Genomic DNA, 60,948 nt, shown 5'->3' on the forward strand with positions numbered 1-60,948 from the left:
GGGATGTGAAGCTAGGGAGCTTAGGTCCATGAGAGAAAGAGAGAGAAAAAGATGACTGGTTATTAGACAAAGGACGGCTTTGGAAGACAAAACAGTAAAAATGTTACAAACTGAAAATCTGTTGTTTTCTTTTAATTACAGACTTAAAAAACGTTGTATCCTCATTATATCAAGTACTTATGAATCCAATGAGTTTACAAGGAACATATTAAATTAAAAGCAGCAAGGCTCAAACACCCCCCAGTTTACCAAAGCCATCTTCACTAATCAACTTACTGTGCTCCTTCCTCTTAACCAACCTCCCTCACAACATGGAAAAGAACATAGCTCTGGTACTATGCATGCAATTTTAAACAAAAACAGGAAGCAGAACCTCTCATGTCACATTCTGTGTAATCTTGACACAGCGTGTGCTGTTTGTTCCATCCTTGAGGTTTGTGGTTGGTACATTTCCTGTATGTTCAGCTAACGGCAGTGCCTAGCAACATGCAGCTGAAATGCTTTCAGGGCAATGAGCACCTTGAATTGTTTTATTACTGTTTATTACATCTTTTTAAATTAATTTTTTACTGATTGCAACCCTTATGGTTCACAAGCTTGTCTTGGGTTAGCTGAGACAAAGTCATAAACAACAGAACTAATCAGTTTACATCTCAACTGTTCAAACCAAACATTTTACAATATAACAATACAGTACTGTATATGCTACTGTATCCCTTCATTTTATATATACTTCTTTAGTTTATTTGTTATCTTACTGACAGATACCGGTAGATTACATTAACTTACAGTTTGGATGTTATGGATATTAACCTAGGGTACTGTAGGCAAAGCCTGGGGTAGGGTGTGTGGCCCTGACAACAAGCAGGATTACAAATCATATCTAAGCAGCCTGTCAACACCCATCATATTCATATCAGTGGCAGTTTGCTTGTATTTGATTTGTATTCAAATCAGTTGTGCCTGGCACTATCTCTGCTTACTCTGAAAAGAACTGTAATAAGTAACATTTACAACAATGAAAACAATGCCTCATTTGTTACAACATTTCCAAGAGAATAAACTCTTTTTATGAATAAAGCTTTTTGTAAGGGAAATAACTACATTTGGGCCTATTAACCCCTTGCTTCAAAGTGTGTATTGATATATTATATATACAAACATTAACTCGAAATTGTTTAGCAACAATAAGCCTGCTGGATAATTAATGTAATCTTCTAATAGTACTGGAATACCTTTTGTTCAATATCCTGTAAGTTACAGTTAAGCAACTAAAGGCCAAATGGCACTATTGTCATCAACAAGAGCAACTAGTAAAGGCTGCTATTCCTTTATTAAAACCCAGCCTTCCTCAGCTCAGATTGCTGTCAATGGGAGGGTAAAATCTTGGGTTGCTCCTGTTGTCAAGGCAATGGTAGGATGTTCTAGGAGAGACAATAGCACCTCTTGTGATCTGAATAAACCCGAGGTTGGGAATTTTCTGAGATGTGGGGGGGGCCATTAAAACTGTATTCTATATAATATGTATACATGTGTGGACATACAAAATCAAACCATAAATAACACTTGATTTACTTCCTAGGTTCCATTTAAATCGACCTTTATTAAAAAATGCCCCATTTCTGTTAGCTTTAACCTTTCTACGTTCGTCAGTTTAAAGCTTTAAGCTTAAGCATACAAAAGGGACATATTTTCAAAATGATTACGCCAGCCTTTACTTCTTGAAACAAGGAAAATTCCAGATTAATGTTGAAAACCTCGAGAGAGGTTTCATGACAAAGACATGAAAAAAAATGTGTGTGTGTGTGTGTGTGTGTGTGTGTGTCAGTAATGGAAAGGTGGCCGTGTAAATTATGAATCCGATGTTACAGCTGGAATTAATTATCCCACTCTCTTTGACACTCACGTGGCTGGCGGAAGCACAGAGGCTCAGGGGATTTGGCATTTCTGTATTTAATCAAAAGACAAAGGAAAAACCTGAGTGGAGGGGGAAATTAGCCCCTGCCCATGTACTATGGCTACAACCCTGTCTAAATTGCATGTCTAAAGTCAGAATTTGTTATTTCAGACTGATGGCTTTCCAAAACCAACATGGACCAGATCAACCACAGCATGTCACACAGACCTCCACCTTTTCCTTAGAAAACTATGTGCAATTAACAATTAGGCTAAGACTAATAACAGTGCAGAAAGGGAACGGCTCATCTCTAATTTAGTTAACTAAACATTCGCTGGTTTAAACTTATTATCCTGTGAAAATGTACAGATTGATTTCATGAAGCTTTTTTGAAATCACTAATTAATCAGAATTATGTATCATTTAATCAATAAATGTTTACAGATTTCAATTATACCTTTAAGAAAATAAATTTAAAAAAAATCTTGTGACACCTTCTCCCAAAGTAGGTGAACAGCAAAATAATTTTTTTCATTCAAAGCATTTTCCTGCTCTGTGACTGTATACTGTATTAAATGTTGTTGCATTGCTATATGATTAATACAGTCTTCATTCAGTTTCTCTGCATTCTATCAAAAGAAATATAGTACAGCCTCATTTATCTGCACTCCATTCATCCGTGACTTCAATTATCAGCGGCTCCCTGGCGAGTTTTATCTCTGAAATACAATACATTATTGGTAATGTAGATGTAATGAGCAGTGCACAAACACACACATAAAGACGCATACATCAGTCTAACCTGTGGAGTCGACGCCAAAACAGCTGAGTAAAGGATTCTGTAAAATGTGTTCTCCTGAGGCAGTTATTTAGTGAAGCCCAGCAAACCAGCCTCACTGAAACAAAAGACTATGGTGGACTTTGTCGAGGTTCAAAAGAACGAACTGCAGCAGTGAATTGTTTAAAAAAGCTATTACGAAACAAAACAATAAAAAATTACTTCTGTTGGTATATATTTTGTTGAAATGTAAGACACGTAGAAATTACACAGCAGGCTTGTGTATTTAGTTTTACAGTAAAAAAAAAAAAAAATTGTATTTTTTTTTTTAAATCCTAGAAAACTAGCAACACTTAGCTACCATTATTTAATATTAATGCATGGAATAAATTAGTGATAATGCCATGTGATATTTCTAGCTGCTAGCCACATGACTTAGTTTGCAGGAAAATTGTGAGCTCTGGTTGGCTGAATAGCTTATTCCCGTCATAAAATGTCTTATGGTCTTGTAGATTTGTAGTATTTTTTTTTTTTTAGTATATTTTTATTATTATTATTATTATTATTATTATTATTATTATTATTATTATTATTATTATTATTTATTATTTTTTTTGGTAACAGAAAAAGCCAGGGAAACAGTTTTCAAAAGATTTTGCTAGAAGTATCACTGTTAAAGTAAACTTTTCAATTTTAAAACATTCTTCTGTCTTTGTAATATATTGTATTGCATACATCTCTGGTAAATGCTCATTTGGTTTACAGTACTAGTTTCTGTATTTTACTCATGCATTCTTGTCACCCGCAATGACACCTCATCTACCCGCGGATTTCCCACATCCGTTGACCTATGTCCGCCCAAGCGCGTGGATAAACAGAGTTCCACTGTACCACTGTTGCATTTCTTATAGATTTAAAATTCTTATTTACAGATGTTTGAATCCACATTTATCTGACAGTAGTTGTCAATTATGGTTTCAGGACTGTCCATTTCCTGTGACAGTGCTTGGTATAACCGGTTTTGTGGTTTACTGTGGTTCAGATACATTAGTTAATGCTACGTTGGTGTCCTATTCAAAGGAAATTGTAATTCCCATTTGAACAACTTCTGTTTATTCAACACCCTGCACAAAACATGTCTCAAGAACTAATTTTTCTCGCCTAGCTTTACACTTGGACATTCCAACCACTTCTACCTGACTCTCAAACACCATCATTACTGCCGTTACACCCTTGAATTTTTCAAGCTGAGATGTCAGAAAGTGTTAAATAATAATGCTGGCTTCTAAACAAAGAGATTATACTTTCAGCCTTCGCAAAGTGTCTGAGGAAGAATATTTCACAAGGCTCCTACATAAAAATAGCTTTGTACGCACGTGGATTATCGCTGCTGAAATATAATCATGATAAAACTCGCACCAACACATAAAAAAAAAAAACAGAAAAAGCACTGCAAAGAACGGAAGAAAGTGTAGGTAAAGACACGCAGGTTTAGCGGCATAACATGTATTAAGGTGACCTCTGCTGTCAGTGAAGCATCATTATGATTTTATTACAATGCTGCCTAATAAAAGCTACAGTAACACACTGTACTATATTGTCATCTGTATAACAGTTCAGGGGCAATGAATCTGTAAATTTGTGTACTGCATACACTGTTATAAATGAAGTTATTTCCAAATCTAATCCTCTATTTAAAAGGCTGGAGACTTTAGATTTAAAAAGAAAAATATAGAATTGCTATACCTTTGAAACCATCCCTTTATCTTTCAATTACCTGAATTTCTACAGCCATAACTGTTGCTTGTTTTTAGTAGAGATTTATAATTAGCCATTAATAAATGTTTTAATAACTCCTTACAATTGATTAGTTGGCACCATTTGTGGTTATATGGGCATCTGGAGGTACAGAACAGTAAGTCTGTGTAAAATCTGCCGTTCATTTTTCAAGGCCATGTGTATGCTGTGTTACTATGTGTTGGCTACATCCTAAACATTTCTTTCTAAAAACATCCACAATACATAACCCAGCTTTTTCTCAGTTCACTACCCCTGTTCACTATCACTGATAGAAAAGCATGTTCCAGTTACTGTAAATGGATGTTTTCTTACATTAATGACAACCCCTCCCAATGACGCTCAAGTCTTAAAACTGGGAGGCTGATGTGTGGTAAGATAGTCAGTTGACTGATTAAAAAGCCTTCCACCTGTTTGAACTACGGTTCTTAGTGTGTGAGGTCAGAACTTCACAACATGGGTGTAAATCTTGTGGAGTAGGAAGTGACCAGGCAAAAAGATGGCCACATTACCTACCTAGTCCATAGAAGAAGAAAAAAACACTTTATTCCAGACCAAGTCATATCCTGTCTGCGTTAATTAAACACATTTATAAGTCTGGCCCCAATCAATATGAGATTGAGATATATATATATATAATGGTCTCACTAATGGAACTTACTTTTTCCCCTGAAGATGCTCTGAAAGCCGACTCTCTCCACTTTCTGTGTCCTCTAACACGATAAGGTGTTGTGATAGACAATGTAAAGCCTGTGTTGACCTTGCCAGGGTAAAGAGCAGGGGAGCTAAAGCGCCCTTGCAGTATTTTTATCCACAAACCGAGAGGCCCCTAGAGGAACCATTGGCTTTCAAGAGCTTTCTTCAGTTGATTCACGGGGTTTGATTTCACATAATGCATGGAGTTTGATTTCACCACATAATACCAAGTCCCTCCCCTTTTAGGAGTAATCTCTACTTGTTTAGATACTCAGTTCACCCCTTTTGCTCTTACTAGGTGTACACAATTTTCTCCAAGACAACCTGCACAGATTGAGGACACTCAATCATATGTTAAGAAAGTCAAAACGTTTGTCTGACCGAGTTTCTTTTTAGTACTACTGCATACAGTAGTGTGCAAATGTATTAGAACACCTCAAGATTTGCAATTTGTTGAGCTGTGCATATACAAAAAAAAGTATTAATTTACTACAGAAATTATTCATTTTTGGAAACTCATCTTACAGGAAAGTAATTCAATGCTACAAACACAGCTATATCTGAAAGTGTCTTTAATGGTAATATAGAGTGTGGCCACCTTTGGCATCAATAACAGCTTGGCATCTTTTTGGCATTGTGTCTATGTGCTTTCTCCAAAAATGGATGTAATTTGATTCAATTTTTCTTGAAGTTGTATCCATGACATTCTTTTATACAGTTGGTACCTTTGTCAAGCATGGGGTTCAATAAATTATAGAAGCAATGGGTTTCTCTAATAAACGTGCACACTACTCTATCTTAGGAGTATTTAAAGTTACAGCACTAGTAATGGAACTTGGGTGAGTGAATCATAGAATGCAGCTGTGTATCAAATATAAATATTGAATCGTCATTAGGGCAAATTTTATCTGAAAAACATTATTTGCATTTGTTGCTACGTCTTATTCTACTTACTTACTCTACTCTATATGTTGCAGCACAGCAGGGAGGGGGTTAAAATCCTCCATGCCAAAAAAACATGTGTTAATTGTTTTTATTACTGTTTAATAATTTATTTAATGGTTAATTATCACATGCACGTGGCTATTATTGTAAATTAGAGCCAGGTGCAGGGTATTTAAAGAGAGCAGGTAGTCTCTTCAGGGCTGCTGTGTGAAGAGCCTGACTGTGTGTGATCAGTCATATCAACGAAAAAGATACTGTGTGTTCTTTTCCTGTGTGTTTTTCAGCTGGTAAACAGCTTATCTGTCTGGTTTATTGGAATAGGTTCCAGTCTTTGTTTTGTTTTCATTTTTGTTTATTTTGTATTATTAAAAGTGTGCGTCAGCGCTAAACTACAAGTTCATATGTGCTGGGTCTCATTTATAGGGGCCAAACGAACCACTGTGAGTGAGGCCGTGTTACAAAGTAGTGTGAGTTCTGTTGCCCTAGCGCTAAATTAGCACCGGCACAATCCCTTCTCAGCTCCGCACCTTATTAAGCAAGAAAGAGAAAAGCAGCACATTTTTTTGTGATTACTGAAAAGCTGGTGTGTTAACGCTTCAATGTGCTGCGAGGAATAATTAACGGCAAAGAAGATTTGCTTGACCACTGTGGGTGGTGGGCTAGACCAGCAAGGATTACTGAACTCTAAAACCAAGGATTTCAGATTGAAATCTGTGTTGGAATTCTGACTACTTTCACGTTCCCTTTACCCTTGTTTGCCTTTCCATATCACGGCCATTTCCAAATCACATTGCTTGAAAATCGATCTTCCTATGTACATTAGCTTTATCATTAGCAACCAGTTACCAGTTAAACAGACACAACAGTAGTTGTGTTAACAGTGTGAGTTCAAACATTATCCAACTCTTAAGCATTTTGAATTTTACTGTCTCTCACTTGTCAAACTTATGCATGTAGAAGGCTATGTCATGGGATCCACTTGTACTGTGTATACAATACAGATGCTAGTGTTTATAAAGTGGTTCAAATTCCATATTTGTACTACTCAAATTTAGCAAATGTTTGCATTCGCTGCTCAATGGACTTGCCCGGATAAACAGAGTTCCATTTACTCCAAGCAGTTTTAAAATATAGTGCTACAAAACAGGACGTTCGCAAATAAAGTACCAGACATTATCAAATACATAATTTATAAATACAGTCGAATCCCGTTAATCCATGTTTCAATAATTTGTGTTTTGATAATCCGTGTGGTTTAATACAGTACATTATCAAAATGTACAAGTGCAGAAATCATCGGATCTATGTGGAAGCAGGTATTCACGTGCTTTATTAGAGAGGAAATCAGCATTTCTGTGCGGAAGCAGACTGTCATCATTTTATTTAATGGAGTACAGTAAGTGCAAGCCTACTGTATTGTAGTTACTGAAATCAGTGACAATAACAAGCAAAAAGCAGACTTAAGACTCTCTTAGCCTGGCAGTCTGACTATGAAGAGCAGAGACTCAATGACTTTTTTAAACCAGCTCTCTCTGCCTCTGAACAACACTGAATATGTACAGCATATAATTTGACCATTATGGGGACATTATATTTTATTTGTATTATTGCATTTTCTGAGTTTTCAATTAATAGCGCAAGGATTTCCCAAACAGTAAACTAAATTTCTGCTAATCTGTGCTTTTCAGTAATTCAGGCTCAAATCGGTCCCAATCTGCACAGATTAACAGGGGTCTACTGCACAAAATTGTAGCTTTTAAGTGGCAACTAGCCAATCTATGGTACTATTTTAACCTATGGAATTATTTTAACCTTAGTAGTCGTTCTACCTCTTCTAATGTCATGTAACACAGGTTAAAATAATAAATTCCTACCCTAGTATAAAACAGAAGATGATCAAGTAAAATGATACCTGCAGGGGTACAGCCTCTGTGAAGCAAAACTCAGAGGTGTGGGTCCAGCCTGCCCCTGGTGCTTTTGTCAGTGAGGATTCCAGGATTCACAAACTGTTACCTGAAAAAAAGGGAGCAATCTGTTTAGCTGCTAGTTACACATGCAAATGAAGTCCCTAGAAAAACTGATTCAAAAGACTTTATTTTCAGTCTACCCGATTGGAATGGCATCGCCCTGGTTTGGGGCATGTTTTCCACCTGGCAATGCTGTACTGGGGATGGCAACATTCAAGACATTAATGTACTGTATCCTCAATCTCAATCCAACTGAGCATGCCTGGGATGAATTTGAATCACACATCCAATTCTCTGCCTACCGTCTTCCCCTATTGCGTGTGAATATATGCAATATGAATGTGAGCAAGAGAGAGAGAGATTGAGCTTGTGGCATCTCTGCCATATTGAATCAAGTCTGACATCAACGCAAACCAGATATTAGGTACAGGTCCTCATAAAGTGTCCAGGCAGTGTACACAACCCAAGATACTGTAGCTTTCTGCCTGCTGAGGACTGCCGTCTCACAGCCTTCAAGGTATTCTGCAGGACCAGGTGTGAATGCCAACTGAAGAACTTAAACAAATATATATTTCAAATTCTCAGGAGAAACCATTTTCACACCTCTGATGACATGAGCACCTACAACTGATGATTGTGCTTTACCTAAGAATTTGTGATTTACTGTTTGAAGTTAATTCTTCAAGCATTCTTTTAATGTATCCTTAAATGTGTAACCCACTCAGTATTTAAAGTACAGTGCAGTGCCTGCGAGTCCTGTGATTTCTTTCTGAATAGCTATGACAGTTCAAGTTTTCTTACACAGAGCAAAGCCTAACTTCACATTTACAGCACGTCCCTTTTTTGGTTTCCAGAGCAGACCTACACACACATAAAAAAAGGAATTTACTTTATTCTTAACCAGTCTGTGAAGGGAACAAGGGCCACTAAGACATCTTTCCCAGGCAGTGTGGAGAAACAAAGAACCCCCTTCATTAACAGAGGTAGGTCACAGCAAGGACAGCAAGCTCAGGAATACACAAAGCTCAGATTAAGAGTGTGACTTTTAATGTGCTCTGAAACTCAGAGATGGGAAAAACTGAAACACAAGAATCCAGCCAAACCAAACAGATCTTGAATTGTTGTGCTAGTGTTTGGAAATGTCAATGGGCCTGATTTTACAGTATGGGCAATTTGTTCATGTAATATTTATTATGTATTAGGTAGCCTCAAATTTGCCCTCATTGGACAATACAGGCCAATGTTTTCTAGTATGCTTGTATGGCATCTTTAATGTTATACAGTATAAATAATCTCTACAGTCAAATTAAGCTTTAAAACACCATGACAATGACAGCTGTATCAGTAAATACATCCCTGCATCATCATTTTCAAACGTGTTTAAAATGTTTAATTAAAAAGTTTATATTTTTTTTTTAAATCTAAAGCAAGTGCAATTAACCGTTTACCATTTGATCAATTTAAACCCCTTGTTTTAATCTTAAAAATAACTTCATGAAAACTGTTCTCATCTGCAACTAAACTGCTTGTGTAATTTTATATGCTATAAAATTCTGAGTCTCTGCAAGGGTAGACCCAACATAGCAGCAGGGTTATGCTTTGATAGATAATTATGTGTCACGTGATAGGATGGGGGCTGCAAAAATCAAGGGAATTGTCAGGTTCTGTTCTCTTTGACTGATCTCTCATATGCTGACATTTCGATCACCCCTATAGACAGATGCCTGACCCAGGCATTTATTAATTCAAGGCATCTTGCTTGATAAGCTATTCTCTTGCAGTTCTGGCTGCACAGCACAGAGCACCCTGTGAAGGTGAAGTGTACATCCCTGAGTTACATAAAAGACAGCACTCACACCACATGCAAATTACATGTAAAGACCTTGATAAATCCAGTCCTACATAACACAATTTGCAGCCCCCTTGCTTAACAGATACATATTGATCTGTTCATCCCTCATTCATCATGCCTGTCTGATAAAGGCCTATTGATATTTTTACTAGCCAGAAAGCATTAACCTCACCTGAACTGCTGCCAAGCGGTGCATGATGGGAAGCTTTAACATAACATTTACAGATTTGCAAATACAAAGTAACAGAAAAAAGAACGGTACTGTTCTGAATTGAACTGCTCATTTCAGAATATATATTATCTTACAGTGCAAGATACCATATTAATCTCTGTTCTTGATTCTGTTTAGATCTTTAAATGTTGATTGATAAATCCAAAACTAATAATGTCACCATTTTTTTACCTACCACCAACTCTTCAGTGTAAAGACATGTCTAATTCATAATCACTATAATTATGGAAGCAAGTCTACAGTGCTTACCAGGTAATGCTAGAGTATTACATACCAAATGATTAACGCATGATGACCATTTAAAGACAGCACACTTTTCCAACAATGAATCAGCATGTACTCTATACAGTAATATCTTCTCTGTAATTGAAGGTGTTGGCCATCTGGTTGTTTCAGAACAAGAGACTAACTAAGTGGTTAAATTCCCTCAATACTATTGTAGAGGTGTGTAATGCAGGCAAATGAACAGTGCTTTAAAATGATCTGATTCAAAGGGGGTAGAACACTCAGGGATCGTAATTGATGCCCAGAGGATTAAAATAGCCTACAATAATCAATATGCAGGTAGTTAAATTACTATCCCCTTGTGGATCACTTGGCAGATCCACAAGGTTTTTAACTCCCTGGTTTCCACAGCTAAAACTTGGCACTGGGTACAAGGGTTAACACATGCTGTATGAAAGTAGGAATTAAAAAAAAAAAAAAAGCTGAAACCTTAAATTGTGGGACACACAGGTTCCCATTACAATGGACAGATGTCCACCAGAATGCATAATTTGAGTATTTCTGGGGTTGCAGCTGAAGTATTTGTCACACCAATGGCATTACAATGCAAGAACATGCTGTATAAACTAGTCTCAGTACCAGTGGGCTACTTTATCAAGAGCGTTGCAATATTTTCCCCCACAGTCATTGCTCGTAAAATATTATGGTCAGGATTGTGGCTTACATTTTGCCATCCAACATACTGCATGGACATGTGCAGCAGGACGTTCACACTTCAGTGTTCTAGCATATCAAAGTCATCCTTTTAAATTAATTCTGTTTCCAATGTGAGAATTACATCCAGCATGCCTAATGTCTACATGATGGTCAACAACTGAACCTGTAGACCAAAACCCCTAATATCGATGCTCGCATGCATTTTTACTTTTACTTAGAACTTTAAAGTCTGTTTCAAAGCTTTTTTCTAAATGTCCGCTCTAGTGCACTGACTGCACTGTGTAACAACATTTTTTTATTTATTTTTTTGTTCCTGGGTAGTACGTGTGATTTCATAATTGCTTATGCCTCAAAAGTATAGAAAATGGCTATTATTCCCCACAAACTTTGCTTTTGTGACCAGGACAGTGATATTTCAAAATATCACTATTTCCAAGGGGAAAATGGGCAAATGTGTGTCTTTTCGTTCACATAAAGTCAGAAAAAAACAACATATGAATCCAAATTAACATGTATTTATACTAAAGTAATACAAAGATGACTACAAAAGATTTAGAAGCGAGTAGTTTTTCGAGATTAACAAATATACTGTAAATACAGTATAATTGTAAATCTCGAAAAACTACTCACTTCCAAATCTTTTGCATAAGCAATTACGAACAAAAATTGTGTTACATAGTGTTGTGTAAGGATTATTGCCCACATTGTCAAACAGGTAACACAGCAATAACGATCCATGATGTGGTACAGAACAGAAAAGCCAGAGGTTTTTTTTTTTTGCCCCTTTTTTGTAATATGCAGAAATACACTTCTGGAAGAGGCTCAAGGTTAGCACTGGTAACACAGGCTGCCGTGTACAATCTACATAATGTACATAGCATCTAAAATTAAAACACATTATCCAAGCATTAAATGTTTAGAATGTTGCCTTTCAACCATTTTCAAAAACATTCAAACCAAATACAGATATTACCCTTAGCGTCGCAAACACATTAAGTGTACAGTGTAAGCCAATTTATTTCAGATTCAATATTTCACTTACTTTTCCCAGATACAATTAAATGCTGTATACATTTAGTCTTACAGACAGGCACACTTCGAAGTAAGTGATGGAAGGCTTCTTATGATGGCTTTTCTAAAGTTGAAACATTTTAATCTGAAGTAGAGTTCAGGGACACAGCTGACGGTGTCAACCTTACAAACCGTTTACTGCAGTAGTTTGTTTCTAATTTATGTATTGAGAACTGTGCACTCTCTGTCCAAACAGGAATGTACAAAACAAACAGTGCAGTCTTTTACGAACTGTATTCTGTCTTGTTCTTTCCCTCTCAACCTGGCTATTATAAACCAATATAGTCTGATATTTAATGTACCTAAAGGACCCCTTTTGTCCACCATTTTAGATCTTGTTCTGGAACTCTTCATCTTGACTTTTTCTATGAATCGATAAATCAGTCTTATATCCTACATGAATAATTCAGTAAAATAATAACTTTGACACTAAAATGAAGCATTAAAATATCAAGGCAAAGACAGCTGTTTGGATAAAAAAAGTTTTCAGTGTTCACTTTAATATATTTCTGGTAGTTTCATGTGTATGCTGCCTGAGATCAGCTGGATCATAGTAGATTAGAAAACATCTAAATTATTTACCATACTGTAATGTCACATTCGGTTTGGAATGTTTCATCAACTCATAGCTATGCTTTAAGATGTGTTTTAATTGTAGATGATATATACATTAGATAGATTGTACATGGCAGTCTGTCATACCTGTCAGCTTTTGAAAATGGCGGCGGGGGTGGGGGGTGCAGGTGCATGGGTTACTATGGGAACTTGCCTCCTGCACTGAATGCATGTCTGTCATAGGGCTCCCCTGGGTCCTAAACCTGGCTAGGTACAGACTGGGATTGCAGTAACCACACATCGGCCTTGACTTTTGCAGACATTAAAGAATTGCTGACATAAGGGGGTTTAACAGTGGAGTTTTGAGCAAAATACAGGAGAAAATCTGTCCTGGGAGATGTCCGGGAGAAGGGGCCAAAATCTGGGAGACTCCCGGTGAACACGGGAGAGTTGACAGGTCTGGTCTGTTTGATCGGTACTATCCTTGAGCCTCTCCCAGAAGTGTATTTATGCTTATTACAAAAAAGGGGCAAAAACAGACAGGGCCAGGACAGGACCGTTTTACACTATACTACAATATACTGGCAACAATGGCCAGGCATTGTTTTTAGTATGCATTTGTTTATTCAACCTTATCAAGTTCAATTTATGACCTGCATTTGTCACTGTATGGAGAACTATATTTATTACCTATATGTTCACATTCAGTAATGTGCAGGCATCTCAAGACACGAAGCACAAAGTAAGCAAAGGCCAACAAGATGCTTGGATACATTGTGAAAAGTGTTGAATTTAAATCAAGGGAAGTAATGTTAAAACTGTACAATGCATTAGTAAGACCCCATCTTGAATATTGTGTGCAGTTCTGGTCACCTCGCTATAAAAAAGATATTGCTGCTCTAGAAAGAGTGCAGAAGAACGACCAGAATTATTCCGGGTTTAAAAGGCATGTCATATGCAGACAGGCTAAAAGAATTGAATCTGTTCAGTCTTGAACAAAGAAGACTACGCGGCGACCTAATTCAAGCATTCAAAATACTAAAAGGTATTGACAATGTCGACCCAAGGGACTTTTTCGACCTAAAAAAGAAACAAGAACCAAGGGGTCACAAATAGAGATTAGACAGAGGGGCATTCAGAACAGAAAATAGGAGGCACTTTTACACAGAGAATCGTGAGGGTCTGGAATCAACTCCCCAGTAATGTTGTTGAAGCTGACACCCTGGGATCCTTCAAGAAGCTGCTTGATGAGATTCTGGGATCAATAAGCTACTAACAACCAAACGAGCAAGATGTGCCAAATGGCCTCCTCTGATTTGTAACCTTTCTTATGTTCTTATGTTCTAAAACATTTAAAAGAATAAAAGTACCAGTAACTATTTATTTATTTTTTTAGTATTTGTGTAGGCTTGTGTAAGACTGGTACTGCTGATATTTTGATAACAGTTTGATAACATAACAGCTTTTTGAAATATTTAAAAACAAAATGAAAAAAATAAATAAAACATGGAGAAGTTCACATCTAATCTTCTCTGGCATACCTTGTTTGTAAAGAGGAAGTGAAAGACTCCACCACACAAATGCCTCAATCCCACCAAGCTACTACAATGTCTATGGTCTTTATTACCTACATGATGACTAACTTATAAAACTCAAAGGTCTACTGCTGCTGACATTTGAATTTTTGACTGTTGTGTCTCTGTCTGCAGTGAAGCCTGTAACCTGAGCTCCTAGTGCCAGGAGGCTGACAAGGAAGCATTGCCACCTTAACACTTGATGTGCCTGTGCTGTGTCTGGAACAGTGCCTACAGGAGAGGACCCTTGACTAGGTGGTGTAAGAAACCATAGACAGAGGTGTGCATTGGATTACATTAAAAATGCATAGGGGGGCTGAACTGAAACAAAACTGAAAAAGGGGCAGACTATTTTAAATGTTGTATTCAAATGTACCATAAAGGGAACTGGCAAGTTATATGGTGCTTTTGTTTCAGGCTGAAGATACACGTTCACAGCTAAGCTTAAAGACCCATGAAGTAGTTTAGTATGCCCAATTATTTCACACACACTACCCCCTTTCTCCCTAATTTTGAATTATAGCTCAGGAGAACAGAAAGTGGATGATCTACAAGCTCATGGGCTGAAGAGGACAAGCTACCAGTTTCTAAAGGCCAGCCCTCCATTGGGCCATAACCTGTCAAGGAGAAACAATTTTGCAACACTCCCCGATCCCATCAAAGACCGGCAACACCGCACAGCCAGGACATAAACCTGTGCTCCCCTGACTGTATGACTCACCCAGCACACCACTCAGTCCTGACTTTACCAGGTAGACTCCTCAACAAGTTCCTGTATCAGATGCCTACTATTGTAATTGCGCTGTTTAAAACAGTTGCTGCTTATACTGACAAAGGATTCAATCATCAAGACAGGTTGCATAGTTAGGAAATGTGACAGGGAAGGTATTCATACCTACTATAAAACATGTATTCTTCATTAAAGAACCATTTAGTGAACTACAATGAGCTATGTTGTGCTTTTGGTCTTGTATCACGATACAAACGACATATACCTCTATTAAGATACAATATATAATGTTAACAAATTATACAATATATAATGTTAACAAATTAAACAAGGGACAAGGTCATGCAAAGATCATCCAAACCTGAAAATGTTTTTTGGGGTCTTATTTATGATCCGAACAGTGGCGGATATAAATGCCATTTAAACATTTAAAATATGGTCTTTCATCACACAGTAGCTCTATAATACTGCGAGGGCTAAATGTAGCTATATAATATTGGAATAGCTTATTTGTGCAGTTTTCAAATAACAGCAATTATTAAATGTAAATCAGCATAACAAATGCAAAAAATCACCGTTATCTTTATCACAGTTGTTGTTTATTTTGTTATTTAGTATTTTTTTGTTTTGTTTTAGGAGCTATGATAGAGCCTAAAAACTTCTGAAAACTGACAAAGAAGAATCTAGTCCAGTATTATACAACTGCAGTTAGCCCTCAAAATATTAATGGTTAAGTCAACTCACTGTTACAAGCTCATTAAAGGCATGTGTATGACAGCTACTGTATGACAAAAACATTAATGGCCATAATCTGTATCATCAACAGTATGTACAGAACAGTGTAGAATAAGAATGAGCAATTAAATATTTAATCACAATTGATATACCATTCGCCATAGGGCTATTTGCTTTTTCTTCCCCAAATATGCACTGTGTATTTTTAGATTTTAATATCTTTGGCATGGTAAAATGTTATTCTACCAGTGCTGTCCACGTCGATACTCAGGTAATAGAGTTACAGCATTATAAACTTTTCTGTACTGACTTCCCGGTAGGCTACCTGTTAAGGTATAGTTAAAAGTAAAAGATTCAGAGTTCATCTCTTCCTTAGTCATGATACAGAATTGCACACTAACAAACACAGATTTCAATTTGTGAACATAGTGATAAAATATTCCTTTTTCATTTCCAATACATTTAGAAAATAGCCTGTACGCTGTAACATGGCATGCACAACATACGTTTTGTGTTCCATAGTCCATTGTTGTGAAGGACGATTATACCGTAGTAATAACTGTAAGCGATAAGGCAGGTTATGCTCAAGACACACACACACACACACACACACACACACACACATAGTATATATATATATATATATATATATATATATATATATATATATATATATATATATTATTTTTTTTTTTTTTTTTTCTTAATATGACCAGACAAGGCATCCTCTCTATTTCTGGTATATCCTCTCAGGCTCACTACAGCACCAGCGTGAGCTTCAACTATTCAAACACATACTGCTTTTATCGTATCGGCTTTGTCGTGCCCCAGCTTTATTTATTTAGATTCATCTTCTTGCTCATTGTCCTCCCGTGTTATTCTATTGTAGAGCAAACGCAATGTAATAAATACACGAAACCCGGAAAAGTGAAACGACCTCACGCAATAAAGCACAATTCAAAAGCAAGCATCCTTTCTTAATCATCCTCGTGCAAATTCTATTTACAAATGAATTTCCCTTTTCCGCCCTCCGCTAATGCATTCTACATATCTTAAAATACATCAACATGTATATAGGTCTGACCTATGAAATGACGTTCGCAGTCCAGCTCTGAGTCCCCGGGAAAAACGTTCAAAAGCAAGCTCTCTTCCACCGCTTCACATCCCTGGTGAACCCCCCTCCTGTTCGGCTCTGGGTGAACACTGTTTCACTGCAGTAGCAGCGGCAGCAGCACATGCTCAAAGATACCGCGTTAACCCTTTCCCCTCTGGATTGAAAAGCAACCCCGGGCTCACTTGTATTAAAAAAAGCCACACACACCTGTTTTTTTTTTTTCATTCATTCGTGTGATCGTTCAAACATTCAACTGTAGTTGTTGATGTTGCTCATCTGAGAGTCAGAGAAGCAAGTGCAATGCCTCAGATCAGGTTTTAAATTGGATAATTGTAACGTTGGCACAAACCCTGGCACGGCAATACCGATCGAATTAACAGAATTTGCATACCAAGTTTTTTTGTTTTCTTGTTTTTTTTTCAACATCTTGTCTGTCCAGAGGCAAAATAGATGCTGGTGTAGGCGTGCAATAAATGTATCCATTTTTTATATGGCCCTGAAGGATTTAAAAGTGTATATTGCCATCGTTCTTTTCGGATATTCAGTAGTTGTCACGAAATTGCCAAATAGCACCGGATCCCACATGCAGTATCTTTTTTGTCTGACAGGGGATAATTATACAGTCTTTATAAATAGCATATACAATAATGAAACGCTTTCTTATTTCATGAATCGAATGACAAAAATGCAGTGTAACCATGTAAAATACGACAACTATAAGTAAGAAAATTGCTATTTGTTTCATGTATCTGTTTATTTATTTATTTATTACAGCCCCATACGCTGGATTTGTAGGATGGGTTTGCTGGTATAATCTGCCCCTCAAAGATGTGACTATAGGGATCCTGTTATTGTCTTGGTAAAACAGACTGTTACCTCCTTGTACACTCAAGGCACACCATAGTGTACCACCTAGGACACATTTATGCAGGCGATCCTGTGTAATACGTCCGGCCATATATATTATATATATATATATATATATATATATTAATCTAATAATATATATATATATATTATATATATATATAAACAAGCTGTACATTTTCACCAAAGGGTTTCTAGGTTATTAATGTGATTGGTGTTTTGTATAATATATACTCCTAAATTTAACCGTACAACCCTTGGAGACTTATAGATTACATTTTGTTTTGCATATAGAGAAGTGGTATTCTATATCTACTAATCTAGCATTTTTATATTTTATATAAATCTATTTAATTTAAAGGAGTGTTGTTTCAATACTGCAGCCAGACAGCTAAACTACACACAATCACACTTTTCTTGGTCAGCTGGATGATCATTCTGCCACTGCAGTCTTTAGAGAAGACAAGCTCGAGCAGAGTGAAGGTTTCAGAGCTGCCCAGAGGGAGCTAAATAACATTATTAAGCACAATAACTCTAGATCAGGATGATTTATCTCAAAGTGTCAAGTGAAACAGCTGGAAAGTTAAAGCGTCCTTAACACAGTATGAGAAGATAGTAATAGAGGAGGCTCCACTTAGTAAAAGCACTGCCTTTGGGAGTGGAGGCTGAGCTATGCGAGTTTGGTTCAATTCATGCTTGTGCCTTGTTAAGCCTCGACTGGGTACTGCACTGACACAGGGACTCTGGGTGCAGGCCTGATTTTCAGTCACATGTGAACGCGCAAAGGTGCCTCAAGCCGCACGTGTACTGGGTTGCAGACCTAAATATGTGGGGGCCCTGAGGAGGCCCTGGGCCAGCACAGTAGTGTTAACAGGGTCTTACTAGTGTGGCTCTTCCTGTCCTTGAAGCATATTGACTGGCAATGTGGGGAATCGCTTGTACTAGCCTAGTACTGTGTACAGAGCTCTTAAATCTCCAGTCCTGTCAAACACATTTCATTGACTCCAAAATACATTCAACATTTGCTGTTTTGGTGTGGATGAAATGCATCCACTGCCAGGTAATACACTTGGTTTGAATAGTGGGGAAGGATTGGAAATGTATCAATTGCAAGATTTTAATAGCCTGTACTAGTTCAATGAAAGTATACCCATTGTAGGAAAACAATTTACATATTTACATACACAAACATTGAAGGGACAAGGGTCAATAATATGTGAATTTTGTGAAGTCTTACGTGGGCCCACTTGATCAGTTTTGCACATTTTATGGTCATTTTTTCTACTTTTCAGTATGAGCACCACCTTTAAACAATTTCAGTGTTCAGTGTGTTTTTTTAAGCATTATGAGATGTGATTAAAATTGCTCTCAGTATGTTTCTAGTGGCTTGAAAATGTAAATTTCAGGAAAAATCTAAATAAAAAACAAGCTAAACTTTGGATTTTGTTGTACTAAAACTGCTTCTTTTAAACCTCCCCCCCCCCCCCCCCCCCCCACTTGAGTAGTGACGGTTGGTAGCCAAATCCATGATTTACTAATTAACATATCAGCAGCAGTTAAAATATGCAAGCACACAGTGGTAGTACATTAATTTGCATAGCTCCACTAAAAACAGGCAGGTCAAGTATCAAAAACACTAAGCCATTTTCAAGAGAGGGGGGTTTCAAGTGTTATTAAATAAAAATTGTGAACAGTATTTACTAGTCTTACAGTATCTGCACATGATACATATGCATTCTAAGGCCCTGTAAAAAGAAATGGAAAATGAAATATGTAAGATAATAATTATGGGGCCCCGCCCCTTCATACGGCCTTGGGTTAGGCAACCTGGCGTTAACATTTGGTTCTATGGGAAAAACAGCATAGCTTTGAGCTGAGGTTTAAAGTTATGTATACCACAGAACATTCATATTGGTCATGATCTTTCTAACTACTGATGTACCCACCCCACTGTGGAACAGGACTGGATATTATACTACATGTAGGTTGCTTTACTCTGAATGGCCACTGTGCTGCAAAATTCAAACAATATGACCTTTCTTTATGTGCTATTGCTGTCTAGATGGTGGTCCATTAAGTCAGCGACTAATTTTTTTGTTGTTGTTGCTGAATTTAACTGTTTATTGTTTACAGTACAATGCTACAGAGCTGTAGAAAAGTCAAATGATTGCATTTTATGAATTGCATATTGTCAATGCATTTCTGAAGCAAGCTCTGGGCCAAAAAAAAATGTATTTACACTAATTCTTTCATTAAATATTTAATTTATGACCTCCAACTTTTGCAACAACAGGACATTGCTATTTGCCTTATAGAGTGGTATGGGTGTAGGTAAGGTTCAAGAACATGTGTGTCCCTGCCGTTATTTTTACCTTTGGGGAAGGCTAAACTGTGGAATGGTGTAATAAATAGACACCAGTGATTTTTATTTGAAAGTGACTGTGTGACACCACATCTTAAACTGCATAAATACCACAGAGTACATGTAATTACATAGTTTTTTGTCAGGATGAAGCAGTGTAGTGTTGCACACAGCTTTCACGTGCATTTTTGCTGTGTTAACTATAGTAAAAAGAACACAAATGCTTGTGTACTGTAGTGGGTTCCCTTGGAATGTTAGTCCGGACTGGAGTTGTAACTTTGCCCCAAGATCACATGATTATACCTTGATATACCAACTGGCAGATAACTCCATATACCCTAAGACTGAATAACTAAAACTAAAGAATGATCTAACCATGTTTCAGGACAATTAATTAAGTACTCCTTTTTAGATGTAAAAAACGTACATGTTCCAAATGGATGGACATACAGGCTTGCCTTCATATACCCCCCTTGTTTATCATAATTGCATAAGGTTTTCGATCTGTATTATGAAATGTAAGCATGACATATAGCCAGTTTGATGCACAGACTCACAGATTCTGATACACTTCATACCTTGTGGTAAAGTATATCCTCAGCAAAATGTACCAGACTTACGCAAGCTGTTCTCTTGATACTTAGAAAATTCTTCAGTATATATCAGTGGTATTCAGCACAAGAATAAGACCTGAGGAACATAACACTTAGCTTTTCTGGTCAAATGGGGATTCTGTAGGTCACTTTGTTATCTAGCCTTTGCAAAATAGGGTCTTTTTGTTCCTTATTTAAAATGTACAAACCTTTTCACACTTAGAATGACAGCAATTGTAATTGTGGGTTTTGGTATAAACCCAAAAATGTTATTAAAAAAACACCCCATCTAAATCTGCAATATTTATGGGACAGAAACTGATCCAAGGGAGACAATGTACAGTGTGGTGAGCACCTCATTATGGAAAGTCCCCAATTTAATTAACTAGCAGATGAAGTGGGGACATCAATATAGTTCTTAATATATGTTTAATTGATTTTCCTAAGCGAGAATATAAAAAAAAATACAAAAATACAAAAAGGTGGCCAGATCCAATGAATGTTTTTGACAGCATGAAAGTATAAATAAAATAACGTGGTGTAGAGTTCAGCCTTGTATACCAAGCACTGCACAGCCTGGTGTACCGTCATGAAACTTTAATCGAGAACGTGCGGTCAGGCGTGTGAATGGAACATTGCACCACAGTAAGAATCTGCTCACTGGGGCAGAATCTGAAACCGTCAGTGAAGCTAGGCACAGATCTAACTACTGCTTTGGGGGATGTTACTTTGACTTTTGTTACTTTTGTTTTCTTTCTAAATCTACTACTGTATCTAAATCCTATAAACAAAAAAAAAAAACCCAAATGTTTTAAAAACCTGAAACCCGCTTCCCATCCTTACATTCGCTAACATTTTCACTGCCCATCTCATAATTTATTATAAGGGTATAAATATCATTTCAGTCATCCCGTTACACTAACAAAACTATGATGAAATTTTGTTAATTCCCAGCAACTTCATTTTTAGATGCTGAACATTTTGTAGAGTACTCCAAGAATTCAGACAGAATAATTAGTAATGGCATATCCCTTTGAAAGAGTGGCTGGGCTAATCAGATGTTATTTTACGTTCAGCCAGTCTTGCTACATTACAAGTGCATAATGCTCTGTTAAGAAGGTTATTAACTCAACAGTTCAGTCTGTGGCATTGTTGTTTGTGACAGTTTAAAAGTATAACCTCACAAAATTAAATCTTAAAAAAACATTTTTTTTTTTTCGGTTTTCTATTTATATATTCACAAAAGAGAAAGAATTGATATCCTTAATTACATAATTCAAGACAACATGTGTCAGTTAAGAAAAAAGTACAAAAAACAGCACAGTCAATAATCTCTCTCAATAAGTTAAACTGGCATTTCTGGAAAGGGGATCTTGAGAGCCTGTTTACAAAACAGACAAAACAATCAGCTTTAAAAGGGGGGGACGACACAGAGTACACAGCTACCATAATCAAAAAACAAGCAGTTAACATCACTGCACTTAGTCTTCTGTTTTTTTTTTTCTTTTTATAACTTGTTAAAAATGATACACGCAGCTTATATTACAAAGTAAATGTCCTTAATCCCATTTCTGGGTACACAAACACTGTTTTCATGAAACTTAATGTTCCTTCGTTTATCCACAATATGTCACCAGAAAGGGTTGAGGGGGGGGGGGGGGGGGGGGGGACACCTCCCAAAAAACAAAAAGCCCCAAATGGACAATCTTTAAATTGGGCAGATCTGAGTTTTAGTCCTCTATTACTATTAATTCGTCATTGGCAGGCAGTCTATGTGATTGGGCGGTCTGGCTCGGCTTAACGGTGATTGATTTGTTGGGTCGCCTGGCGGCTCGCTTGGTCTCGGAGGATGAAAAAAGCTTTCGTATTTTTCTGTAAAAAAAAATAAATAAATAAATTAAAAAAAATAAGAAATGAAAGTTAATTTACTTCATTCCACCTTCAAGGAAAAAGTCACCAGGCTAAAGTAATACACAGCAAGAGTTGATAAGTCCTCGTAAACAGATGGATCAGACCGCGTGTATAGTTGTGATTCTAAATGGAATGTGCATTGTATATTTCTGATTTAATACATTGTGGGCTTTGTATTTCACTGGAGGAAATAAACTTTTGTGATGAAGCCTCCAAAGTTAGATTGGTTTTTGGCCAGTTTGAACATTTTCAGAACATGATATCATTCCGATGGTATTTTTTTGATAAAAAGTGCAAGTCTGACATACATATGTAAAAGTATCACCATTATAGCCTTCATTGCCAGGAGATGACAGAACCTCTCACCAGATGATACAGTAGATTTTATCTGAACTATAAAAGTGGTCACATTTTTTGGGCTTGAAGCTCATAGTACATTTAAAACTATCCCTCACATTTTGGGTAGAACTAGGCCCATATGCTTACACGTCTTTACACAGCGCATTTTCCTCGTTACAAACGGACACAAAAAAAGTTGTATCTATTTCTCAAGAGACAAAAAGCCTGTGGCATGTGACTAATTTTGAATTCAGGAGTCCATCATAAAAAGGGAATGTTATTGCATGGTTACCGTCACATGGGCACCGTGTTACGTCACAAGCAGCCAATCTGCACGAACAGCTTCACCTGCCATTTGCTAGCTCACCTTGTCTCTTTAGTGGCCATGAAGAGAAAGTCGCCTGGGGCATCAATCCAGTTCACTGTCCTCCTCTTGGCGGGAGCCAGGCAGCCGACCCGGATCAGTCGCCCGCTTGCTGGACAGAATTTCCCATTGAGGCGCAACTTTTGGCTTGGGCCCTGGCATAATGGGAGAGCAGGAGAGAGAGTTAATGCAAACAACAGCAGAGAGAAAGAGTGATAAGCAATCAGTACATATACAGAATCATTCAAATCATGCAAAACAATGAGCAACCAGGCAATTAAAAAAAAAGAATGTCTGCAGTTAAATCAGATACATTACTAAGTAATTAAAAATCAGCCTATCACAGACAGTTTCCATACTGCTAGTGAACACACTGAACAATTGCAACACCACCTGGTAATATTTGCAGTTCTGAATAATCCTGAATAAGAACTAAACATATTTATACATAATAGTCAACATTTACATGAAAATGAAAAGATTTGAAGATGGGGGTGAAGTGGTGTTCCTCTCTTTTAAAAACAGATGCAGCTGGAACAGCTGAGATACATTTAAGGTTTCTGATATCTTTTTCTGTCAGTAACCAATGATCTTTCGCACTTTAAAAGGGATTTTGAACAAAATTAACAATATAAAAAGACATACAAACAAGAAAATCAACTGGCAATCCTTGTGAAATGCCTCTCAGATGAAGTTTGTTTGGTACAGAGTGAATCATGAAGTGCAGTCTAAACGGAAAATTACTTAAGCTGTGGAGCATCCCCACCAGGCTCATATTCGTCTATCAATTCAGTCACACATGGTATCTGTTGACTAGTTCTAAGCTCACTGTATAAAAAAGTATAACTATTTGAAAAAAAGCAAACAGAGACTCCTTTTATTCACCATTTGCGCCCTACCTTAAATTATTGAAAATAAAACTGAACCAAAAAAACATTCCACAGATCATAACAATATGAATCTCTATTCATAATGTTCAAACTTTAAACCTGTGCGATGTGCATCATTGGCCAGAGATTAAACCAGCTATTAATTGGACATCACATGTAATGGAATATTACTGAGAATACAGGTTTGTATCGACTGTAAAGACTATCGCTGACCTTGTCAGAGGTTGTGGCTGTGAAACTGTTAATTGAAAAACTAAATCATAGAATACAGCAGTGTACCAAACATGAAGACAATAACTCAAAGTTGCTTTCTCTATACAGCAGAAATCTAAAAAGGTCACATGACCTCAAATGGTAACCACAGACCAGGGGTCCATGTCATAATCACCAAGATATAGCCTGCAGTTTATGTAACCCAGTAAATATCAAAGTTAGAGATTAGAGACTCCATAATCTTTATGTTGTGGATTAGGTCCTTTTATACATTAAAAAATAAATACATAAAAAAACAAAAAAGTGAAATGGTATAAATGCAAACCCTGGGGTTCAAATAACCGGTCCTTAGTGCAAACAGGTTGAATTCCAAAACCAAACTAGGGCTCAACTCCGGAAGATAACACATCAGGTGCATTGGAAAACACTGCACATATAATTGGCTGCTTGTCTGTTGCATGGTGGGCAGCCCCCACCTCTTGCTACACCAGATCTTATGCAATTGTGATGAGGAACGTTCTATATAGATCACCATAACGCTCAAAACCAGGAATGGTTTACCTTTGTGCAAGGTCAACCAGCACCCCGCTGTTCTGATCATGACAAAAATGATTTTTTAAAGACAATGGGCAAGCCTATACTGCATGTCACTCTACTGGTAATAATGACACTAGTCAAACAAATCCTAGTTGCTGAAGGTAACTACAAAGTAATCAAAACTGACTGAAGTGCATAATAATTACAAACAAGCCTAAACTGTGAGAACCAGGGACAGACATGTACATTTCCCATAGCTCAATGCTGGACCATGCAACTCTTAAAGTAGCACAAGCGTCTGTAACTTGAAAATTTGGGTAGGGAAAATGCTACTCACTGTCCTCCCAGGTAAGAACTGGCTGTAAACCATTATATTGGACAGATGTATTGTAAAATTAGATTAATAAGCAAGATGCGATTTTTTTAAATAAAAAATAAATAACAGCAAATTCATCATATTATAGTCAGTTAAGAATTTTGCCCACTCTACGTTTCAATGTGTACAGCCTTAGCAAGATCACTGCCCTAGAGATTTAAAGTGGGGATGCTTCAGAACCAAGTGTTTTCCTAGAGGCAGTGGGGGGCAAGGGTTGGGAGCAGTATTATTTAACTGGATTCAGATTTGCCCAGAGTCCTCACTACCCATAAAGCACCACTGAGTATTACAAGAACATTTTGCTAGTGCTTAAGAACATTCTCTTACCATCTGTCTGGTTTGTCCATGGTTAGGTATACCTAACAACATGAAAGAGAATAGATCTTGTGAGACCAAATAGAAATATTTAAAAACAAACAGTACAACATTTAAGAAGACTGCACTGTGGCCACACTCTGCACACACTTGCATAGAACAGTTAAAGCAACGTTTTGCAGTAACAAGCAAGAAGGATTTTTTAAAATACTGTGTGATATATATATATATATATATATATATATATATATATATATATATATATATATATATATATATATATATATATATAAATTGGCTATGGTTGCTGTGCTTTATCAGTTTCAGATAAAGTCAAAATACAAGTTCAAGGGGATAATTATGAAGGCTTCAAAAAATTTAAAACCTGATAGCAGAACACATGAGTTCTTGTGGTGTTGTAGATGGTTTCCAAAATGTATTTTCAGTTTCAATGTTTCACTTTCCTTGCTGCACATAAAAGTTTATAGTACTATTTTCTACTGTAGGCAAATTGCTCACGTAATACATTTACTATAGACTGGACAATTTGCCTCCAATTTTCCCACTATGGAAAGTGTATGTGTGGTCAGGTAGGGTCCCAAATGAAGCGGATGAAGAATGTAGCAGCTACCAGAAAAAATGCTGTAAATAGGGTGGGAGTAGCGGACATTTAATTTTTTCAAAATCAGTCTCAAGAATGTTTTCCCCAATCTTAGTGTGCTGTGGAATAATGCATGGCCTTAAATTAAAATTTGAAAATCTAACAAACTACAGCAAAATCAAACAGGATTATATTCTGCAAAATAAAAGGCAAGGATTATTTGGAATTTTTTTAATTTATTTATTTTAAGGCTCTCTTACAATGGACATGTGGACCATGTTGTGCACCTGTGTGTATATCATCATATATCTATTTATATATATATATATATATATATATATATATATATAATATATATATATACACACACACACACACACACTCATAAAATGCATGTTTGGAACTGGAAATAAAACCATTCCATGTGAATATTTAACAGTTTAAATACAATGCATTACATATGCTTTTCTTCAAAAATAAATCAGAAAATCAGCCCCAAACCCACTTTTAAACTCTCCAGAAACAGCTTTCCGCTTAAGTCATGATTTTTAAAGTAAATTTTTAAAGACATCATTGTAGGACTGCTTATCAGAAAACCTCACTGCAACTAGCCTTGTAATGTTATTCAATAATCCAGGAGTGCTTGGACAAGATTTAATGAAGTATGAAAGCAACACACACTCCATCCCTGCAACAATCACGAAAACCCATGATTTACACCCACCGTAATTCATGGGACGTAAAGACAATTCCTTATATCTATAGACCCTAACGAATGCATCTCCACATCCCCCCAGAACCTGATACTCTACAAATGTGGTGTTCTGCCATACCAGGGTATTTATTTGTTTATTTACAAATGTCTAATTTCTTAACCAATTATCATCCTGCACCACACCAATCATCATAACAGCGCTGAAATACTGAAGTGCAGTGGGTCCTCTAATCCCATTAACAAGCAATTTTCTCTTTATACCCAGGTCTCTACAGTGCTTGTCGACAAGCTATCAGCCCCGAAGGACAAATACCAGCCCGCAAAGCGTCCACTTTGGTGCCTGGCCAGTAGAGTCAAGAGCCAATACGATGCTTCCAGTGGAATCCCCAGCAAAGACTGGCAACTTGCAAACCTGTTCTCCTTACAAAAGTATTATTTTGATAATGTACAAGAGTATATGCAGCTGAAATTTCATCCAAGAAATAAAACAGGTACAAAACAGGTGAACAATCCTGAAGCTTTCCTGTCCTATTAGCTGATGTGTTGTGGGAGTTTTTATTGTCCACTATATTGTATCCATGTCCTGCAAGTTGCCCTGTGGACAAGTTATTTGAACCCCTTCAGGTAGGCGTGTACAGAACTATGAGTACAAAAAGGACTGTGCAGCCATCTTCTGATCAACACGTAAGAAACTGAGTTGAACACATTTATATACAATTTGCTTTATATATATATTTATATATATATATATATATATATATATATAATATATATATATATATATATAAAATCACACACAGACGTGCTCAAATTTGTTGGTACCCTTACAGTTCACTGAAATAATGCTTCATTCCTCCTGAAAAGTGATGAAATGAAAAACTATTTTATCATGTATACTTGCATGCCTTTGGTAAGTCATAGAATAAAGCAAAGAAGCTGTGAAAAGAGATTAATTATTGCTTATTCTACAAAGATATTCTAAAATGGCCTGGACACGTTTGTTGGTACCCCTTAGAAATGATAATAAATAATTGGATTATAGTGATATTTCAAACTAATTAGTTTCTTTAATTAGTATCACATGTCTCCAATCTTGTAATCAGTCATTCAGCCTATTTAAATGGAGAAAAGTAGTCACTGTGCTGTTTGGTATCATTGTGTGCACCACACTGAACATGGACCAGAGAAAGCAAAGGAGAGAGTTGTCTGAGGAGATCAGAAAGAAAATAATAGACAAGCATGGTAAAGGTAAAGGCTACAAGGCCATCTCAAAGCAGCTTGATGTTCCTGTGACAACAGTTGCAAATATTAAGAAGTTTAAGGTTATTGGAACTGTAGGCAACCTCCCTGGGAGCTGCTGCAAGAGTAAAATCGACCCCAGATTGAACAGAAGGATAGTGCGAATGGTTGAAAAAGTATCAAGGATAACTGCCAAAGAGATACAAGCTGAACTCCAAGGTGAAGGTACGTCAGTTTCTGATTGTACCATCCATCGCTTTATGAGCGAAAGTGGGCTCCATGTTCACAGATGAAAAAATTAAGCTTTCAAAGAAAAGAACACCATACCTACAATGAAACATGGAGGAGGCTTGGTTATGTTTTGGGGCTGCTTTGCTGCGCCTGGCACAGGGTGCCTTGAATCTGTGCAGGGCACAATGAAATCAAGACTATCAAGGCATTCTGGAGTGAAACGTGCTGCCCAGTGTCAGAAAGCTCTGTCTCAGTCACAGGTCATGGGTCCTCCAACAGGATAATGACCCAACACACACAGCTAAAAGCACCCAAGAATGGATAAAAACAAAACATTGGACTATTCTAAAGTGGCCTTCTATGAGACCTGATCTGAATCCTATCGAACATCTATAGAAAGAGCTGAAACGTGCAGTCTGGAGAAGGCACCCATCAAACCTGAGATAGCTTGAGCAGTTTGCTCAGGAAGAGTGGGCCAAACTACCTGTTAACAGGTGGAGAAGTCTCATTGAGAGCTACAGAAAATATTTGATTGCAGTGACTGCCTCTAAAGGTTGTGCAACAAAATATTAGGTTAGCGGTCCCTTCATTTTTGTCCATGCCATTTTTATCTGTTTTATTATTTACAATATTATGTTGAATAAAAAATCAAAAGCAAAGCCTTATTTCTTTTAAATATGGAATACACAATGGTGGATGCCAATTACTTTTGTCAGTTTCAAGTTATTTGAGAGAAAATTGTGCATTCTTTGTTTTTTGCGGAGGGGTACAAACAAATTTGAGCAGGTCTGTGTGTGTGTATATATATATATATATATATATATATATATATATATATATATATATATATATATACACACACACACACACACATCATCACCTCTCTATAGTGTCAATATGTATATACAGGGATCGTTCAAAACCAGGGTGAGGTTAGTAATCCAGGCTTTATATAGATTTAAAAAAATAATAATAATAAATCAGTTACAGATACCATCACTAGGATATCTCTGACTTTCAAAAAGTCCCACTACAAAAATAAGGGTAAGAGTACCAACATTTAAAATCAACTGTATATGAAGACTACTTTTCAATAGTCTTGAGCTGATTTAACTATTTTTCATAACAAAGAAGAACATGTTGTACATAAACAGTAGCTGAATTTAAGACCCTCATTGTAAAAACATGGTATGGGTGGGCCAGGGACTGATCCTTCTGGGAAATGGGGTGAAAAGCTTGATAGAAAAAGACATGAAGTAGCACCATACGAACAATGGTTAGAAAAACACATACTACTCACCTAAATATGCTCCTAATATTTGGACAAGCAGAGAGAAGAAACAGGTGGTTGGAAAAGACATGTGCTGCTAAATAAAGCCCACCCTTTCAAAGCTGAATTTACTTTAAATATTATTATACGTTGCAGTAAACATTATTGTATGTTCCCCTCCTAACCAACCGTGATTCAAGTTTATTGGATGTTGTAGAGAAGGGAGATTCAAAGAACACTCATGGTTTAAGAGTGTGTATGTTGTTCTCATGCTCTTTTAAACATTATGAAATACTAGACACCACAGAAGAATGCATAAGTGGTGTGATGTGATACTGGACTGAAATTTGCTAAGGACCAATTTTTCAGTTATCCTTCAACCTGCAGAAATTCAACCAGACTCAAATGCTGATAATGCACATTAATAAGGAATGACCCCATGCTCCTCAGAACATGCAGCAATCAGATGTGGGCAATTGCCAGTATATTATTCATGTGAAATGATCCATTAGAACAAAGCTTTTTCAGCAGAATGTGCATTCAAGTAAAACCTTTGTTTGAAAATGGCACGATGTCATTGTAGATGTTATTCAAACCTCGAGTACTTGACTTGTTTGAGGGGAATGCAGCAGGCTGGTGAATCCCAATGCCTGTAGGTCCAGTGGTTAAAGAAAGGGGCTTGTTACCTGGATGTTCCTGGTTCAATCCCAGCTTGGCCACTGACTCACTGTGTGTGACACTGAGCAAATCAACCTCCTTGTGCTCCCTCCTTCGTTTAAGATGTAAAACCTACTGGTCCTCTTGTAAGTGACTCTGCAGCAGCAGTATTGGTGCATAGTGCCCCCCCAACCCCACTTTCAGTAAGCCCCTTTGGATAAGTGTCTCCTAAATGATGACTTCTTATTGCCAGTATTTCACATCTAGATAGACTTAGGTAAAAATTAAATGCACCATTTCATTATTATTCATGTCAGGTAGCGCATGTTTTAGGGATGGATTATCACTGATCTTTGTAGCGCACACAGAGTAGCACTAGCATGGGAATGTCATTACAAATGCCTCTTGCTGTTACTTTCAAAACAAGCCGGGGGAGGGGTAATATTTAAGCAGTAAATGCCCATTGCCATGGTGAAAGCTGCCAAGCAAATTCTGTGAAGTACAGTCTTATCTTCATTGTTATAGAAATGAGGTTGACAAGATTTTGATTTACTCTGCCTTGAGCTTATACCATCTAGCACCTCATCCATCTAGTTCCCATATTGTCATGGCTACTCTCAGTTGAATGTTTGATCTTTAAAAAGAGTGAACCAAGGCTTAAAAATCCATTCCTTGCCTCCCTCTAATAAGCGACATTAGCACTGGTCCCTTTACACTTTTAGCAAAGCTGAAGATATTTTTGTTCACTGCATGTTTAAAAAAAAATGAAATCCCTCAAGTACAGCACCACAGATCAGGTACCCCAAAAAGGGCACTTTTTAGTATTAAGCCCTTCCTTTGCTGTAGTTCTCATGGTTGTACATCTGCCTCTAAGACTGTTCTACTATACAATATTGGTTAGATACAGGTTTAGTACTTTAAATCAATTGAACTGTATTATCAAAACTTCAAAAATCAAAAGCAAGGAATGATTTTAAAGACCAGTGATAATACAGCCAGATGAGTGTAGGAAAAAAAACAAAAAAAAACCCAGCCTTGCTAAAAGTATACAGGAACATTGTAGCCTGACCGGATAATACAGATCTTAAATATGTTACAATATGAAATAATGATAATCAACATTTTTGTTCACAAAAGGACAGCAGCAGTCAAACTGAAAAACTTAAGACTAAAATAAATATTGTTCAAACACACTCAGGTCACCATGAACCGGTCCTAATGAACCGCGTTTTATACTTGGCTTGGCTAGGCCAAGAAATATATACCGGTAACTTTAAGACGGACTAGCCAGCTTGTTTAACTTCTAGATCAAATTTCTCTACTTTGGATTCTACGCTTACAAACTTTGGTTTAAAAATATCTTTGAGCTAACTCCCTTTTTGCAACTATATAACCAATACACTCAGTGAACGGCATATATTTTTTAAAATAGGTTGGAAGAACCGAATCCTCTACTAATCAGCACCTATGTCATTTCAGTCTTTAGTCTCTTGGTTTGAGACTGCCTACAAAAGTAATATAGTTACTGCACAGCTCAACTGAATGAACATTTCTCTGTTGTGGGTATGCTATTCACTCAACAGTGAAAATGGCATGAGGTAGATATGGTTACAACACAACAATGAGAGTTACAATACAGCAATATGACCACTACTAGATGTAAATGAATAGCAGTGCAGTGAGGTGAAACATGACACCCCAATACTGGAGACACGATTCTTTTTTTCTTAATTGCATTCACAAATGACTTGTTCAAAACACAAAAACACAGGCTTCATTTGAAAGGTGGGAATAGTCATGAACTGACTTGCAGATGTAATATACATTGACAAAGGGCTGTTTTGTTTTGTGAAATTATATCCAATACACTTGTAAATAAATTAGTCTTTCTTCCTCTGGGTCATTCATGTTATTTGTCTGCAACAGCGTACTGCAGTATGCGTCAAATGAAAATGGGCAGTAAAGGCTGAAGTAGTCAAGTAGTTGTTTTATTTAAATAAAAAGGTATAGTGATACACTGCTGCAGACAAAGAAACACATTGCATGCGTCTACTGCTTAAAGCCTGAAGATGAAGACAACAGACAAATGAAGCCTTGTCTTTGGGTACTGCCTTTCTCAGTAGGTACCAAGGGTGCAGAAAATGGTCCTGAATGAAGCAGCGGTTGACAATACACCTTTTGAAAGCTGGCAGAACAGGCGTCATTACGAGCACAGGCAACACGAAAGCACAGGGGGCGGGCATTCATTGCACCACAATTAAGGCTGTATTTTTTCTTCACGGTTAGCACAGATTTCACGATTGCTGTTAAATGTACTCATTGCTGTGAAATATCTAGCTCCCTGTGAAAATTCCCATTTCTGGAAGAACAGTGCAAATATACACATTTAAAATTAAAAAAAATAATAAAATCATACAGCAAATGTTTGCTTTACTGACGCACTACCTGTCAAATTTAGGAACCTGGAAGCCGGTTTTGTGCGCTTATGGTAAATAAATGAACACACTGCAGATTAGCATGGGACATAAAAAAAAAAAAAAAAAAAAAACATTTTTTTTACAATGCAGCACTTCCGGTATTTAGGAAAATGTTTTGTATAATAACTAGAGAACAAATGATCAATTTTGAATGTCACAAAAGTATATTTTCTGCTTTAATAAATAGTAAATGTTTAAAAAAAATCATGAAATATCTATTTTTAGACCATGATGTGCCATGAAAAAAACACCGCCCAGACCATGATCTATCAGCTCTGCCATGCTGGACTATAGAGTCTAGGAATGATGAACATTGCAGAAGCCGTGGACAAATTTACCTAACAACGAGACAGGCGTAGTGAGCTATTCCTACAACTGTTCAAAGACAGGCAGCAAAAGGGATAGAACCATTATCCAATTGAAACTGACTTGGCCGCCCATCAGAAATTGTTTTAGGAATTAATAACTGGTTTCACAGATGCACCCAATTATCTTTCCTTAAAAAACATTCCAAGATGTGCTAATCATGGCCTGTGAAAGCTAAAAGACATGCAGGACAAGTACTCTTTGTAAATTAATGCATCTGATAAATGTTTTTAGATAAATTATTATTATTAGCACAAATACATAAGGGATTACCGCCAGCTAGTGGTTGCTGAGAACAGCTTCCTTACTGTATTTAGTGCAACTGATCTTGGGCCATTGCCATCCTCTCTTGCTGGGTCTCCATTTCCTGCACTCAAACTTTATTGCAGCTCTGCTTGAATTAACCTGCCTCACACTTAATCCTTGCAAGACCTGGTTACCACAACACACTTCAGGTGTACTGCCATCCTGCACAGAGACTATGCTTACATTCTGCAGGAGCTATTTACCACTATAGCATACAGGCAATTTTATTGGTCCTCTGTGCCCCAATACACAAAAGAACCATTTACAACAATACATTTACTTTTACTGCCATACCTTTGCTGTACTGTACAATTCCTATGACTAGGTCAAAGTTGTAAAACTGCAGGTATTACTTTTTATTGCTGCCATACATTATTTAAAACAAGTTAACCACTATTCAGTTTGACTCGTACCTAGTGCTGTGGTTTCAACATTTGTTCCCCCTAGCCCAGCCCACAAGTGGCTTTAGTTAGTAAATGTAAAAATGTGGACCAATGTTCCCTTATTAAATAAGTCTGTCCCACATGAATCATTTAATTATTATATTATAAAATAATAGTAGGCTAGGAGGAACTCATACTTTTAGGAAAGGTCAAGGAATATGAGCTACAGGGAAAGCGAGAAAGTCTTTCAGCTTTTACTGTGATCTTCCCTAGAGGAGCAGTACAATTTCACTACCTCAGGCCAGTGTCTGAAATACACTACAAGTAAAACCTGGAATGGATTTTGGTTGTTCTGAGAATCCTCCAATTACTACAGCTCGTTGAACAGAGCAATTGACCGCAAAGACATAAATGCTTTGACTGCTTTGCACATTGGTAATCTGGGGGAGTTAAGATGACAAGTACAGAACTGAAGGATACTTAAACCTTGTCATTTAATAATATTCAACTGCACAGGTACCAAGCAATGACATTCATGAGGAATCCTTAATACATGTCAAACCGCCAGTGACTACTGACTCCTATGAGCAGCAAGGTGTAGCCATGGGAGGAGTGCACTGGGAATATTACTTCATACTCCTTACCCTCCACAAAATCTACACTAAGCTGCTAGGTAACATGCCTTCCACTCAATGTGCCTGAATGCTCTGTTCCAAAAGGTCATTGTCTAAGATAACACTGAGCCAACAAAACACACTAAGATGAAACAAAACAGCCATGACAATCATAATAGTGAAATGCCTTTTAAAAAAGGCAACAACGTTTGACACTGCTCCACACTCCTAGTGTTGAAGCCGGCTGCATTGTTAGTGCTCTTACCCCTGCTGGACAGCAACAGACGCTTCTTCAAGTTGCCTGGAAAAACGCCGACAGGAGAAGGTGACAAAGGGAAAGAGAGGAAAGGGAGAGGGGGAGGAAGACAGTTTGACACTAAATCAAAAGCCCTCTGGGCACCAACATTTGAGAACACTGCAGTCAAGGGAGAAGTAGGGAAGATGGAAGAAAATAAAATTTGTCCTCAAAAAGGAGTGCCAACCAAGGTTTTTTTTTTAATTTTTTAATCTCTATTGGCACTAGCAATATCATAACTGTAAATCCCCACCCCCCCACCCCTGAAAAAATGAAAACTCACTCCAATGATTCAACTATAACCAAACCATGTGACCTACAGCAAGGACTGGTGCAAAGGTACCAGGTCCAGCAGTTTAGTCACTGGGTCAGTTCACAAAAGCTTTGAGTTAAAGATGTTTTTTCATGAAAAAAAAAAATAAGTTAAAAAAATCCAACATACACTTTCACGATTTATCAATTTAATTCCATAAGATTCTAATCATAATAAAAAAAGGGGGATCCGATAACGTCTAAGTTAATAATGAATTTTAATTTGATGCTTATTTTGCTAGTACTGCAGAGTAAAACTAGAGGACATGCACAGTACAATCCCCATAAAACTTCATGTATTGAATAGTCAGTTGGTAACAGTTAATGAGATAGCACAAGCATTGGTAATGAGGGCTGCCCTGTGGTGGCAACCATTGGCTTCTTGAATTTTTTTTTCCCCAAACCAAGTTATTGTGTAATGAAATAATAAAAAAAAGGGCACATATGATAAAACATTAGTCTGGTACAGCTCAGAAAAAATAGATTTTACTCATTGGTCAACCCTCGTCAGTCTACCTTTCGCTCACACACAGGCTAACCAGAAACCCTGCGCTGGCTCCGGTCTGCAGCCTGGAGGAAATACTCACCGTCCATGCCATTGTGCTGCTCGTAACTCCTCTTCCCAAGGATGGTTGGGGAGCCGTTGTTGAGGATGGGGCTGGATTTAATGGGAGTCAGACTACCCATGGAGATGATGGCACTCCTGGGTGGGTCTGGTTTAGGGCTGGGGTGGGCCTCTGCAAGGACAAACACAAAACAAGTATGTCAGTAATATACATCCCCTGCCATGCATGTAAATACAAAATCAGAGCTGTATGTAGCATGAAGTAGATGACTGGTTCCTCCATAAACCCTGATAGTCTGATGCTCAATAACCAACACTGATCAAAAGCAGACATGCAGTTCCCTAGATACATGTGTGAAAGACTCCACTATATATCAACATTATATTAATGAAGATATTTTATAAGTTATAGACGACTCATCCTAAGTATTTCCTTGCTGGTATACAGCATGTACCAGTAGTACTCCAAGATGTGAAGACTGTTTTTTTTTTTTATTAATGCATATTTTCTTTTGTTAGCGAAAACAATACGGAATATATATATATATATATATATTATATATATATATATATATACTATATATATATTAGATTTGCATCAGAGATAATCAAAAACGGTCCTGTTGATATTAGGAACAAAGTAAATAAAAAGGTCCTTGTTTGAACAAATTTCCTGGACAAGAGTAGCCACTTCCATTCATGGAAGTGTGGTTACTCTTGGTGTGCAGAAAACAAATACCAGGAGTTACTACACAGTAGGTTGATATAGAAGCACCTTCAGTGTATCCTAATTCATGTTGGAAGGGATGTGATGGGTATAATATGTCGGAGCACTGGAATCGTTTGTTACAGCAGGCGCTGTTGCTTACCCAAATATCGCACAACAGATTCCAAAGGTTTTCGGACGGTTTGTTTAACTGTCAAAGGGTTCTCGGGTATCTCAGACAGCCTGGTTGTGACTGCAAACAGAAGAAACTTGTTATTGATTACTTTTGACCAGGAATTACTGGCAAAATAAAGTTCAACAGGTTTCCCACTAACAAGTATATCCTTCTAACTTACACTCTGCTTTGATAGCGGCGCTGTTCACTGCTGTGTAAGGATGCCGTCCCAGGAACTGAGGCCGAAGGATATCTCGGCACAGCCGGCGGGCAACCTTGGTGAGATTGGTGGTCTGTAGGTAGAAAGCCTGCCGTGTCTTCACAGCAAACTTGGGGCTCCCGCTGTGCCTCATGGGCAGTCCATGGGGGCTCTTAAGGGAAAATAAATAAAAACATTTTTTTTTATTAACTCTTTCAGCTGTTTGATGGCAAATCTGTTTTCAGTAAAACCAAACTAAAAGTTTAAAACTGAAGCCAAGTTTACCGTGAGAAACAAGCTCAATACAGCTAATGTATTGCCAATTAGACCATGTAGAAAAATAAAATAATGCATTAATACACATTAAACTTTATTACTTTCCTAGTACAGTCGCCACTACATAGAAGGGGCGGTATAAACTGCCACACAATAACCAAATTGTCCCCCAATCAACAACAAAACACGCGTGTATGCGGTTAAAACTCTTTATTAACACACGCAATATACTAATTAAAAATTTTTATTAAAACCTATGAAAGTAACAAAAAGTGATGCAAGTGCAAAAATGTACAGTACAGGTAGGCTACAGTACTGCTAATTGTTTCCAGCGAAGAACTCTTTGATACGCATCTGGACAGTCTTTTTTTGCAAGTATGGACTGTCAGCGTTTTCTAAAAAAATCCCAATTCGGCTCTACACTGCTCCATAGCATGCCGCAGTGTCAAAAGCACAGCACGCACACTTACGTCAACACTGTGTTTCAGGCAGAGCGTCCTGGTCATCAAGGCAAGTCAAAGTCAGTTTTGGTTGTATTTTTCACAAGCACACAGTCTAACAGAGACATTTTATTTACACACTGAATTTTTGTGCTGATGCTCATCACTTCTCTTTCTAGCCATTGTTGTTGTTGCAATCAGTGCTGTTTTTTGCCCAAAATATACAACGTTCTTAACACTGTATAAACGATGCCTTTGTTATTGAAATCAATGGGAATGGCAAACGCTATTAGCCCTATGTAAACGGCTGCCTGAAATAACCCTGGACGGTGTATGTGGTGGATACTGTACCCCCATTGTCGCTGCAATCAGTTGCAAGTGTCAAATCACATGTAAATGATGTCTGAGTAGAACTGCAGCTCATGTGATATATTCTCTGGGTATTTGGATGTCTAGGGCTGTTTTCATACCACAGGCTACTAAGTATGAAGCAGCAGTTATCCCTACAGAGGGCTGTCAGAATCAATCAGGCAAATCATGTCTTAACTTTTGATTTAATCATGTTACCATATCAAAATTATTAAGGGATGCCAATACGAATCGTCTATCTGCAGCAAAGTTTGTGATACGCTACCGAAAAGGGCACAGAGTTAGTAGTGAAACTGTCAACGCCTTTTCATTGTACAAAAGCATTATTAGCCAACTCAAATGATACATATTTCTCTCTGCACACTCACGCACAGACTGTATTTATATGTATTCTCTGCCAATAAGAAAATGGGCGATTACCATGTTGTTGCGGTTGGGTCCTGGCCGCTCCCCGTCTAGCCGCGTTGGCATCCTCAGGCCTCCGTACTTCTTCCAGTAGGTCCAGCAGGAGGCGCACAGCCGGCACTGCATGTTAGGGGGTCCCCAGGAGTACCATTGGTACGAGTAAGTGGCTTTGGGAATCAAAATAAGAGCATATAAGCAGCTCTCCCTGAACCCTGAGGGATTATAGCAGCATGCAGCAAGAAAAAGTCAGATCATATGATTTTTATGGTATTTCTTCTGTACAGACAGACTGGTTTCATCATATAGCCTCAGGATACTGATATGCTAAAAAATGTTTTAAATATGCAAATGTGACAAATAATTGGACAGGCAGTTCCACCTTTAGATGTACTGTATTTGGTCAGATAGAAACAACAAGACAAAAAAGGATGAATCTGCTTTTTAAAGGCCATGGCCCACTATCCTTATCTGTTCAGACACACAGTAATAACCTGGAGCCATTAGTATAACCAGGATATTAATACAAATTCAGGCACAAGAGATGCAAAGCAGGTCGCTAGAGAAGCTGCCATTTTTTTTTTTTTTTAGTGTGAGCTTTTCCCAGCATGACAGCATTTCTCTGCTTCTCTATCAATGATTGAACAGACACCCGTCTCAGATCACTGTGGAACAGTATCTTTCAAGGCTTTACTCCTTCACTTCAGACATGCATGTTTGTGCCAGGCTAGGAGTCCAGTGTGGAAGATAGCAACGAGAGAGAGAGACAGAGACAGACAGGCACACTCACTGTAACAGCTCTCGCAAGCTCGTCCCACTCCTGTGCTCTGTCCGGGCTCCCCTGCCACTGCTCCTGCTCCGACACCAGTTCCAGTTCCGGCTCCGGCTCCAGCTCCAGCTCCGACACCAGCTCCATCTCCGGCTCCATTCACCAGGCCCTGGTTAGGGTTCGGTTTTATGTGATTTACATTCAGCTGGTTAGGGTTTGGCTTGTTACTGCGGAGGAGGAATTTTAACACAATTACGAGAGCCCTCTCAAACAATTGCAAACACATTTGATCGAATAAATCTGATGCAAGTATTACACAGAAATGAAGCCACACATACACAAACACAGAGGGTATTGCTAGGTTAATAGTAAAGACCATTCATCAATAGCTTAAACACTCACGCTGGTTTCACAGTCCGTGATTAAAAACACTAAAAAAAGACACCAACTCCAATAACAAAAGTCTTTAAAATGAGGATTAGCATCATTAGCCTCTTGAACTATCTCACCTAAGATAACATTAATGCTATTCAGGGTCAAACCAGAAGTAAATTATTCACAGTCTCATTTCAGACAGATTTTTTAAAAAAATCTAGGCTTAAGTTATGAAATCAAGAACAGCTTTGTTGGTAAAATTAACAGCCTTAACTTATTCTTGTACTGACTCATCTGTGCCGCAATTATCTTTTAACAAAATGACAGTGGAGTGACATTTTGAGAATAGAAAAATATTTTGTCCAAGTTGCCTTAAAACGTTATATAAAAATTTAAAAAAAGAGAGCGTTAATCCTCTTTGCAAACACCGTCCTGCAACACATTCCCTGGCAATGCTTACTAGTTCGGGATGTAGACCTGTTTGAGTTTACTTTCTGCCTCTGCTGCTTTTAACCGTTTCTGGGGAGAGAGATGTCACGTTAGTCAGAGGAAAAGAAATATAGCAAAAAGTACAACTTCAACACAACTGGCTGTTATTCCTATGTAGTACAAACACTAAAACACTACCTTTGCCCCTCTAAGCAGCTCAATAATTCCTACCCTCCTCATGAAAGTATAAAAATATTTTATTTTATATATAACGTGTTGCCAATTTACCAATTCTCTTACTTTTTAGTAAAACCTCTTATTTTAGCACCACCCTTAAAAACAAGCCTACCCAGTCAATCAGACAGGATTTAAAATCAGTACTTACCTGCTGTACATATCTGTCAGTGGTTTTCCACATGTAATAGTATTCAATTATGCTTGTTAATGACTTCCATGGCAACTACAAAAGAAGACAGTTAGCCCTTTTTAGCATGACATCCAGACATTTGCACTCTGGGAAAGGTGGATTGGGCTATCCTTCCAGACATTCCAACTGTGGTCTGAAAGGAACCAGAGGCTAAGTAGTGCCGAGAACACAGCATTTTCACATGTGCAGGCAAATGATGGCAAAGTGTAAATGTGATAATAGCTGGTGCAGAACGCCAGATGAACACCATTCTTTACATACTGCAGATATGTAAAGAAAATCCCATCATTTAGGCTCAGCTCACCGCAACCACCCCCGTGCTGACCTCCGAAGCGTGTGCAGTCAGCCGACCGCTTTTCTTCACACTGCAGACCCACCTTGCAGCCACCTCAGAGCTACAGTGTCGGAGAACAACGCAGCTCTGGGCAACTTACAGGCAGGCCTGCAGGTGACCGGCCAGACCACAGGGGTTGCTGGTGCACGGTGAGCTGAGGACACCCTGGTCGACCTAAGCCTCCCCCCCCCCGGGCGGTGCTCGGCCAATTGTGCACCACCCACTGGGAGCTCCCATCGGTATTGGAATAGCCTGAACTTGAACTGGTGACATCCAGGCTGCAGGGCGCATCCTGCACTCAACTCGGCCCGCCTTTACCAGATGCAGCACTCAGGAGCCCCATGCCTAATTTTTAGTGGCCGATAAACAGACTTTACAGCTGCTAAACACCATTCACAGCAGGATCATGTAGGTTTGGCACACGCAAATCACTTTGCGTGCATTCTTACATCACCCCCCATAATGTATAAAACAATGCCCTCGAGTAAAGAATAAGAAGCATCCTGAAACTGAAAAGCTACATTGTGTCTTCAAATGTCTTGCCTGCAAGTATAATGTACAGACACCAGATGGCGGTCCAACCCAAGAAATGTTGAGCACGGTCACAAGACTGTGTTGATATTGTAAATTACAGCTGCCTCAAGACACTGAATCCAACCTGCATTCTAGAGCTGTGAGCAAGAGGCTCCACAGGGGGCTTTAAACTCCTCATGAGACAGGAAATTTATTTTCTCATAGAGGGAGGGGTTGCTGGATCATTAAGTCCAACATCCCTTGGCAGCAGTAGTGATCAAACATAGGAATTAGACCACCACAGATCAGAATTTCTGGTGTAAAATAAAACAAACAAGGTCTAAAATATTTAAAACCTTGAAAATCAATCAACAGCTTGCAAACTGCAGTTTTCAGTGGACGTTTCCATAGCAACAGCACCATCACATACCATGCTGGCACTACATGAATGATTTTTTTTGTTGCTAGGCAGAATAAACTGGAGAAGACAAACAGCCTTTGAAACGTACTCTGGGAAATCTTCAATAGGAATGAGCTGGTTCTGATTCTGCCTGTTGAGGTTTATGACTTCTTGCTTGTTATCTTGTTACCTGTTTGCTTGGCTTGACAAGTTGCCCCCTAATTAGAAGATGTTATTGTAAAATAGCACCTTATTAAGCCTTCCATTTGTTTTAAAAGAACATTCCTTACTAGTACAACCTCTACTTCTAAGGCCAGTAAGCGGTACTGTATGACCAAAAACACAACATAGCGAGTTGTAGACCATCAAATGGATCTTGAATGAGGAATAAATGAGACGTATCTTTTCGTATAAATACATGCTCCCCTGATCTAATTTACAATACTTCCATAAGCAGCATTTAAAACAACATTTATCCTTTACCCAAGACACATATGGTTCTGTACTTCACCAGCATGCCTCAAAAGAAACAACCGGAATAAAAATACATCACCCAAATTAAATGCGGATAAAAACAGTCCAACAAAAAATTAACATATAAATCAAGCAACATAACTCATCAGGACACGTAGTTATATTGTGACGTGCATAAAGCAATCTCTGTCGCATTGTGTCTTCAGAGTATCGTTACACTGCGAGGGGAGACAGAAATGTGCACACAGCAATAAGAACGTGACAGACCATCACTACATGAACTGACACTCACAAAGTCCTGCTGGATGTCTGTGAAGTCCTTGCCATACTTCTCCAGGGCTTCTTCGAAGAGGTTTGCCTCTGACGCTGACCACTCTTCCATCTCATCTCGGCACAGAACAGGCCCTCCCTGGGGCACAAGAGCTGAAATTGCCTTTGAAATGTCATAGACATTCTTGTACAGGGTGTCCATGGCGTGGAACTATGTAAAGGAGACAATAATAGAGAGAGAGTCTGGCGGTTTCCATTAAGCTCACATTTTGAGATGTTACAAAAGTAGAATTTGCACTTGCATGTACCATTTGACTTGCCACAGACAACAACAGACAAATTGATTCTGGGAGTTGTAGTCTTTCTTGAGAGAAAGCAGGTCACAGAAAAGCTTTAGAAAGAAAACATGTAGTGGTTTTCCAGATGCATGTAACAATGTGTCATGCAAGGCCAAAAGACACTGTGCAGCAGGAAACTTGTATGCAGACCCAAATCCTAAAACTGTTTATTCCAAAGAGACTTTACATACCAAAATTCGAACACCTGAAACATTTTCTTTTGAGTTGTTTACTACAGTGTAACACATTTGATACATTGTATATATGTAAAAAATGGAGTGAAATAGACAGGGCACTCACGAACATGTGTTACAGAGTGTCCTTAGCAAGCTTGATAATTAGAGTAGCAATTTTCTATATTTATGTAAAAATATGAAACATAAAAAACTGTATGTGGATAGGCACGGTGCTTCCCAGATTCAGATACTATAAATAACTTACACAAAACAACTCTAAAGCAAAATAAATCACAAATGGATAAATCACTTATATTAGAGATTCCATTATATCCTTATCACCAGGGATATGCATCAAAAGGGAAATTTTCAATTGTTAATCCAAGTGTCATTTTCATGTTTTTATTTCACAAAACACATTCAACTTAACTAGAAAAGAAAAACAAAAACAAAAAAAAAAAAAAAAAAAAAAACCCACACGTTTGAAGCTACCCATTACATAGATAAATATATAGATATAATGCACAAGGCCATGGCTCACCAGGGTGATGTCCCTTGAGGCAGCAGCAGCACTCATGTGCAAGCTGGGCTGTCTGATGGAGCTGCTGCAGTCAAGAGCTCTGGCAAAGGTACCAACAGAGCTGGACAGACAAAGACAGAGAAGGGGTTATCCTGACTTCAACCAAATCACTGTTAAATACTTGAGTCCACTGAAAAAATGTGTAGAAAATCCCTGTACCGTGCCACCACCAAGAACTGATCTATCTGTTTGTCCGTCAGGGGGCCGTTTGGATCCCAGACTTTTATTTCAAGTTTCGATTGGTCTCTTCCATCACCTTCACCTGTTGAAGAAATTAGATTTTAACCTGTGTTGCCCACTTCTGCAGTTCAAGCATTCCAGCAGTTCACCATGTCAATGGCTCTAGTTTGTTCTCATTAATTCAATATAAAAAGCATAAAACATGTAAAAAGGGGGATGGGAAGTAATAAGACAATTGTTTTCAATCTTAGTTTTCATTTAAAAAGCTTAACTGTATAAATGCCAATTAAGAGTAAAAGGAAAATATAAAAAATGAGCGCAATTACAGAAAGTGCGACTTAGAATTATTTTTGTCCTTACTAAATTTAATAAATGCTTAATTTGTTACAGCACAATAGGAAACGTGTAGAGAACACACAGAGGACAGGTTGTGTAACACTGTAGATCCATCAAGGGAGTCCCCTATTCTTTGTCACATAACATACTGGTTTTCAAATAGGAAACTTTTTTTTTTATTATTTTTTTTTTAAAAACACAGTAGAGAAAGTAGTGTCTTTGTAAACTGACAGCGGAGAGCAATAAACAGTATATAGATACCGCTGAAGTTTATTACAGTGAGGATGTTTAAAAAGATACTTCTTGCCATTAACATTTTCCTAATATTTAAAACCTTGTTTAACAACCCCGTCATGATTCTCCATTTACTAACTCTGTTGCAGAGGGGACCGAAATTATAGTTGCACACACCTAGTGGCCATTTCTAAAACCACAGAATGAGGACAAACCACTTACAAACAACAAAGTCATGTGAAGTTTTCCAGGGAGGAACCTACCTTCTTTTAAAAGGTCTGTGATATCTGCTTGGTATTTGTTTCCCACCCTGATTTCCCCTTTATCTGCAAGAAGGGTTTTCTGCTGGGGGTCATACACAAGGGAATAAAAAAACACATCCTAAGAGGAAAAAAGAAAAACAGGTTTAGTGATATTCAAAGCGGTGTTGTTAAAAACCGAGCTGTATTTAGTTTTAATAGTAATTCTCCTGCTCTGTATCGTTGGGCCTCAGGTGACACACACACACACACACAAAAAAATATATATTATATATAAAGAGAGAGAAATGTACACAGAAAAGATGGCACTTTATGTGATGTGCATCCTAAGAATACACACAGATTTACATAAGTAGTAGTTAGGTGCGACTGTAGGCGGATGCATTCGCACTGAAGTATGTGGGCACCATGTCTGGGTACTTGCCTTTTGTTCTATTGAATGTAAATGATTGGTGCCAAACCTATTTCACTTTCCCCTACTCACAATCCATTGTGGGATAGGCTTGCCGAACATGCACGTCAAGGAGGGAAACTACATTTTAAACAGCATACTACACTGAATGACCCTAAACTGAAATAGAATACTGTGATCTCCATAACTCACAGACCAGATCATGAACCTCTACCAGTTATAGGAATTTAGGACTTCTACCAGCAAGCTGATTTTGAAATGACCCAAACATTCAACAGGACATAAAAATGGAACAAAATACATGGTGCCCAAACCATCATGAGTAGATTCAACTGAATTACCAATTGATTTATAGACCACACTAAAAAGTTTGTTTTGACTGGATATGGACAGAGGTCCTTTTTCACAAGATATCTAGCATGGTAAATGAATACACACACATTCATTACAGTGGTCATTACAGACAGATATGGTAGTCTTTGATGTATGCAGTTGATAGGAAAAGTCACCATGTATGATCACAAAAATATCATTGTCGCTTACCTCCCTCTCCAGATATGACTTTAGAGCCTCTGTTTCATTTAATAGTGTAACACAGCATTTACCCCTAGGTGAAGAGAGAACAAATAAATAAATAAATAAATAAAAATAAACTGCAGTGAAGTAAGTCCACCACCAGGTGGCAAAAGAAGTGAAGAACAGTTTCCCCCAAAAGGGGCACTTCACTCAAATGCTGCTGTCCGGTGATGCAAACTGCAAGCAATTAGGGGATAAGCAGATCAGAGATGATAGCAGTCTTGGATTAAAAAGCAAGGGTGTATTATAATTGTGGCCTTATATCTGACCCAGCAGACATTCTATGACTGTTTTAAATTATTAATTTAAAACAGTGAAAGCTATTTAAAAGAAAGGAGGGTCAATGTTTTGCATTACAGTTAATAGTGAGCCTGGGAGACTTCTGCACTTATGGTGCAGAGCACATAAGCTTTGGATAGGTTTGTTCTTTATTGATAACTGGTGGGTTTGAAGTCCACAGAGGGGATAGTGGTTTGGGGAAACTGGTTTTAGTTTGACCTCAAATTAATGGACAGCTTAATAGTTTTTGTGCGAGAAGAGTGTTTGCCAAACATGGATAACAAAATAATATCATCATCACACCAATTTGCACTTGTACTGGCAGGATGTGGGACCGCATCTAACCCAGGACGTGTGTGTTTTACCTGATGTGTGTGGCTGGTAAAGATTCCAGCTGCCGGGAGAGAAAAAGCTCTCTGTGTCTGAGCTGGTGCTTCTGTTTTTCAGGAAGGTCCACTATTTCTGGGTTCTCCATCTCCTCCTCCAACTCCCCTGAGGATACAAGAGGGTCATGCAGTCACACTGGGGGTCTCCAGGAGCGCTTCATCTTGAACATATTCAGTACTGGGAATAGTTGGTGCGACAGCCTCTCACTAGTGCAGGCACTGAGAAAAGATTCAAACAGCAGGAACCCCTTAGGGTCTAGCGCAAGACCAGAGGGGTTTGCTTTGAATTCAAAACCCAAAAGAATATGCTCAGCAAGTAAAACTAGGCCCCAGCCTCCTCTATATCCTTATGGCTGGGAATAAGCAGCGTCAGTGGGGATAACACCATCACCAATAATCAACAGTGACAACGAACAGTGGATCTTCAAGCAAAAACCTTAGTCTTAAAGTGGGACGTTGCAGATTCTTCCCTACCCTGTAAAACCCTCTATAAAAACTGGCGTGAGTACCAAAATCTGTTTTGCAACAACCAGAAAACAGGGTTTTTATTTTAAAACAAGTACAGAAAATGTATAATTGTGCCAACACCTTGCACCAAGTAAGATAACCATGAGAAATATAATGCATCCTTATAACAACACTAGTTGCCTTTCACTACACTATCTATTCTGCTTCATAATGAGATTACATGCACAACTGAAATTGCATTTTGGGAGACAAAATAAAGGGTTTCTTTAAAAAGACGGAACACTGTATGCACATAAAGACAGGTAAGAAATGTATTTATTTATTTAATTTTATTTTTTTCTAAATGGCCCAGCACAACAGTGTTTAATTTTTTAAGTGTTTTTCGGGCGAGACACTGCTGTAAGTGGCTCTGCAGCTGATGCATAACAGTGTTTAATTTTTTAAGTGTTGGGTCAGAGTCGTTGTCGTGTTTATAAGTTTGAGCATTACGTTTCTGGTTCCCACCTTTAAGGTTGCTGAAAAAAATGACTTACTTTTTTTACCTAAATCATCCACAAAAGCACACAAACCCCATTCCTTTCGTTTCCATATTTGCAACACTGTCATTAATGGCAAACAAATGTGTTCAGTAATACGTTTGTTTACCAGTAAACCACTGGTCATTTGGTAAGGATATTCCTATGCACAGACACACTGGACTGTGACACGTTGGAGGACCACGCTTGTGCTCTGTGTTTCGGGTGAGACACTGCTGTAAGTGGCTCTGCAGCTGATGCATATTTCACACACCCAATTCGCTACGTCATCTTGGATAAAGGTGTCTGCTAAATAAATAATAATAATAATAATAATAATAATAATAATAATAATAATAAATATTCAGCTGCAACCTCTTCCCTTTAAAAAAAATAGGGGATTATAAGAGGAGGCTACCTCACGTGAACAACAAAAATAAATAAAAACCTAGATGCAAGAACCATTTTGTGCAGGAGCCATAGACAAGCTCTCCTTGGGGCTGATCAGGAGGTGGAGAAGACAAAAGGAAATCAATTTCAGACTAACGCTTAATGAATTAGAAAAAAAAAAACCTGGCTAACAGAGTTAGACATTCTCTCTGCTCTGAGTCACACAGCTTCATTAAGGGTCTGATTAAGAAGCTGAACAAAGGCAATTAAGGGAGATGCAAGGGTCAGGAGGATCAATCTATCCACCCCCTCTCCACCACCACACACACTGCACATACCCTGAAGAAACAGTATCACTTCACTGCTGACAAACTAAGGGCTTTTTAAAAGCTGTGTGTGAGGTGCTAGGGAGGCTGAGTGCGTACTTGTGACCCGGATTCAGAGAATAATTTATTTATTGCATTTTATACAAATGTATCGCAAAGCACTGTACAGTACATAGCAGAAAAAAGTAACAAACCACAATACATTTGGATAGTACGTCACACATACAACTGCCACAGTCAGACCACTTAAATAACAGTATACACATTTTTGGATGAGGACATTGTTCTAACTGGCTCTGCAGCCGATGCATTAGCTCACACACCCTAGGCTCTAAGTTACTTGGATAAAGTATGTCACACATACAATTTTAAAGTTACATTAAAACAAACCAAGATAAGAAAGCCATTTTAGAAAAGTGCATTTTAGTCTTGACTTGAAAACTGTAACGTTCCCAGCTTCCCTGACAAACAAAGGCAGAGCATTCTATAATTTAGGAGCTCTACAAGAAAAAGCCCTACCTCCCGTGTTGCTTTTGTTGACCCTAGGAATAACCAGCAGTCCCACATCTGCGATCTCAGAGTGTGGTTTGGAAGATACAGGATCAGCAATTCCTGCAAATAACTAGGTGCTAATCCATTAAGTGTCTTATAAGTAAGTTAACAACAAAACCTGAAAATGAACGTTACACTGCACAGGGAGCCAGCGTAAGAGAGGCCAAAACAGGGGTAATATGTTCATTTTTCCAGGTTTTAGTCAGAATTCTAGTGGCAGTATTCTGAACAAGCTGGGATACCACACGTTTTAATACACCAGAAAAAAGTGCATTAAAATAATCGAGACTAGATGAAACAAAGGCATGCATTAGTCTCCATGGAAATAATTGGTCTAAGTTTGGCTATATTTCTCAAATAGTAAAAAGATACTTTAGTAACTTCCCTAATATGAGTCTCAAATGACAGATCAGGATCAAAGATGACCCAAACTCTTAATTTCTAGTTTAAGTTTTGATGAGAGACTGCAAGGGTCGAGCTCACGTTATCCTACATTTCCTTTTAGTTGGGTCTCAAAAGCATGTGTCCGGTTTGAACTCCTTCAACATCACAGCAGTAAACTAATCTTCTAATATTATTTCTATATGCCCAGTTATAGCTTCAGTATAAAATTATTATTTTGTATAAGTACTTGGTGAAAATATGATTTTCAAATACAGAGTCTTTGTTTCTCATAAAGCTCTTCCTAACATATATAAGTACTAAATGAATCCTGGAGGCTAACAACTAATCGCATTTTGCACTTTGCGGATACCCCTGACTGCTTTTTAATCTATGCTAAAATTAGATATCTAAACACTAAATGTACCTTATACTACAGTTCAATTTAAAATGAAATATTGCTGTGGATTTGCCTTCCTACAGCATAATAAAAACAAACTTCATAGAGAAGGATACTTTTCTTTAAAAGAGAGAAATGTCAGTCTTCCAACGTCACTTTAGATAATGCTGCTGCTGTGCTGGGGTTACAAGAAAACTAAATTAGGGACTCAGTGACAGACAGGACCGACAGAGAAATTGAGTGTCTGACTTGGAGATCGTGGATTCATTTGTTTAACCATGAAAATTCCCAGAATGAGGTCACTAAATAACAATAAATAAATAAATAAAAATGATAACATTATTTTGGCAGCCCATATGTGCGAGGCTGCAGCTAAATAGATATAAAAAATGATTTGCAGATTTTGTATTAAGAATTAATGTAAATATTGATATTGCTGGTTTATAAACTACCCAGCCAAGGCTCTCCATCTTCTCTACACACTTTTGTTTTTAAAAAGTAATTACCTTTTTGAATGTGGATAGAGATAGTTGTTGATTTCAGGGGCGATTACCCTACGCCAGGGAATGCATCATGATACTGCAGCAAGATGTGATCCAGCACTACTTAAAGCACAAGGACAGATGCTCCCTTCCAAACAGGTCCCTGTTCATATGTTTCATACCACTACACAGTTCCAGTACATGCTGTCCCACTCATTCCCATGTTACATGTAGTGAAACAGTAAGACTATGAATCCTAGGGAAGTCTTTCTGTACAATTACTTTGTGCTGAAAGAGTTAAAAGCAATGTTTAACATGAGGAACTCAATCCAGTGTGTAAAATATTACCAGGCTTCAGTCTGGAATGCCTCATTAAAACACCTCCACACAGTCTTAAAACTCAGCTCTACCTGGCAGATAGGCTATAAAATGATAAGTTGACGATTTTGTAAAAATGGCTCAGGGTGAGGAACATTCTTTCAGTATGATATTGATAATATCCATAAAATGACAAAAGCACTGAACATGATTTTTCTATGTATCGTTTTTTTTTTCACTTTGACTCGGGTAAAGTCAGTTGTTTCTGCCACAACGTTACAAGTTTCCTGTCTTAAAGGCATTGTGACCCAAATAGGTCCTAAAATGACTGCTGTGAACCACAATATGGTTTTAAAAATGACTAACAGTCACACCTTAACACATGGCGTTTAGCTTGACCTATAAAATATACCAAAAACAAAAGCAGCTGTATGCCCAAAACCTCTCAAACAATTACACCAAAGCTATTGTTATTAAAACACATTGTTTAAGGAGTATGTGTTTTTGTTTTAGCATGCTGCTCCATACTCCATGCTAAGGATTTAAAAACAGTTAATTGGTGTTAGTAATAAAACTGTGTTTCAACAAGTAAACATTAAAACTAAAGCAAATAAAAATCTTAAAGTAACTAGAAAACAAAACAGTTCCATAATTTCCCCACAATGCGTACCCATTAATTGTATGGGTCTCAAATGTTCACTTTTGTTTTAGCAAACATGCATTTAAATTTTAAATCATTAAAGAAATCTGTTCTCAAGCCACGCTTTGACTGTCTCTTACTTCCTGGATCGAGAGAAATTGCCCCCACCCCTTCACTGGCTTTTTTCCTGTTAATAACCAATAAGCTGCTTCTCCAGCTGACTGAGATACTTCAAGCCAGTAACAAGTTTTGATCCAAAAGACACTGCTTAAGTGAACTGACCCAAAAATTACAAGTGCAAACAGATAACCTGAGAAGTAGGCATAATAACTGAGAGCTTACTTCAACTCGAAGTACTATCAGTTACTTTTAAATGAAAATACATAACATTTTTTTTTAAAAACTGCACATTTGAGACCTGTGAAGCTAATGAAGGAGCAAAATGGCTAAGATTAATGGAATGACTTTGTTAGCTACAATTACTTTAAGCAGTGCAGTATTTTACATTTGTGTGTATAACCTCTTCAATATTGTATGTGAATGTCAATATAACATTTGAATAAATGAAATACTAAATTACACAGAAATGCCACTATAAATTACTAAGTCAACCTATACACAATTGTTTGCACAAAATATTTAAATGTTTAATCCATTACACCTAGATTCAGAACCACCGTGAAAACTGGACATAATCTACTGCACTTGAATAAATCTCGTAACAAAAGCCCATCTACATCTTACCAAGATGCATGAAAGGTTTTATAAATTTCAGCCAAATAGTTCCCAGAACGTAGCTCGATTCTACTGCCGTCAAGAGGAGTGTCAATACCTGCCACGTAACTACACCTCCATTTGTAAATGTACAGATTTGAGAGAACGTTTTAAAACAGGATATCTGGTACTCCTATCCTTTAAAGACATCTGTTTGTGCGCACGGCTTCAGATAGGCTTCCACTTCTTAGTTATTTCACCAGCAAAGTGAAATTGCACGGGGAATGGAAGTGCACGAAAGATAAGATTTAGGGATGATTGAGACATGGCCAGGTTGTTTGGTTAAGAACTACATGGGTACACATTTTTTAACCTAAACTGAATTCTACATAAAGAAATAAGAGTTAAATCTGCAGACCAGGTCAATTTAATTTATTTTAAAGAAATTGACCTAGCGGTTCAAAAAAGGGTTCTGTAAGTATGCATGGTTTCTGGTGATTCATTTTACTGGGGCATGCTGGGAAATTCTCTCTGGATTACATGGAACTTCCAAAATTCAGTCCATGTCTATTTAGTTAATCTGACTATTTATCCCAAGAGGCAACAAATAGAAAAAATGTAATGAGATAGCTGTTCAAGACTTTGTTTTGGATTCAAAAATTGCCAAACAAGTTAGATCACAGGAGTTTCACTGTCCTGATTACAGACAGAGACTTTTTGTACAACTTGTGTGAAATTCAATGGGCTTCCCAGTTTATATGCCCCACACATTTGAATGTTGGCAAGCACAGTCATTGTGCTTAACATTTAACTTGGGGCTCTCTGTAAATTTACAATGCAAGCTTTAAAAAAAAAATAGACCTGAAATAATTCCAGTAACACTTGAACACTTGTAATAGGAAGTCATAGAAAAAAAGAGAGTGATCGACAAGTTTGGTTAGCTACAGCGACTAGAACTCTTCTTAATAGTATTTTAATATCAGAAGTAAACAACAATAACAATAACTATAACAAGTAACAATAACAGCCATTATTACATTCATTTCTTACTGCCACGTCTTTCCTATTACAAAAACTCAAACCCCCAGAGGTTATTCCCCCCCCCCCCCCCCCGTGATTTAGTGCGTTTATGCTTTCAGTTATAAAAGTAGAATGCTGGGACAGGTTCAGCATTACAATATCTATCAGGTCCACTTAAATACACATTTCACATCCCCACTTACTTGCATGTTTGTCTGCCAGTGCGATGAGGGTACTGGAGATATCTCTCCTTCTATAGAAGCACACAACCTTTGCTTCCACGTTTCCATTAGCTGTCTAAAAAAGAAAAGAAAATTACTGTTAAGAGAACGGTGCAGCAGGTTAGCCAACAGATACAGAACCTCAATTCATGATACCCTGGTTTAAATTAATGTTTTCCACTGTCATATATTGCATTTGTGTCATCTCTTTTTTTTGGTTTGTTACAACATATGTACAGTAAATTATACAAGTGTGTTTTATTGGACTAATCAGACAACTTTATTAAGGTGCACTTTTACACTGCTTCAAAAATGTGAATTATTATACCTTATTCAGTTCTTCTATCCTCCTTATTAAAAATGGATTACTTGATGAATTTTCAAAGTAGACATAATCTGTAACAAAACACAAAGAGATTAGATTTTAAATGTATACATTAAAATTATATATAAAAGATGATGTAATGGTCCTGATTAGGACTACGTTATATGATGTTTACCATAAAAAAAGAAAAAAATGCAGCCTTTTAAAAAAAAATAAAAATAAAAAAGACTTTTGTTAAAACAAGGCTAAAACTTAAATGAGATGAGATATGAGAGGAAGTGGCATTATACCAACTATAAACCACACATACTCATCATTCAAAAAACATAAGCCAAGTGTGATATTATAAAATCAGATTTTTACAATATCATTGTTGTACAGCACAGACGACTTCAAGTGACAAGTGCCTCAATTTAAAGTTTTTTTTTTTTTTTTTTTTTTTTTTTTTTCACAGTGTACAAACAGACAGTCATAACGGAGCGCGTGTGAATGCTCTCTTCCCAGAGACTGCCCAGATTCCTGGCACCAATCCACACTCAGCAATCAGCTCTTTGGCTTGAAGTCCCAGTGTTGGTTGGTTTCCTAATCTTAACCCGGTGACAGTTTTTGCTAAATCAGCCCAGCAGAGTTTATATCAGGCAGGCCCATTCATCACCTCGACCTAACAGTAAGCAAACATTTATTTGCACCAACTTCTGAATAGCAACCCATGCCCCCAAAATATGCATGTTAATAATACATGGTTCCTCTATACAGCACAGTAAACTTTCAGAGTTTACACAACAACTTCAGTTAGTGTTGTTCAGCAATGTAGGCCTAGGTTTGAAATCATGGCATCTATTGAGCAACTGTATTTCAGTCAAATCATTTGAGATAGTGTCGACTTACCAAATGAATGCTATGTTTTACATGTCCATATATGGAAAAACTATAAAATGACCATTCACAATACAAATAGACACTGATGGGCAAGGATATAAAGACTCATCTTGAAACAAATGAACATTCAGCTGTGTCCTGAAAAATCTATCATTTGTTTAACCACAATTTTTTTTTTTTTTTTTTATTATTGTCTCTATCATAAAATTCTAGGTAATGCTAAATTTTGGCCATGGCTATACAGTAGCTATCCTACAATCTTGGAGTATTAGCTGTTCTTTAAAATACACAGAATTCTGGAGTTGGAGCGACCCACAGACCATACAGCAAAGTCAAACCAATTCCAAACATGGTTTACTGTACCTTGAATGCAGCAAGGTGCATTCAAACATAACTAGAGTAAAATCTAAAGGTCTGAGAGGCAGCAAGTGCTCTTAGTTCTAGGCAGACAATGGAAAGAAATACAGGTTGTATACAAATGTTTAAGGGTAATAGCTAAATAACTGTTGGCAAGGTTGGTTGCGTTAGTAAATCGATTTATACACACATTTTTTTGGAATGCATTTCCTATGAGGGAGGAGTTTGTGTGCAGCTCACTGTTATTAGCATGTTATTAACTGGTTTTTGGATCTTTTGTTGTTTGCAAATTCAGTGTTTAAGTCAGAAACAATGGAACAAGATGCAGACAGTGGCGTGGCAGGCAGCAGAAGAGCTTCCACCAAAAGCTCTGTTAGCACACCTCAGTCTTGACCTAAACACCTCCTGCAATATTATTCATTGATGGAGAAAATGTAGCTCTGAATAGTTAAACATTTGCAAATAGCAAAGAACAAAAAAAAAAAACAAAAAAAAAAAAAAACTAGGTTTTATATTGTTTGTGTATTTGCACGCACCTATTAATCCTTGAAAGATTGTGTGTGTGTGTGTGTGTGTGAGAGAGAGAGTCAGAGGGGTGAAGCATGCACCATGAGGCAAATATATAGTAGTAGTACAAATAAACAGGAGTTTCAAATTTAAAGTTTAAGCAATACAATTGGAGACAGCAAACATCAGCATACGGTACACATGCAATAAAACAAGCGATTAAAAAGTAACCATGTCCAGAAGCTGCCTCCAAGGCAGACAGAACACAGACAGGTTGTGCAACATTTTATCCAGAGCCTGAGGAGTCTTTTTCTCTGTTCCACAGAATTGTTGTGGTTTCATTTTCAAATAAGTGATTTTGTTTTTGACTTTTTTTTTTTTAAAGCTTTGGCACTTCAGTTCAACTGCTCGAGTCAGATTCCAATTCGATCAGACTCTGAAACCACAATCTTTCTTGAATGTAGTCTCGAAGTCGCCTTGGTTATAGGCGTCTCCTAATTAAACAAATAATAATAGAGACATTCTGTAGGTGGCCATCAAAAGAGAAGGTTCATCTAAATTAGTGGATGTTCTAGGGGAATCGTGTAACACACAAAGAGATTCTAGCAAACTCTTGTACGATTTGCGTTTGTGACAAACAATACTATATACTGTAACACACAGAGAAGGAGATTTTACAGAGTGGTACTGTACCAGTAGCGAGCTGCCAAAGCTGAGTTTTGTAAGGGACACCAGGTGACTGAATGTGCTGGATGATATGGCCTAGTCTTTCTGTAGAGAAACTGATCTCTGAGAGGAATAGCATGGCTTAAAAGAACACCATGCAAGTTAAACTAGCACACACAAAATAAAATGCAAACCATGCAGTGGCTGTGGGGGAACATGCAGTGCAACCACCCTCTCAAGCTGGCATGAATTCTAGAATAACACCCTGTCTGGGTACCAGGCGTTGCTTTTTCTAGAGCCTCTCACTACAATACAAAGAACATGTAAACAGAAAAAAACTGCAGTATACAAACATTGCATGTTAGGAAGACAAAACACTGCTGTAATATTGTGCTTACTGCAATAAAGAAGGAAAAATCAAAAGTACTAATGTAAGCTAGTATTCAAAACAAAATCTAGTAAAGCAAAATGAAACGATAATGACGAACCTACTAAATATCATACTATTCATGTACCTATAAGAAGAAATCTGGAACTATCTTTATAAAAAGAGTATTTTTTTTTTTTTTTAAACAAAATGATCTGAAGTACTACACCTAATTAATACAATATAGAGGGAGAACAAGGCTGCTTATGAGCAGGCAACCACAAGACTGCACAAAATGGTGCCCAGGCTAGAAGAGGACCTCCAGCCACATAAACTCAGAAAATGAGTGTATCGATAACAGTAAAACCAAACCACTTTGAGTAATTGCCAAACAAGGGGCACACAGCAAAAGGTCACATGCAACACAGTACATTTTAAAACTAACGACTATTTGGCACACTCACACGGAAATGGTGTATTTTTAATGTTCATTAGTGTTTCTGTTTTACAGTCTTCCAGGGTTCTGTGGCCATCATGTGCTTTGTGTCATGTAATTTAACAAATAACTTTGTTGAAGTGAAACCTAGGATCTACAAATACTGTACAATGCTATTCAATTTAGGCATTCTCCATAAGGAAATCACAGATTCAAATTCAACAACCCCATGAGCCATTCTTGGTTGGTCATTTTATGTTTGTGATAAATATATCTACCAAACTATCATAACACTCAACTGCATATTTATGTCAGTCAATCAAATTGTCATTTAATTTAGTATTATTGCTAATTTAAAGAAATTACAAGAATCTAAGATTCAAACTAGGGTCAAATTGAAATCCAAAAATGCACAGCATAGCCCCACACATGAGCCTAAATCTAATTTTCTAAAGTTTTATTTATTTATTTGAGCATAGATGTATAAATAAATTTTACCTGGGCATAGCAAAAATAGTTTCTTCCACAAGTGAATCCCTCCTTGCTGTCTCGCTGACATTTATTTTATTTAGTTTTCCACCTGCAGAAATTCTATCATGGTCTACTTTTTCTTCCTTCAACATTAGGCATTGTGTGGAGAGGCTTCAGGCTCAGTCTAGATGTTACAGATGCCTTCTTAACTGTCGATACTGGTATGCTTGCAGTTGTTTCGTCATGGGTTACTGTCCTCCGATAGTCTTAACCATCTTACCGATGGACTTGTGGGGTCTGTCCTACTGTACCAGGCACCATGAAACGGCCTAAATCCAGCTCTATAATACAACAATCTGTCCACACAAAGCCATTTAGTTTTACCGAACCCCTCGTCTGTGGTGTGTCAATTACAATTTTGTTTTGACAGATGGATGGGCTGCTCTTGTTGTCTACACTCATTTGCAATGTGCTTCTGACCAGACTTCCATAAATTGCAGAGGCTATTGTGTAAAATTAAGAGATCGCAATAAATTAACATCCACACATTGTGTGCCAGCAAATAATTAATAGATTATAGATTGCATAATTGGTATGTTATGCCTCTCTTACCCATTTAAAATGGTCTTTTCACAAAATAAGCCACCACTGATGATCACTTGATCTTTCTACATTACACAATGTAAATCCCACGATGGCCTTCATGCCATGATACGAAGAATGACTTAAGTATAACCCAATCCTTTTGTAAAATTAACATTGAGTACATTTTGAAAATGTGCTCTTAGGTGTAAAAATTGAAAATACAAAAATCGCATAGTGGGGCATTACTGCACAACTGATTGTGTTTCGATACAAGTCAATTCTACAGACTAAATACAAAACCGTGGGAGGTATGTTAGTATAATTTTCATGTGTTTGGACTTTTGTCTAAAGCTCACCGAAACTTGTTTCTGTCTGTACATTCCAGGAAGTGTCAATGTATGACACCCAGTGCCTCTCTTCCTGTGACACAAGTTCCCCCAGACAGAGACTTAAGGGAAACATTAGAAAAAAAATGATATTAAGTTATTTTCTGCACCCATTAATAAACACAATGTAATATGTTTTTTTTTACATAACCCTAACCCTAAATATTGCAGTTCATAGTTCTCTCAAAACTATTTGTAAATTGTGGTTCCTGAAATCAACTGTATTCAGCTCCCAAGTTATTACAACATATTTACCTTCAAGTGCTCTTACATTGCTTGACACATGTCCTTAAAGCATGTGTATGCTGCCACACAAAATAGAAAAGGTGGCTGGTAGTATTGACACTACACAGACACCAGACAGCCTTTCTCATTTACTCCAACACAGGAAGCACTTCTCAGACTTTGCTCGCTTTACATAAACCATGTTAAACACTTTAAAAAAAAAAAAGTATTTATTTTTAAATTAAAGTTATAATCTGGATTAGTTATTGTGCACAGAATAGTATAACGTTGCTGTATGGAAAGTCGACAACTTTGAAAAAGTAGTTTATTTAAAAACAACATTTAGGGTCCTTTGAGGACACCTGAAAGACCACCCCCCCGCGAAAGTATTGCCAGTTACAGTAGACAGTACGCTTAACATATACTTGTATGACTGGAATGAAAATGCGTTTGCATTCAGTACTTTGGCCCAGTTCAGTATTTAATTTGTTACAGTATAATGGCACTTCCTAAATTATAAATTTAGGGTTGTTACTGTTTCAACAGGACACAACCATAGCTCAAGTCTAACAATTAATACTCAGCCATGTTTGCTCACCAAACTAAACAAATCAGCTCTTTGCCACAATATTTGAACAAAGCAAGATAATCTATATTTTAAAAACACAATAATAAAAGTACTCCCCTCCCCTCCCCCCCTCCCCAACAGATATTTGGGATAAAAAATATTATTCGGACATTTTTACGTTTAGCTAAACATTTACAACAAAAATACATAAAAATCGGTTTCACTAGTTTTGGGTCTCCAAACGAAAACTAGCACAGGCTATATTTTAAATGGAAATACTATTTATTGGTATTCGACGCTGATATTTAAAAAAAATAACTATCACAGTTTTCATACTGACGCGAGAAAAACTTCAATGATTTTAATTTTAAGAGTAGACTTTTTACTAAGGTAAGCCCCCTCCCCTCCTCGCCTCAATATCTTTAACCCTTCCCTCCCCGCTGCACGTTACTACGTGACACAAATATACAAATGTCACAACAAAACCAATTTAAAAAAAAAAGCTAAGCGGCATACCGAGTAGCAAAATATTGAAAATTAAAGTAAATAAACGGCAGCTATACGATAGAAATGTAAATACAGTTCAATTTCTCCCTCCATCTATTTCTATTGGCGGTGGGTGGGGGTTGGGAGGGAAGGGGAGGAAGAAACTTTTTGATTATAAAATTATTATGTATGAACCAAACAACTACTTAGCAGACGTAACACTCACAATATAAATCTATTACATCGACACAAATAAAAACTAGCCGTCAAACGGCTTTTATTTATCCCAAAACACTGCACCCGACCCCATATGTAGCAAGCAGAGAACGGAGGAGGTACGCTTCTTTTTGTAGAAAGCTTATGTACCAGCACTCGCTTTAAAAATAAATAAATAACAAAATCACCAAAACAACAATAAAACAAAAGGTTTATCAATTAAAACATTTAATTGTGCATTAAGAACATACACAAAGATTTAGCTTGCCCTTCAATGTGTAAAACCTTGAACAAAAAAAAAAACAAAAAAAACGGAGGTCCCAGTACCACCATCCTCCTCCTCCTCCTCCTCCTCCTCATCATCATCATCATCATCATCATCCTCCTCCTCCTCCTCCTCCTCCTCATCCTCTTCATCCTCACACACGGTCATCCTCCTCATCATCACTGTGACAGCAGACTTCATAAAGAAATGCAAGAGAACGGAAACAGAAGGCCAGAAGCCGTGCAAATTGAAGATGTTAAAAAGCGACACAAAGTATTTTCTCCTACCTCCGACCCGGTACATATTCGCAGCCATGTCTGCCCCGGGTCCTGGTGTCTCCAGGTAGGAGTATCTCAGCCGCTACCGCCGCTGCTGCTGTGGGAAAATGGTGGATTGATCAATGGAGAGCACACCAGCCAAGGGGATTTAAAGCGACAGTACACACGTTATTTTTTCGGGTATCGCTGTTAATTAATACAGCAAACTAACCCGCGTAATTTTAACAACAGAACAACATTTCCGTCTAATCTCAGCGTCTGAGAAGGGGTGTATTTGTGTGGGCATGAAATGATCCAACTGCAGGGGCCCGGAGGTCAATGATGATTGCCCCCCACTGGGGGCATTAGCACAGAACTGGTTGCAACCTCTTTTCTGAGCTTCTGGCAAATGTGATGGATTTATTTAATTAGAATTACAACGGGAGTGGGATAGTTTTCAGATTAGTTTTCAGATTAATCTTTGGCATATTTCAGATTAATTCTCCATCAATCTAACCCAGAGACCTTGCATCACGACCTTTGATTTCCTCCACCACTTAAATAGATTTAACCCTATATATAAATATACAAATATAATACAAGTGTTTGTTTTGGTTTTATTTTATTGATCCTTATCAGAACCAACCCCCCCCCCCCCCCCCATCATATTTAATCTTGATTACCCTTCACATTGTCAGCAGAGACTCTCACACAGATTGTTCCTTAAGTTTCATAACACACAGACTGCCCACATATTAATTCCTCAGTGATTTATAATATCCCTTCTTGTCTTATACAAAGGAAGCTCTCTGAAGCTCTCTCGCTTGATTTCCCCATATTTTCCAGGAGTAAAGGTAGATCCTGCATTACATTTGCCTCTAAATATAGCTCAACCATGTTACTTTGAAAGGGGTTGGCTAGGATGCCTAGCAGGCAATTCACTAACATGCTTTTGGCCCCTGTTGGGTTCAGCAAGACCCCTTTAAGTAGTACATATATAACAGTGGTCCTTCAGTAGTACATGTATAACAGTGGCCCTTCAGTAGTTTACAAGTTCTTAAAGTATCATTTAAGTAGAAAGTAATCAACTACTAGGTATTACTATGCACTACTTCATTCAATTATAATGATAATTTCAAGTAGTTTATTGGTTTAATTTAATCTTAAAGGAGTCCCAAAGACATTTATCAGCTAGTGTTAGCACTGGTGGTAAAGTTCCAGAAGAGTCTTCCCCACCAGCACATTGTGAAGCATGTAGACCACTCTATTCTGGGCCAGCTCTTTTAAAGATACACTACCCTCCAGCAAGTGTTGGGCAGTCTTGGAGTCATCCAGGCCAGTCCATGTTCTCAAAGGACAGTGTAGCCTCGGCATTGAGTTGACCTTAAATGTTCTTGGTCCAGCAAGACTTCAAGGACAGGGTGTTTGAAATGTGTAATGCTGACTATTATTACAACATCCATAAATCTTTTGTAATTGCAAATGTAAATATGAATGTAATTGTAAGGAGACTCATTTGCTGTCATT

At 37.6% G+C, this 60,948-nt stretch overlaps 2 protein-coding genes across 6 annotated transcripts in view; both read right to left on the bottom strand.

Annotated features, from left to right (window-relative positions):
- Nucleotides 1-16,960, bottom strand: part of LOC121324669 (transmembrane protein 229B-like) — a 17,935-nt gene extending 975 nt beyond the window's left edge. Inside the window, exons 1-3 of one of the 2 annotated variants that reach the window (XM_041266778.1) lie at nucleotides 16,856-16,960; nucleotides 8,026-8,126; nucleotides 1-19 (exon numbers count right to left, since the gene is read on the bottom strand). The exon at nucleotides 1-19 is cut by the window's left edge and continues 975 nt beyond it. The gene's annotated coding sequence lies outside the window, so the exon portion shown is untranslated. Of the gene's footprint in view, nucleotides 20-276; nucleotides 385-8,025; nucleotides 8,127-16,855 lie in introns of those variants that run through there. The other variant, XM_041266779.1, reaches the window with a different exon arrangement.
- Nucleotides 16,961-22,126: 5,166 nt separating this feature from the next.
- On the bottom strand, nucleotides 22,127-59,745 carry LOC121324453 (metastasis-associated protein MTA1-like). Of its 4 annotated transcripts, XM_041266348.1 has the most exons (20): nucleotides 59,452-59,728; nucleotides 52,754-52,821; nucleotides 52,408-52,501; nucleotides 45,978-46,104; nucleotides 45,301-45,364; nucleotides 44,349-44,466; nucleotides 43,495-43,597; nucleotides 43,297-43,396; nucleotides 42,264-42,452; nucleotides 40,209-40,283; nucleotides 39,855-39,913; nucleotides 39,041-39,246; nucleotides 38,269-38,420; nucleotides 36,746-36,935; nucleotides 36,553-36,642; nucleotides 35,706-35,855; nucleotides 34,777-34,812; nucleotides 25,665-25,696; nucleotides 23,325-23,476; nucleotides 22,127-22,579 (listed from the first exon to the last, which is right to left on the bottom strand). In XM_041266348.1, exons 1-20 carry the CDS (start codon nucleotides 59,477-59,479, stop codon nucleotides 22,438-22,440), a joined length of 2,175 nt encoding a protein of 724 aa, XP_041122282.1. In that variant the 5' UTR covers nucleotides 59,480-59,728; the 3' UTR covers nucleotides 22,127-22,437. The 4 variants fall into 4 exon arrangements, with proteins under 4 accessions (XP_041122282.1, XP_041122283.1, XP_041122285.1 ...); XM_041266349.1 differs by lacking the exons at nucleotides 22,127-22,579; nucleotides 25,665-25,696 and adding an exon at nucleotides 29,739-29,750 and having other exon boundaries at nucleotides 59,452-59,745; XM_041266351.1 differs by lacking the exons at nucleotides 22,127-22,579; nucleotides 25,665-25,696 and having other exon boundaries at nucleotides 59,452-59,745.
- Nucleotides 59,746-60,948: the final 1,203 nt, after the last annotated feature.

The sequence above is a fragment of the Polyodon spathula genome, chromosome 12, assembly GCF_017654505.1.
Source record: "Polyodon spathula isolate WHYD16114869_AA chromosome 12, ASM1765450v1, whole genome shotgun sequence".
Lineage (NCBI taxonomy): Eukaryota > Metazoa > Chordata > Actinopteri > Acipenseriformes > Polyodontidae > Polyodon > Polyodon spathula.

Coding starts and splice junctions, on each gene's coding strand:
- LOC121324453 (XM_041266348.1), bottom strand. CDS start 59,479: ATGGCTGCGAATATGTACCGGGTCGGAG. Junction 43,397..43,494: donor CAGTTCTTGGTGGTGGCACG/GTACAGGGATTT, acceptor TTGTCTGTCCAG/CTCTGTTGGTACCTTTGCCA. Junction 38,421..39,040: donor AGCTTGCGAGAGCTGTTACA/GTGAGTGTGCCT, acceptor TGATTCCCAAAG/CCACTTACTCGTACCAATGG.